We start from the raw sequence: 71,500 nt of genomic DNA, 5'->3' as shown, positions 1-71,500 counted from the left end.
TGAACTTTTGTATGGCAGGCCACCCCCTTTCGTCCAAGACATCCCCGCCAGTTTGGGGCAGATGAAAAAATCACATCACTCAAGGACAAGTACAATCCCTTTGTTTGTCGTGTGTGTGTTTGCTTCCTTTCCAGGTATTCCCTCGAGCGTACATCGTGCAGTCCCGTGGCAGTCTCGCTGAGCCGGTTCACCAGTTCCTCTGGGTGACAGCGTCTGGCGACCCCCTCATCCCCTACTGCAGTGAAAGTAGCCGAGGTGATCCCCTGGGTACATCACACACGTCTGAAATCCTGCTGACCCTCTGAAGCTGATCATCACCTTGTGTTTGACGCTACCAGGAAAAGCGTTGGGCCACGGGCAACGAGATCCTGCGACTACTCATCACAAGGACAGTCACAAAGACTCTCTCTTTTCTCTCTTATTTTCTTTATTGACTTGCTCTATGTCTTATTGCCCTGACCCTACCCAGCCATACCAACCCTATTGGCCTGCTGGCCTCTGCTATGACTGGTTTGTCTTGCCGGTGGTAAGAGACGGCATACTCGTTGGCTCTTGGGAACGAGGGTTCAATAGGGCGGCCGCAGTACAGCATCCCACTCTCCCACTGTGGCTCTTTATTCACTGCATTGCCCAGCGCACTTGGATGTGGCTCCTCCGGGAAGCTGCAGGATCGGTCGAAATCTATCGAGTTCTAGATCGCTCTTGTGGTTGTGGGAGAATAGCCTGCTGGTTGCAGGGTAGAGCACTGTACCAACCCCATTTGATAAACCAGGCCCAAATCTTACTTCAGGTGTTGCATGGGAGGGTGTCTGAATCAGGTGCACATTAAAATTGCTGAACAGGTGCCTGTACATCCTGCCGCCCCACCTGTGATTATTGTGGTGGCTCGAGTCTCCCAAAATCCCAGAATACTACCTGAACTACTGGGCCTGGTAACTCCATACCTAATACCCTTGAATGTGGCAGGGTATTCTTGTGGCTGCATAAGAGTTGCCACCCAGTAGACAGACAGGGCACCTAGTTCCGGAAGAATTGGATGGGAGGGGTGCCCGAGGGCAGCATCCCCAACGTAGAAACTTGCTCTCCAGCAAATTTAGAGGCACCACTAGGACTTTTGGTATTGGGACCAGAACCCCTTGATATAGTCACCCCATGTGTCAGGCCGTTGCAGGGGTGGATATATTCTTGTGGGTGCAACATCATTTACGTGGAAGAAGAAGCCCCTTTTGGATATCGTACTCCCCCAGGAAACCACAGGGGTCCCCACCCACCGGGAATAGTTGGGAAGTTGATCCAAGTGGCAGGAGCTTCCGAAATAAGGTGGAAAATGACCCCAGAGGCCTAAGCGTTTATTGAATACGAATATCAGTGGGCCCTTCAGCGGTAAAAGAATATTAGGAATGGCCCCGAGTATTGGTGGGAGGAACTATGGAAATATTGAGGTTGGTGGGTAGGAGTGGTATGTATTGCCCTATTTCTTTGGATGTTCCTGTATTCTTGCTGGCATGAACAATATCGTATCTGGTTAGAGAATTAGAGAACCTACCTGTGTATTGGCCAAAGCGGGAAAGAGTCCCCTGGCCTCCCATGCCAACTTTTTTCGTCAAATGACTGAGTGGGGCGTCCATAACCCTTACAATAGGCGGTTACAAATGGCTGAGATGGTAGCCCATTCTGCCAATAAGTCAGAATGTCTGGTATGCACCTTGGCCCCAACAGATGCCACGAGTGGACTACCACTTCTCCCATATCCTGGCTCTCTATGACCTATAGATCCATCAAAACGAAAATGGAGACCGTAACCGGTCGGCATTTTCGTGATGGAAAGGGGGGAATGAAGGAGTGGAGACCAGAGGTCCACTGTGGAGAGCCAGGCTGGAGCCATTTTATAATCCAAAAACGCCATTTTAAAAGGAGCAAGCTAAAAAGGCTAAAAGCTATCTCTCTTCTGTTTGCAAAAGCATTCTTTGCAAATGCAGCATGTGTGGTCAGAACATTTCACACCTGTAGCTAGCTGCTGACCAAAATTCTGGTAAACACCGAGGAGAGAGCAAGAAGCAGGATGTCTAGCTCACCACAAAGTTCTAAACCGAGCAACCTGTTAAAACCACAGAAAGAGGCGGGGGTCAAGGAGCATTTACGGGAATTGCCAATAGGTCAAGAGGATTATAAGCCATCAGTGCCACCTAGTGGATAATGCAGCCTGGAACCGAAGGGCCACCATCAATTCTTTAATTGGTTGAGCTTCAATGAATATGCATAAAGGGGAATGTCTGGGGGGGGGGGCCTGAACTTTGCTTTGCCTAAGGGGATAAAAACTGTCTGCCCCTGGTGTTCGGGGGCATTCTCTCATTTTTCCTGAATGCACCCCTTTTTGATCTTGTCTGACAAAACCAAATTGAATAAAATCTTTTCTCAAAGAAATATTGCTGCCTGGATTTTTCCATTCTGGTCTGGATTCTGAAGTCTCTAACATCAGCAGTCTAGCTGCAGCATTTTGCACAAAGCTGTAGCCTTTGGACCAGATCCAAGCGTAGCCCCCCACACACTTCTGGCATACACTGCTTCAAGCCAAGCCAATAATCCAATAAATATCAGTTCAGTAAAGTACTGGGGGGTGGGGGCATTGGAACTGAAACTCTTATTGAGAAAAATGAGTGTGAGCTTAAGCTCTAAAGAGAAATTCATGCTGATTTTGTTTCTTTTTACAAGTTTCTACCTTGGCAATAAAGACAGATGTCTACCATAATGCCATTAATGTTACTGCCATCTTTATTAGTATATTTTTACCATGGGAGACAAGATGTTATTCTTTCTAATCTCAAATATGATGTTTAATACGATCATTCCAGACACATCTCCTCTGATAGTTATTTTATTACATTTGCTGCAGATGATGCAATACTCAATTATCTGCCTTGTTATTGCTACTACAGCCTTTGGTTTAGAAGCCAAAACCACCATTTACTGGAATAAGCTGATTTTATGAGTCATATAATCTGCAGCATGGCTTAAGAGATATTCATGACCATATCCCTTACTACCACAGCTCACTAGTGTAGCATGGAAAAAAGATTCTTCCGGCCCTTTAAAAAAAGGTGGCAGCATGGCATGTAAATAGTTCAGAAATGCATGAGTATCTTCCACAATTCAAAACCTACACATCTGTTTGCAGGCATGGTTGTTGTAGGTGGAGATTGGCATTCTAAATCAGCATAGTCCGCTTGTCAGCTGCAGGTAACCTATATAGAGCAGTATGTGATGCACAGCTACTGCTATGCTAAAAACAGCAATGATAGCTTAAAAATTTTGAACTGGTAAATGTACTTTCTGTTGTACTTGAACTAGACCACTATTATTGCTTGCATAGAAATCTGGAGGTTTGCACTGGATTTTCCAGTGTCCATAATGATTGGGGCTCTGTGGAGAGATTGAGCAACAGCAGCAAGATGGCAGGTCAGGGGATCTCCAGGGAGTTTCAGAATGCAAATCAACATTAGTAGAATCATGTCAACCATGATGTCAGGGATGGCCAGCAACGCCAGTTTACAAAAGTATGCTTGCATCAATGGTTTGTTGTTGTTTGTTTACTGCTTTATGTTCCAAATGGAAGCTTTGGAATAATCAGGCTCTATGGACCACCTAGCCCTTGACTTTTCAGGTACACAGCTTAGAAACTACTTTACTTTCAAGCCATGCTCAGTACATGTGCACTGCCTAGAGAACATAGGCTATGGGCCAATTTTTAAAGTACACTACTAAATAAATAGATGTAAGTTAGGGGGTGTCAAGGGACTGGAAGGGCTCTGATAGGTGTGTGGCAGAGGCAAAGGGGCTGGAGACTGACCCAAGAGAGGGGGGCAGCAATTTATGGGATTTTGCGCCACCCAAGAAGCAGAAGCAAAGGCAGAAGAAAAAGGGAAGCTTAGAGCAGTTAGAGATGGAGTTGGAGGCACAGGACCTATTGGAAGCATAGGAAGAGGCTTTCAGGCAAGGCGTGAGGCAGTCAAATCTGTGCCATCCCTGCCCACTGTCTCCTAAAACCAGGAGGGGTTTGAAGATGGAAAGGTAGTGGTAACTTCCATGCAGGAGAAGTCTCAGGTTGTGTTTGTGATTAGTCTGCTAGAAGGGGAGGCGAGCCACTGGGTGGTCCCCATTCTCATTGCTCAGCATGCCCACCTGCTAAATTATTATGCTTTCATTACAGACATAAACAAGATGTTCCAAGAATCCCAGAGCCCAGCATACACTGGCTGCAGAGAATGAGACAAGGGAGGGATCCAGTAGTGATCTACACCACCAATTTCTGTTTGTTGACCCAAGACATGGGGTGGAATGATGTAGCGCTGATGGCTCAGTACCACTTAGACTGAAAAAGGAGATAATGGATGAGCTGATCTGGACCAGGCTGCCCAGCACCTTAGCATTTGATTCAATTGTGTGTGCAAATAGATGGGTGGTGGGAGAGTTGCTGCCTGACTTGAATGTCAGCTCCTAACAAGCCTGGTCCTCTACACCTGACCTCCCCACTCTTAAGCCCAAGCCAGCTGGTGGTTTCGCATTTCCTAGAGGGTGGTGCTCCAGGAACCCATCAAGGAACTTCCTGGACTTCAATGACAAGGCTCAAATTCAGCGCTTCCTTTGCAGTATTAGATATATCTATAAGTTGCCCTGACAGTACTTTACATTTAGTCTCCAAAGGCTGCAATGCTGCTGACAAGTCTGATGCCAAGGCTGTTTGGATTTTATCCACGTATTCATCAGATCCCCCCCATCTCATCAGCTAGAGTACTAGAACCTCCTTGTGCCATGTCAGTGTCAGAGGCCTCTTCTGATAGCTCAGAGCAGCCCATGTCAATTTCAGTCCTCAGATCGTACTTTCCAATTTTGCTATTAGGTCCCCTAAAACCTCACAGCATTATCTTTCTGAAGACATCTTTAAGCACTGGAGAGCATTTATTACCAGGAGACTTAATTTTAAGCCTTCATTAGGATTTCCAGCAAGCCACACCCCACCTTCTAATGAATTTTCATTAACAAATCTGTGGAGGGCATGCGATTTGGACCCAGGGCTTCCAGCCTCATGCTATGTCACTATTGTTGACAAGGCAGTTAAATTGAGCTGTCTCTTTACTAGAAGTCTTACACCACAGTTTCTTGCCTTCAGTGGTAAGTGATTTCATTTCCCTTAAGTGCTTCTTGTTCACTCTTCTGTTTTCCTCACCCACACTCTGTCAATACCTTTCACCATGTTTGATGTCAGCAAGACCTCCTGACCTTGCTAATGCTCTTCCTACTTCCAGGTGATGTGGTTCCTAATCAAGTGATGCTCTGCGATTGATTCTCCAGCCATTCCAACTCTGCCTGTGCGCTACAGATTCAATAAAGGATGGCTGCCTACAATCTTCCTGCTGCAGGAAGGGCCCTCTTAAGTTTAAATGAAAAACTGTGTAAGGACTTCCTTTTTAATCCCTTAGACAGAGGAGAGCACCTGAAGATGCAGCTATGCTGAGCACAGAGCTCTGGTAGCAACAGCTGCGCTCAGGTGGGAGCCCTTAAAGAGATGCTTTGGAAGACTGTAGGTGGAGTATATGGAATGTTAGAGGATAGGTAGTACCTCTGTCGGGGGGCATGTTGCATGATAGGTTGTCCACCTTTGGTCCTCACCCTTCACTCAGCTCTCACCTGTGGATCCTAGAAGCTGTCAGCATGTGACAGCTGCCACATGCCGGGAATGGCTTTGACTGACTGGCTAAAGCAGGTGAGGATAGTTGATGAGTCTCAAACCCTTGGTGAGTTAGGGACTTCCCCTGTATGGAAAGACAGGCTATGGCGGATTGGTGTATTGTCAAACCAAATAAATGGCAGCCAACATTCCCACAAAGATATCTGGAAGCTGTAGTTTGTTACAGGTGCAGAGAATTGTTAGGAGACCATTATTCCCCTAATGAGTTACAATTCCTAGAGTGGTTAAGGAATTGATCCGTCTTTGAAGAAAATTCTAGGAATCGTACCCATGGGGAGAACAGGGGTCTCACGACCACTCAGAAAGCCCTTAACAGATGACAGCTCCCTTAATTATTTGGGGAATTTATGAATGTTGGAAGTGGTATCGTCATGCTCTAATGATGTGAATGTGGTCTGTGACTGAGAGCAATGGAACACTGACAGTGTTGGCTTGGGACATGGGAATGGAAGATCTGGTGGGAGAAAATATATTATAGTACACTGAAGGTTAGCATTATTGTTGAGGGATGTGCACCATGAGTTTAAGGAACTCCTCTCCACATAGTCACTTCTTCCACATCCCAGCTCTTAACAATAAAAAACTCAGCTTTAGAGGCTGGCAGACAACCCCAAATTTGTGCCCTTTAGCACCGTAAGAGGTCAGAAGGAAGTTGTCAGTTGGGAGGGGAAGGTCCTTCCCTGCCCCACCCCATTTCCTCTCCCTGAAACCTTCCTTTCCACCTGCAAATGCCAAATACCACATGGATAGGCTCAGCTGGTCAAAGCATGGTGCTGACAATACCAAGGTCACAGGTTTGATCCCCATCTGAGACAGCAGCATATTCTTGTACTGCAGGGGTTGGGCTAGATGAACCTCAGGGTCCCTACAGTTCTATGATTCTAAATACACCTGCTCTAGGCTGGCTGCAGCTCAGAACAGGTGTATTCAGTTCTCCTTCTTAGGCTCTGGGTTCCACTTTTCTTATTAGGAGCTGAAGTGTACCTTATAAAAGCCCCGAGACACAGTTGATTTGCATGCGTTACTCATGGAGAACCCCAGAGATGTTATGGGGTGGGGGGTAGAATTAGAGATCCATTCAATTATTTTCTCTCAACTATAATCAGCAGCTATTCGTTATGGAGATCATTCTAAATTACTGAAAATTGCGTTAGCTATTTTAGACTATAATAAAAGGATGTGGAGAAATATTAGCATTCTGAAGCCAAATTTATATTGACTCATCTTTCCATTTTTCATTTTAATAATGTTCGTACCAACGATAATGTGTTAAAGAGACAGCTTGTCATGGAGTGCCATCTTGTGGCAAATCTCAGCTAATGCTGTAGCATGGCACAGAGGTGGTCACATTTTTTATGTTCAAGCATGAGTGCTGGTGGTTTTGCAGACCAAATGGCACTACCCATGCACAAGAGGTATTGCAGAAGTACCAAAAAATCTAGTTAAAACATACTGAGCTCCCAGCCCTTCCCAAATAGCCCAATGATGGTAGTTAATTCTCAGTGGCAACAGAGTGCTGGGTGGAAGAGGAAGAACAGAAAACTAGGTATGAGAGGAATATTCTGTACTTCATGCCTGCCAGCACAATAGGTGTGCTCCACATGGAGCAGATTTGTTGCAGACCCCACTTGCCTTTTTGATATCTGTTAGAAAGAGGGAGAGTCCGCCAGTGGCGTAGCGTGGGTTGTCAGCACCCGGGGCAAGGCAAGTAATTTGTGCCCCCTAACCCATGGATTTGCGCCCCCTAACCCTAACCCCCAGATGTTGCGCCTGGTGCAGCCCCCCTGCACCCCCCACACTACACCATTGGAGTCCGCCATGTGTGAGGCAAGAGCACAATGTCGACATGGAATGATGTCACTCTAATGCCTGCACTTTACAGAAGGGTTGCAAACATAGTGCCCTCCACATGTTCTGGGACTACAACTCCCATCAGCTCTAACCAGCATGGTTAATGGTCAGGAACCATGGGAGTTGTAGCTGAACAATATCTAGAAGGAACCACTTTGGCTGTCCCTACCATAAGGATACCATAAGGGATGTGGGTGGCACTGTGGGTTAAACCACAGAGCCTAGGACTTGCCGATTGGAAGGTCGGCGGTTCGAATCCCCGCGATGGGGTGAGCTCCCGTTGCTCGGTCCCTGCTCCTGCCAACCTAGCAGTTCGAAAGCACATCAAAGTGCAAGTAGATAAATAGGTACCGCTCCGGCGGGAAGGTAAACGGCATTTCTGTGCACTGCTCTGGTTTGCCAGAAGCGGCTTAGTCATGCTGGCCACATGACCCAGAAGCTGTACGCCGGCTCCCTCGGCCAATAAAGTGAGATGAGTGCCGCAACCCCGGAGTCGGCCACGACTGGACCTAATGGTCAGGGGTCCCTTTACTTTTGCCTTTACTGTAAGGAAAACATCATTTTCTTCTGCTACATAGATCAATCCATCACAGCACATATGCCTTGGAAGCATCTCTTCTATACTCTATGGTTCTCAGTTTATTACTAACCATTCACATCCATGTGTATAATGCACCCAGGAATCTTGAATAATTCTGTTGGACATGAAAACAGGAGTGGAAATTCCTGCATGTTTGTTAGATGTTAAGAGGTACAATCATGCCAGCAAATACAAGTGGTGTTTGCTTATCATTGTTTAGTCCACAAACATTATGTAAATACTGATGCCATTTACTGCATCATTTTTTGACATTTTCTTTCCACTGAAATTACCTATTTAAATATCAAAGGATTGGAAACAGCACCATCTGTGATGAACCCAGATTGGGAAAGAAATCACTGCCTTTCGGAATTTAGATAAATCCCAGTAAGGGCATGTCAAAACACAAAATGGCTGCCATATCCAAGACTGAACCACATTATGGTGTTGGATATCCTTCTTCAGCAATGTGCAAGGAGAAAACCTCTTTGCACCTTTTCTGTATTTGGAATAGAGAAGAGCATGGGTGGTAAATTCTGGAATCCAATGCGATGTGGACCTGCTTAAGAGGGGTGCTCAGTGAAAGGGAAACTGAGCCAGTATAAATAGGAGCTGCCCAGTGTTATGGGTGGAGGGGGGCTGCCTTAATTTTGTGCTCACAGATAGCAGCAGCCCAACCTGAGTGCGGGTCCACACAGCCTGACAGTGGCCATGGCACTCAGCAAGGGCTACACTGCACAGTTTAAACAAGAATACATGCCATACATACATTTTGCCTGCCATAAAACAGCCAGAATTGGGACTCCAGCACCATTTCAGGCAAGAGATCTCACTTGACCCCATTTTACTTCATTAGAACTCAACTGCCTTATCAGGAACATCTTCATTCCTTCATTCATAGCTAGCCAATCACAGAGAAGATCCACCTTACACAACAGTGGAGTCTACAGGTGAAAATTATTATTAACAGGCTCTGCAAAGCATGGCATCTGCAAAATCTGAGCTAAAATCTCTGCAAACCTCAGCTATTTGACTCCCTGTGGAGGTGGTAATGGAGGCCACAAGCCTTAAGTAAACTAAGGGAAAGTATCAATCAACAATATTGTCCAATATTGCCACAATGGGGAAACTTAATAAATTCACTAAAAATCAGCCATTTAATCAATTCTCTTTGCTCTAGTGGTGCTTTGCTCCTCTTAGGAAGGGGAAGGGGAGAGGACAGGAATTATGATGTGGGTGGCTGTCAGTCCACCACAGTCCATATGTGTGTGTATGTGTCTGTGTGTGTTTGTGTGTAATTATTAAATGTTCTGTTTTACAATTTTGAATACTCATTTAAACATCCTTAAAGTATCAATGACTTCCCTTCTTCTCTTTCCATGGTTCATTTTGCATACCATAAATCTCTGCATATTTTACATAAACTAAGCCATTCAGTATTCTATTTTTACATCCAGCAAAACTTATTTACACTGTTGAATTTATCTTAATGCTGCCAGCATTTTCAAGTGTACACAATTTCCCCCATATATTCAATAAACATTTTCCAATCTTCTTTAAACATATGTTCTTCTTGTTCTCTTATTCTATGTGTTTTTAAAAAATATAATTTTTATTAGTTTTTGCACATATTTTCCAACATAATAACTCAAATTTTTTTGAGGGGGGAAAATTATTGCCTCACATTCATGGACACATATTCTCCCTCACCCAGATGATATATGGGTATAACCTCAGGTAGTGTATGGGCAGTTTGCAAGGGTGCAAGAATGGGAGTGCTGTGAGTGGGTGTGTGGAGGACTGTCATAAGGGTCGGAAAACATTGTGTACAGCAGCACAAGAGGATAAAGAAGACGATTAGGGAAACAAATATAAATAGAATGCCTCTTGCTAATTTGTGGAGCCAAGAGGTTTGAGGCAGCCATGACCAAGGATCCCAGTCAGAAAGACCTTCTTGAGGGATCTTTTGAAGGGAATCAGCTAGGGTGTCTATGGAATCAAAGTGTCCGGTAATGTTGAGGGTCTGATCTGATACAAAAGAACAACACTCTGTCCCTATCAATTTGCATACGCCTCCTTGAGACGATAATAAATAGTCTAGAGAAAGATGATTTTGAATCGTCACCTGACGCACCTTTGTGAGCTCAGTAAGGACGGAATGCGTGGTAGCTTCCGATCCCTTCATAAATTGTAAAAGGACATCAGTGAGTCTGAGGAGCTCTAAATGATTTGAGAAAGCTCCATAAGCCAGGAGGAGGGCTCGAAGCCATGTCTCCCCATTTGGTTTAGGTCGTGGGTGTGTCGTGGGTGTGGGGGATCACCTGTTTCCCAAGCGGCCATCTGGTGGTGATAGGGTTACTCGAAACCCTGAATGAATGTGACCAAGGAAACAGGACCCCTGCATGTGAATTCTAATCCACATATAGCCTCTCTGCCCACAGACCCAAAACAAGCCTCCCAGGGGTTTTTCTATGTGTCCTGTGCAGAAGGCAATTATGAGATCTGGCAAGGGTGGCTGTTGTGTGAAGGAAGTCAGTACTGCAGTCAAGGTGGAGGTGAGGGAATGAGTGGGTGTGAAAGTGGTTGTGAACCATTGTGGCGAGTCCCTCGGGGTCGGTGTGAATGGTGACAGTACAGGTGCTGGATCCTATGAGGTCTCCAGTTCCCGAGAACTCCTTGCACACAGGTCCAATAGTCCGACCACTCAGGTAGATGTATTGGGCACTGGGTTTCAGGAAAGCAAGATTGCCCTGTAAAAGGTAAGTGGATCTGTATTGATCTAATGTGAAGGGCGTGCTTATGAAAGGCACCACTTCTTCAATATGTGACAGAGTGTGGGCACAAATCCAGCACTGGGAAAGGTTGGTGGTTTGCACAACCTTCTGTAGAAGTTGTACTTATACATTTCCTTGCCATGCTGATAGTCTGAGGGACTGAGGCGGAGGGGTTATCTCTGGGAGTTTGACATGTCTCGGGGCTGTTTCTATGGGGTGGAGAGGATCCTGAGATTTGAGGAGTTTTAAATCATTTGCTATACCTCCACACCGCTACGGCCCCACTGGATCCCATTCCAAAACCTTCCCTCCACCCACGGGATGTAACCGGCCCTCGAGGTATGCCTTTCCCACCCAGTCAGGATTTGTGCACAAATCCCATACACAACAGAATTTCCGGACACAGATACCTTGAATAATGGAGGTAGTTGTCATGTTACTGCAATAAAATCCATAAGTCCAGTGTTCATGGTACATGGAATCTGTGTAGCTTTCCCAGAGTCCCTTTCCAATTTCAGATGGTTCATATTGTCTGATAGCTTTTCCCCATTGGGTTTGGACCTAAGTTCCGTTATGACAGATCAGGCGGTTCCATGAGTCCTCGAGGGTGTAGAAGGCTCATCTGAAGATGGCATAAGAGGTGGTTCTGACAGTTAGTTCCCAGGCTTGGGTGTTCTTCAGTTGTGGTCGGCAAGCGCTGAGGTTCTTGGTGTCAGCAATATCCTGGTCAGGGTAGAAGTGTTTGATAGGAGTGTCCCCACACTGGAGCCCTGGTGGAATATGGGTGGCAACTGGAATGAGGATAGAGATTAGATGCAGGGATGCCAGGCAGGCAGCTCTCAAGGAATGCATAGCGATTTACCTGAAAAAGACAGACAACACAAAAGGGAGGGGGCGACACGAGGGAGAGAGATTATCTTGAGTCAGAGTGGGGGTATTTCTCCTTCCAGAACTGCATTCTGATGGGAGGGTGGTCGGGGTCTTCTGGGTAGGATCGATAAGTATCCTTGAGAGCCACTTTTCTTCAGGACTCTTCCCAGGTCCCTCTCCAGTTGCTAGGGGACTACGATTACCCCCTGCTGTCATCATTAGGGAGGTTTCATTGTCAGTTGCAGTCGTATCCGATGGTGGGTTGGGGTTTGTGTCAAGGGAAGTCGGAGGATTGGACGTCTTGCAGAAAGTGTAATGGATCCACGCATTCCTTTCTGACACCTTAATTGCAGTGGGTATCGTAAGAAGAACCTGGAAGGGACCCTCCCATGATGGTTCAAGGGTGTCCTTCCTGAAGGACTTGACAAGGACCCAATTTCCAGGTTGAAAAGCATGGGCAGCTACATCCAGAGGAACATTTTGACCTGCCCCAGCATACTGGTGCAGTTCTTTAAGGTGCCTCTGCAGCTGTGTGACATAAGTAGTTAGCTCATTCTCTCCCACATCTAGTTCAGAAATTGGGAGTTGGGTAGTGTGAGTAGGGGATGGGCACCCAAACAAAAGTTCATAAGGGGAAAGTTCCAATGAGCCCCTTGGCTGACTCCTGATGTTGTGTAACACAAGGGGAAGGGCATTAATACACTTGAGTCCCGTTGCTGCACACATTTTCCCCAACTGATTTTTTATGAGTCCATTCATAGTTCAGTTTGTCCTGAGGACGGGGAATGATATGGCGTGTGCAGTTGCCATTTGATACCGAATGCCCTTGCCACAGCCTGTATTATTTCTGCAGTAAAATGAGAACCACGATCGCTATCCAAGTGTCTAGGCACCCATAAAGGTAAAGGTAAAGGTACCCCTGCCCGTACGGGCCAGTCTTGACAGACTCTGGGGTTGTGCGCCCATCTCACTTAAGAGGCCAGGGGCCAGCGCTGTCCGGAGACACTTCCGGGTCACGTGGCCAGCGTGACAAAGCTGCATCTGGCGAGCCAGAGCTGCACACGGAAACGCCGTTTACCTTCCCGCTGGTAAGCGGTCCCTATTTATCTACTTGTACCCGGAGGTACTTTCGAACTGCTAGGTTGGCAGGCACTGGGACCGAGCAGCGGGAGCGCACCCCGCCGCAGGGATTCGAACCGCCGACCTTTCAATCGGCAAGTCCTAGACGCTGAGGCTTTAACCCACAGCGCCACCTGCGTCCCTGGACTAGGCACCCATACCTTGAGATAATTTCTTGCATTAGGATGTGTGCCACAGTTTGTGCAGTTGCATGCTTATAAGGGTACGCCTCCGGCCAAAAAGTCAGCTGATCTGTGATGACAAGTATATGTTTGTAACCCAAACATTTAGGCAGTTCTGCAAAGTCCAATTGTAGGCTCTCAAAGGGAAAGAAAGCCCATGGTCTGGAGCCAGGGGGTTTTCAGGGTTTCCTTTTTGGGTTGTAGCTGGTGCAAATAGTACAGTTCTTTGAAACAGCCTTGGCATATTGGTGAGCGCCTGGGGCATACCAGTGTCTGAGAAGGCTATCAGCCAGCCTATTTGCCCCCCAATGTGTGCATTGCTGTAGAACACATAAATGTTTGGGAACCCATGCTTTTGGCATTATGAGGCGGTCGTCAGGAAGGGTCCTAACCTGGCCATTTTTGTGCCCCCCTAGGTCCTGCCATTTTTTAATTTCTTCAGCTTGGGCAGTGTTATACATCCATGTGAAATCAATGTCTGAAGGGGCTACAATAGCTTGAAATTCATTCTGGGCTGCAGGGAGACTGCGGCTTGTTGTGTTGGCAAGGCGGTTTCCAACAGAAATAAAATCAGTTCCATTAGTGTGAGTCTTGCAATGAATCACGGAAATGGCTTTAGGGAGGTGTACTGCATCCATGAGTTGTTTCACAAGAGGGACATGAGAGATTTGGGGCTGTCAGAAATCCCCTTTGTTTCCATAATATCCCAGTGGCATGGACCAAACCAAAACAGTATTTGGAGTCTGTATATATATTAATGTGTTTCCCCTCACTCAGTTCACATCTTCTTATTAGGGCGATTAATTCAGCCGCTTGTGCACTGTACCTGGGACTTATGGGTGCTGTTTCCAACACATGCTTGTGGGTGACTACAGAAAATCCTGTTTTGCATACGCTTATCTCTGAATATGGTGAGATCAGGATCCTTTAAAGGAAGGTAGTGTCAGTCCTCCTGGGGTTTTTCAGCCAATCTGACAGCTTGGGTACAGTCATGATGGGGGCTGCCATCTTCAGGAAGTGGAAGAAGGGTAGCGGGATTGAGGGTATTAACCCTTTTGATATGGACATTTGAGGGGGTCAGCAGGGCAGCTTCATATTGCCTGAGTCTAACATTGCTGAAATGTTGGCAGCCGTGTAAATTTAGCAAGGTGGCTACTGCATGAGGGACATTTAGGATGAGTTCTTGGTTCTGTATGATTTCTAGAGCTCTCTCCATCAATTCAGCTGCTGCCGCTATTGCCCTCAGCCTACTGTCCTTTTTGCAACGCTGTCTAGCTGGATACTATAGTAGCAACTGGTCTCTCCCATCCCTAGAAGGTTTGGGTTAGAACACCTGAAGCTACCCCTCTCTGTTCATGGACAAACAGGGAAAAGGGGAGGAGATAGTCAGGGAGTCCCAGAGCGGGCACTGATCTCAGTTCACGTTTTATGGTCTCAAAGTTTGTGAGGCACTCTTTATTCCATCTAAGGGGTTCTGGTTCATCTTTATTTGTCATTTGTACCAGCGGTTTTGTTAGTTCACCATACATAGCGCTGGCTTTTACTTTTATACTGCAGTTGGGGTTTTATCCCCACTTTTCCAGGAAACACAATAAATAACCCACAGTAGACTCAATCTGGACAACTCCAAGGATTAGTACTGTGACACACCACTGTTCGTCTGGCCTTGACTTACTAGCTGGCACAGTTGTTGGCGTTCCTGGCTACTAAGCTAACAGTGCCGTCAGCGATCTCAACCCCCCCATCATTAAATCAGCCGGGGAGCCCACAGCAACCTCCTGCCTCTTACAATCTTAACTCAGAGTTCCCTACTGGACGCTTGCGCAGTGCAGTGCCAGATCGGGACTCAGGAACAATGGAAAGGAAAGGAATCAGACGCCCTTGCGTTCTCTGGCTCATAGGTCATCTCTAACAAAGATCACTATGGCAGAGGTGCGCCTGCGCTTGGGAATTATAATTTTGGAATTATAGTTTGGTTCAGAAGTAAGTGCACGACCTTTTCTGGACACCCTCCAAGAGACTAGGTCGGCAAATAGAATTAAAGGGGAAGAGGCACACAAGACCCTCCTCTGGGCAACTCAGATGAATTCAGGTCTGTGGTGAAAATTAGGTGATGGAAAGGGGGGGGAGTTTAGATTCTGAAGGAAAGAAAGGAAGAGTTAAATAATTTTGGTTGCTGTGGTTTAGAGAACCCACTACCCGTGTTTCCTACTTATACTCACTTTGCAAGTGTGCTGTCCCTCTTCCCTCAGGGAGCTTCTGATTTTGAAGACAGCAATGCCGAGGAGAGAAAAACCAGAAAGAACCCCCCCCCAAAAAAAAAACAGCTGGCTAAATCACCACTACTTTTTCCTGGTTGGTCCCGCTGAGGATCCCAGTTAGAGCTGGGATTCAAAGTCTGCCAGGGAAAGATAAGCCCCCCTTGCAAGAGGCTGTGTGCACTTGGGTTCTTACTCCTTGACACCTCAAAATCCCGGTAAAACTGATTCTCCTGGCTGGCTTGCCAAAAATGAAATAAATATTATTGCTTCCCCAAGGGGGTCCTAGCCTTGTAAGGAGGACTGGACCCTCGGAAGGAGCACGGTTGTGGAGGCTCCATACCGGTCGGGAAATGACAGAGACCACACCAGGATTGGTGAAAAAGCAAAGTCTGATCTTTATTTTCAAAGAACAAAAGACTGTTGCAACAGGGTTCCCACTCACGTAACAGAAGGACGGAGTGAGAACCCTGAACAAAGAAATTGCCTTTACTTAAATACCTTTTCATTTCCATACAGATCAGTGATACAGAAAATGACATAAATGGTGCAAAAAGAGGATTAACATAAGGTAAGTGGGATGTTGTAAGATCTTGGATGTTGTTAATGGAGATGTTGTCCACTTTGAGGTTGGGAACAAAAGGTGTTGAGTGGTTTTTCCTCTTCAGGGGATCTTGACTAACAGTTCTGTTTTTGCTTCATTTTCAAGAAGGAATTCCGGAGTTTTGGGGTGATCAGTATGCAGATTAAATGGCTGGATATTTGGGAAACGGTTATCAGTGTTGGTGTGAAATCCTGTTCTGCATGATTATTAGTGCTGGTGTGAAGTTCCGCTCTGCATACTTTTATTAATTAAACTGATTTTATGTTGCGTTTTGTGTGTATTCACGATGTCATTTGTAGACCCAGTAGGTGGCGCTGTGGTCCTTGAAGGTATTTTGACAGTTTGTGAACGGCAGAATATTGACAGATCAAGTATTCGGCAATGGAGAGTCAGACAGAATATAAAATCTTTTGGCTACATTCTTCCAGTTACATTTTTCTATTCTAGTTACATTTTCTAGTGTAGGAAAACACTTTTTAGAAAGATATAAAAAGGTGATACATTTGATAAGTCAACAGTTGCATTCCTCAGCTACATTCTTTAGTGGCATTACAGCGATACATCCATACAGATGTGCAAGAAGCAACAAGCAAAAAGATATTTTGTTAGCATAGAAATACGTAACACTGAGAGGTTCATTTATTAACTCTCCTCTCTGATCATGGCTTCTCTTATGACACATTCAGGAGAGGCCCAATGGAAGTCCTTCTTCCTGCAGCACACAGTTAACCTGTGGCGGTGATGGCCACCAACTAGGATGGCTTTCAAAGAGGATCCGTCAAATTCACGGAGGGTTAACATTGGCATAAGACTGCCAACGGCTACTAGCCACAATGGCAACCGGTGGCTGGAAGCCAGGGCTCTTGCGCCTGGGTCCTGCTTTGTGGGCTCTCCACAAGCATGACTGGAAGGTCCCTGTGGGGACAGGATGGGGGCCTAGATGAGCTACAGGCTCTTTTTGTGTATTTCTGAATGTCACACTTGGAAACCACACACACACAGTACAAAAACCAAAGCCTCATATATGGTTTTGACTGCGTGTTTATTTCAATTATATGTTCTGGTACTTTTCTTCCTCTGAAAACAAAATGCATTCCCTTCCTTCTATTATCCCATTGTTAAAAGAAAGAGTCCAACAACGAAAACCCTCGCCTCACATTTCCTCGCTCGGCCCGCCATTAACGGTCCCACGCGCTTTTTGAAACCTAGGAGTGCCCTCCCGTTCGGCGCCGACTTCCACGATTTGAGGGGGCAGCTTTCTCTCCCTAACATTTCATTGGGCGGCGCTGCCGTCACTCTTTATAGAGTATATTATGAAAAGGCGGGATTGGCGGAGGAGGCGTCGGTGTCGCTAAGCAGCCGTTCCACGCTCACGACGCGCGCGCGCGCGCGCGCCCCCGCTTGGTCTCAGCCTCTCTTGACCCGCCATGTTCTTCTCGCTTTGTTGCGCGAGATCGCGCTCCATCCGCCCACCCGCCCCGCTGCCGTTGGCCGGCGCGTGAGGGAGCTCAGCCTCTCGGCGTTCGGAGGAGGTTCTCGCGAGAGGGCGCGCGAGGTTAGCCCCGTACTCGCGAGCGCGAGCGCGCGCGAGCTCTGCCTCCGCGCAGGCGCAGTAGCGAGGCCTTTTAAACCCCCTCTCCCCTGCTGCTGCTGCTGCCGCCGCCCCCTACCCCCCCTCCGCCTCCGCCGCACGCACTAACTACTGCTGCCTCTCCCGCCGCCGCCTACTTGGGGCCCCGCCGCGTCACGTGACGGCGCCAGGTTTTTAATGTTTACATTCGAAGCGGGCGGCCCGCGGCGGCGCCCCTCCCCCGCTCCCCGCCTCATTCTCCTCAGTCGCCTCAGCAGCAGCAGCTCCGGCTTCAGTCTCCTCGGAGGCGTCTTCCCCTCAGCGACCGTTTCGCTTTCATTTCCGGGCAGCGGCGGCGGCGGCGGCGACTCTCGGCAGCCCCAGCCCCCAGCACCACGACAACGGCGGCGGCGGCGGCGACGGTGGTGGTGGCGAGCCGCGTCGAGGAGGAGGCGAAGGAGGAGCAGCAGCAGCCGCTCGCCGGCCTAAGCCGCCGCCGCCTCTTGCTCCACGCGCCCGCCAGGGACACGGAGCCCGGAGGCCACAAGAAAGGAGGAGCAGGCGGCCGCGGCGCCGCCGGCTGCCTCAGCCGAGGAGGGCCTTCCAGCGCCGCCAGCCCAGCCTCCTGCCCGGCAGCAGACATGGAGGAGCTGGTGGTGGAGGTGCGCGGCTCCAACGGGGCCTTCTACAAGGTAACGGGCGGCGGAGGGACGGCCTGGCGGGGAAGCAGAGGTTTAATGGGGGGGGGGGCAGACGCTCGCCTCGCGAAAGGGGCTCCGGGGTTGCAGGTAGGGACCTCCGGCGACCTGGTCACCTGCGCCCTCGCCCCGCCGTCGCCCTTAGGCGATGGGCAACAGCCCCCTGTGGCTGAAGGGCTGCGGGCTTTTTTTTTTTGAGGGGGGATCCCTGGCCCCTCTCAGTTTGGCGGCGGGGGTACGAGTTGGTTAGGGTGAGTTGGGGCGCGTCCACCTTGCGCGTTCCTCTTGCCTCAGGCTTTGGGCTGACTGCTGTCCTGTTGCCTTGTGGGGGGGGGGAATTAATGGTTTGCTTTGTGTCTGTGTTTTAATTATTATTTTAATTATTACACGTTTTGTGTTTCCATCTTGCATTACTATTCCTTAAGTTTGTACACCGCCTTTTTGCCCCGCGGTCTGCAAAGGGAAGGTGGGCGTACGAATTTAAAGCATGATTTAAAAACGTGCATCGGACTCAACCGCTCCTTCTCCCGCAGCTCGGTCCTGCCGCGAGCCGGGCCGAGGCGCCCCAAATGGGAAGCGGCAAAGACCCCGAGCAAGAGAACGGGGCTCCCTCCTTGGGGCTTCCAGCAACTGGAATCTTTTACCGCCTCGCAGGCGGCGGGGAGGGTGTGTGCGCGCACTTTCTCCCTGGTTTTTGTTGTCAATTGTAGTTTTTAGTTGCTTTATTCAGCGCACGGCAACCCAAAACTGCAGGCAGACAGACGACACACCCACCTGCCTGACATAGATAGGATAACTAATATGGAAAAAAGAAATGCATGACAAACATCCCACCTGCTTCCAAATGGCCAATATTGGTGGTATATGCAGTTCATTTTGGGTGTCTGTATATTATATGTGTATGCTCATGAGGTCGTTTTGGTAAAGGGTAGGTGTCTGAGTTGGGCAGTAGTTAACCCAGCTGAGTTGGGGATACCTAGTTTTGATGAAGGGGGTTAAGGAGTTGAGAGGGTAGGAGGCTACTGATGCCGTGGTTTCTTTCCCTGGGTGATTGAGGCATGCATCCCAGAAGCCTTAAAGGTGTATTTGGGGACCCAGTTAAATATAGAAACGAGTGGGAGAAAGTGTAGGTTTTGAGGAAGAGTTGCAGGAGACATTTAACTTGGATGAGGGGATTCTAGTAGGTGAAGTTGAAAGAGTGTGGCCATACATGATGAGCTTCGTTGCTCCAAGTGCACCAAAAATTTGTAAAAGTTCTTTAAAATTGAATCCTCATGAGCGCCTTTTTGCATAGTGTTAACTAACACTATTCCTTGCTTCAGGTGGGTAGCCATGTTGGTCTGACACAGTTGAAATATATTAAAAAATTGTCCAGTAGCACCTTAGAAACCAACTAAATTTGTTCTTGGTTTAAGCTTTTTTGTATATTTCGACTAATTCTTGCACCTGTGGTTCAAACTTGCATTGGTATTAGGTTGGCTTCTGCAACAAATTAATAGTTAACTTCAAACTGTTAATACATTTGTATCAGTTTGCTGAAGGTTCTTTTTATTTTTCCTTTCACAAAATATTCTCAACCAAATTATTCAGGCATCCTCTGCCCTGTCTCAGCCCTATTGAAATCAAAATCAAAATTATTGTGATTCATCTGCTAGCATATTAGAGTATTAGACATATTCCATTTGATAGTGGAGAAATTGGCTTAATGGCAACATTCGGAACATGAAGTATCATTTATTGTGGATTTAATTCAAGTATCTGTAATTTCCAAAGGATTCAGTGGTATCAACTTCTGAACCTTAGTTTTCCTAAGAACAATACCTAGGGCATACCTTAGTCCTCTAGGCATTGCGGTTGGTACAGAAATTGAACTAAAAATCCTAACTTGAGCAGCTAGGATCTGCCTAGATTCTTAGAAGACATTTGTGCTTAAAATAGTTTATCACTGTTAACTTTCACTTTTTATATAAACACTAGAAGGTAGCTCTTAATGCTTAACACTAGTAGATATTTGGGCATTATTTCTTCTCTCTGTTGTTTTTGCAGCGACTTTGACCAAAAGAGTTAATACTTAGCCTCTTAAATGTCCACATGGTTTAAGACTATAAAACCGATCAAACGGGCCAGACGTAACCAGTAGTTCAGGTGGAATTTTCTGTCTAGATGATGCAAAAGAAGCAAGAATGAACTTGGGAATTTGTTTCTGCAAAAGTTACCTACTTGTTATTTCCAAACAAGACAGTTAATTTCAATGTATCAAGATAGTTGTGTCCAAACAAGACCACTGGTAGTTATTAGTGGGGGTTTCTGATACTATTTCTTTCATTCCGTTGAAATAGGTGTGTTTTTACTTTCTAAATGTACAGGTTTATTAATGCTGCTCTTCAGCTGCAATATGTACAGTTAAATTAATTTGAATCCAGCTACAATCAGCAAGTTACTTAAATAGAACTAAATAAAAGCATCTGCCTATAATACTATGGAAGCATGCAGTGATTCTTAAAAGTTTTCTATTTCAGGACCGCTGTGGAGGGTTGCTTTTTCTGAATCGGTGGACTTGTGAAAAGATTCCAGATTAAAATTCTGAAGTTACATTTGTCCCCTCTGAGCCTAATCTTGCAATGCTAGTGCTCAAATAGTGGCAACTACTTATTCACTGTGTGTGTGATACCATACTTTCTAAACATTTGAGTAAAGATGTTCTGGGGTGACTGGATAGTAATTCTGCAACTTGAAATACTAACTTTAAACAAACTTTTTGCTGTAACATATTAGTAATAACATTATGCATGCCATACATATATTTTGGTACTCTTTTGCATTTGTCTTTTTTCTCTTCCATGCGTGTAACGTGCATAAATTCTTAGCATAGCCAACCAACTGCTATATTGTGCCAGTTTGTTGCATTTAGAATAAGGATTCAGTTTCCATATTATACCATTAAGAATAATTTGTATTTAAATGATATCGTAATAATAATACCTGTAAATTCTCACTTCTCTTTTGCAGGCTTTTGTGAAGGATGTGCATGAAGATTCAATAACGGTTGCATTTGAAAATAAGTACGTATGGTCCTGGTACTGACTTGAATAGTTTTAGGACGTGCACTTATTAATTTTATATAATCCAGAAATGTAGTGGCATTGAGGTAGTGGATAAACTTAAATAAGTTAATATTTTGATATTTCTCTTGCAGCCTTGCAACCAGTTTTCGAAACTCCCATTGTTCTAGGTGCCTTGTTCGACAGGGAATTTCATTAGCATGAGCAGTTTCTGAGCTCTGGGCCAAATATTTCCAATTAAAACTGCAGAGTGGAAGGAAAGGAGGACCTTTTTCTGCCTCCTCAACTCCAGCTACTCTCTGAAGACTGGAGAAGAAACCTTCTTAAGTATATTAGGGGTAGGTGGGCAGGGGAAGGACTAGACCATGTGAAAAATGAAAATAATGTTTCAGCTGCAATTCATTCATTTTCAGCTTTGTATTCTTGTTATTAAAAAGCACGCCTAGACATTCTCTTCTTGCACCCATAACCTAGGTTTAAGGTGCCATTTAGCTCCTAGCTTTTATATCTCAATTTCTAACACTGCTTGCAACTACTTCCAGAAGCGGTTGCCTGCCATTGCTGGCATTTTCTTTGGAACTCGAAGGCACTTGGTCAAATGTTCGGGGCAAATGCATGCTATTATTTCTCACAAGTATATCCTCACCATTAAACACATGGGAAAAAATGAGTTGCTGTACACTTAAATAACTCCTCCCCTTTATACCCATAGCTGAAGAGTTCTGTGCATAGAGATGACTATGTAGGTTGGCACTGGGATATTTTTTCCATGTGGGGGAGACGTTTCCCTAATGCTGTAGAATAGTTTATAACCTGAAGAATTGTTGAGAAGTTTTATATAAGGAGATGAATTAAAGATAAAGTCTGATAAAGATAAAGTCTGATAAAGATTAATCCATTTCAGTATTTAACATTATTGAACACTAAAATTTGTTTTCTTGAATGATTAACACACTAATCCAGTTGTCTTTGGTGAATGAATTACATGTATAAATATTATTGTTTACACAGCTTAGATAGTTTTATGATTAAGTAGTCTTAATCTTAAGAAAATAATATCAATTGCAGGTTCAGTTGCTCCTTTGAAAGCTACCTTCAAATGCTAACCTTCTGCATTTCTTTCTTGCTCCAAGATACGAAGTTGCATACCTGAACTCAGGAAGCCATAGTTTATGGTTTTTCATGAACATTCCTTTCTTGGCTGATTGTCTCTTCCCTGCCAGGCTATGTAGGAAACAAGTCACAATCCATGGTCCAGACCTTAATGTTAAGCCAGGGATTGTGTTTTCCTTTCTCCATGCACTTGCATGTAGGGGACAAATATACCAGAAAGAAGCAGTCAGGGTAAACCGTTAATTCTGATTTACTGTGACTTACAAATGAGACCTGTGAAAATGTTCTGTCTTGACCTCTTGTATGACAAAGTGATAAACCCTAACCCAAGTGTCCTTTATTGAAATCAGTGAAATGTTCATGTGATGCATTTCACTCATGGCACTCATCTTTTGCTGCCAACTCACATTACTTTTGGTGATATGCTGCAATGCTTCTCTGCGATATCTCAAAATGAGAGGTTAACTGTTTAACAGTCTAACACTTTGTTTCGTGTAACAATGCAAACCTGAAAGTCTTATGAGCACCTAAATCAGGACTTTTTTTTTTGGCTAAGGATTATGTTACTGTGATTAATAATGGAAAATATAAATATTATGAAACCTGTCTCCCCCCCCCCCTTTTTGATGTCTTTTGTTAGGGTTTGTGATTTTGTGTTGACTTAAAATAGTGCTTCAACTGTCAATATACTGTTCTAAGGTTGATTCCTCCTCCTTTGGAGTTAGTTCAAGAAGCTGTTGTGCTATGACTTACTCCTATGCAATGAAAGTGAGGATTGGAGAGAGCATTTATACAGTTTGGGGCATTTTAAATTGGAGGTGCACAACTCAAATTAATAATAATAATTGAGTTGTGCACCTTCAATATACACATTTGTGCACGAGCCTTCAAAACATTCTATAACATTAGGCATAATGCAAATAGAAAAGCATGTGTCTAGAAGTTCTTCCTCTGCCTCTGTTTCAAAGGTTTTTCCAGCTCTTATCAGAGACTGATGAGAAATAAACTTTCTGATATCTTTGCCTGCCAATCTGCACCATGTAGGATCCCTCATTAAACTTTTTCCAGACATGTTTTTTGTTCCACCACTGTAACAACTTTTCAACAACCTTATTACAGTACTTCAATTTTTTTCTCGGCAACCCGTAGCATGATATTTTCACTAATCTCAAAATTTAGATGAAGGAGAAGCTGTGCAGTCAAAATGATGCAACCATTAATCTGTTTTTGATATTACTGAGTGCATTAAACACAGATTAGAAAATTAGTGTTTTACATTCTTGGTGGGGGACTACAAGCTGTCAGTTAGTCCATAGGCCTTCCATCGTGCTGGTTTGCCTTAAATTTTGTCAAATAAGTCAAAAGAAATTTATCTGTGGCAATGAGTAAAACAGCTTTTGGTTACATTTTTAAAAGGCTATTTTTTAATATTTCAGAATTACAAAGATAAAAATCCATCTCTTTCCCTCATTTAACACTCTTTCCAAGTTAGTTAGCTTATATAATCAGCTCATTGCAGACTCCTAATAATTTTGAATTTGTTCAGATTATTCCAGCTCACAGGGTTAGGGTCCAGGTAAGTAATCACTGGCCACTGTTCTTTATTGATGTTGTGTACTTTCTGCTTCACCTGCTTCAGTTACTATTTAATAGCCTTTGCTTTTATTTTGTATTTCAGTTGGCAGCCAGAGAGACAGATTCCTTTCCATGATGTCAGGTTTCCTCCACCTGTGGGTTACAATAAAGATATAAGTGAGAGTGATGAAGTTGAGGTAATAACTGTTTTAATTGAAGTTTTTAGGTCAGGGGAGAACATAGATAAAGTTGTAGGTTTTTTAGAGGAACATAATTGCAGTCTGTGTAAAAACTTCTTTAGGCTACTTTTTCAAGCAGTGTGCATCAGAAGCAATTCACACCCTTTAAAAATCAATTTGAAAGAAACAATCACACAAAAGATCTAAACCAAAACAAACCATACAGGCATAAGAAATCCAGGAAAACAGTAGATGTTAGTGTGTGGACACAAAGGTACAGGTGTGCATGCAGTCAAAATGGAACATTTTTCTGTTTACACTTAGATTTTCACATTGAGAATCTTACATTATTACTAGTTGAGAGCTGATGGTGTAAGCAGGATGAATAATATTACATGCAGACTCCAGAAGTGTCAAGGAGATCATTTTTAGCAAAAAATGCAATTCTCCTGGCTAGGTCTTCAAAAGAACCCCAAAGTGCCATACTTTCATCATTCTGGGTTTAATTTTTAAATCACTTTTTAAAAAGAAAGATAGCTTGCCAGTTTGAAGTAATCTAGAAATAAGACTGTAAGTAGAAAAAGAAATATTAACAGAATAAATCTGATTATTTTCCACAACTTCACTAATTCAGTGGAAACAGGACTATAAACTATCTTTTCTATACCCATCAGAGATAATTTACTGTTGCATGTCTCTCCTTAATTGTAGCCTCAATCCCACATGCTACATGCATCGAGAGCTTCTCATAGAGATCTGTCTTGACCCAGCCTGATGCCAGGCTGCTGCTGACTTGCACTTCAGCACAAACCCTATGTTGGGCAATTAGTTCATGTCCAACAGAGATTCTTTTGCATCTCAACTTGGAACATACAGCAACCTGTTACTCAGTCTCTAGCTCTTGTCTCTAATCGTCAAGCAGCTTGCATGCATAGGATTTGAAGCAATGTTGCGGGTTTTCCAGAAAAAAATGAGGATTGAAAATTTTTCATTGACCCCAATTGATATAGTTCTAATTGATAGTGTGCTTATTTGCCTGGTTTTTATTAAACTAAAAGCATCCACTGTTTTACTTGATCTACAAATATTTCAGACCTTTTCCAATAACCCAAAATCATTTGAACTGCAGTGTTTGTTTAAAAGCTTTACTTGGAAATTCCTAACTGCACAATCCTCTACATGTCTCCTTAGGAGTTAGTCCAGCTGAGTAACAACAGGCTTACTTCTGGGTACTTAGTTACAGACTTTCAGCAATTACATATATTCCCCATATGTTTAATGAATTTGTTGAGGGTAAGATTGTGCCCACTGGTGCTGTCCCATAATTTGCACGCATTCAGCTGTTTACACCATGCACAACTGGATTGCCTGGTACAAACTGTATATGCATATAGTTGTACAGAACCTGCTCAGAGCCATTCTCAACTTTCTCACACTGGCTGAGGCAAAGCCTGATGCTACAATCCAGTTCCACTTCCATGCATTCATTGAACATGTATGAAGAACCAAAGTATAACTGTGAAACTGCCCAAACTGACTCTTAATGCATTCAGTTTTGTTTTTTTGAAACACTGTATTTTTTAGAAATAGAAAACTTGCTATTGAAAGAGAGTAGAAAATATCCATTACAGATTCTTTCCCCACCACACTCGCCTTGAAAAAACTAGCTTCCAGATCACGCCCAGATGAAGTGCAGGATGGCTTTGAATATGGCTAGATCATGTACATTTAATACAGCAGAATGGTTATGGTGCTGCAACTCAGTGGTATGTAGGGGGATATGAATAATAATCTCTTTTCAACTACTAATTTCCAGTATAGTGGGGAGCATTATTAGTGTGGTGTCCTGTTTTTCCACTAGATCATAGGATTGTAGAGTTGGAAGGGTCCAAGAGGGTCATCTAGTTCAACCGCTGCAGTGCAGGAATCATTTGCTCAATGTGAGACTTGAACCCATGACCCTGAGATTAGGAGTCATATTCTGTGACTGTGTCTACTGCATAATAATATGATATTCTACACTGTGATTTTGTTTAGGTTTATTCCAGGGCTAATGAAAAGGAACCATGTTGCTGGTGGCTGGCTAAAGTGAGAATGATAAAGGGTGAGGTAGGAATATATATAATTTAATATTCTGGCATTGACATGTTAAGTGTAGCTTTTGGATTTCAAGTTCTTGTGGGTCTCTTTTCAAGTACTTCCAATTTATTGGAAATTTCCTCCTAGAACCCAAGTTTAAATATGTGTCGAAGGGACGCAGATGGCGCTGTGGTCTAAACCACCAAGCCTCTTCGACTTGCCGATCATAAGGTTGGCAATTCAAATCTGTGTGACAGAGTGAGCTCCCATTGCCTTTTCCCAGCTCCTGCCAACCTTGCAGTTTGAAAGCATACCATTGTGAGTAGATAAATGGGTACCACTGCGGCAGGAAGGTAAATGGTGTTTCTGTGTGTTCTGGCACTCATCACGGTGTTGCGTTGCTCCAGAAGCAGTTTAGTCATGCTGGCCATGCGACCCAGGAAAGCTGTCTGTGGAAAAACGCAGACTCTCAGCCTGAAAGTGGAGATGAGTGCTGTACCCCGAAGTCAAATTTGACAGGACTTAACCATCCAGGGGTCCTTTACCTTTTACCTTAAATATATGTTAAAGCAAAAAAATGTAGTTTCTCCCAGACGTAGTGAGACCCCTTTGAAGTACAGTTGTAGCACACATCACTTCTCAGTTAAACATTCTCTTAGACAATTTTGTTCTTTTGAATTAGTTTTATGTAATAGAATATGCAGCCTGTGATGCTACCTACAATGAAATTGTCACAATTGAGCGTCTACGATCTGTGAATCCCAACAAACCTGCAACAAAGGATACGTTTCATAAAATCAGACTTGATGTACCAGAAGATTTAAGGCAAATGTGAGTATAAAGATCTTTTATAAAGAGTTTTAATTCATTTTATAAAGTTTGTAATACCATCTCATTATAGTTTTTGTTCTACTCCAATAACAACAAATGCTTGACTTTTACAAAGATGTTTACAAATACATTGCAGTTTAGATAGTTCTGAAAGCCCTGAAAGGCATTGTGTACAGCAACATAACATTTAATTAAAATATTGTATTTATTGCAATAAATACATAAATATGAATGATTAGGATCCCAAATCTCACCTGTCACTATTTAATTGCCTGTACATGCATGGGGCAGATAACCTAACTAGTTGAAACCAAATGAAAATGTGTAAGTATAAATTTAACTACCGTTGGAGGCTTGTGAATTATTTCACTTTTAGACACTTAAATATCATACATGACTCAGGTCTTTTTCCTGGACTGTGGCATTTCATTGTTATATTGGTATTGTTGTGATAAGGGCAGGTCAGCTGAGAAACACAGTGGAGCTCTTGGGCAGCTCTTCTCTTACCTCACACTATGGTGCAGAGCATACCAGGTTATACTGTTCTTCATGCAATCCTGTGATTGCTTTAAGATATGATGGTTCCATTAAATGAACATTCTGAATTTTTTAAGTACTTTGTGTTTTAGGTGTGCTAAGGAATCCGCACACAAGGACTTCAAGAAGGCAGTTGGGGCATTCTCAGTCACATATGATTCTGAAGCCCATCAGCTTATAATTTTGGTATGTGTTTCTGCTTTTGATGTATTCAAACTGTTTTACATTGGATGTGATACTGATCAAAGATCTCTTTTCCTCCTGTCCCCAAATTCTTTAGTCTATTGATGAGGTAACAACAAAACGCGCAAATATGCTCATTGATATGCACTTCCGAAGTCTTCGCACCAAGTTATCATTGATTATGAGAAACGAAGAAGCAAGCAAACAATTAGAGGTACTGAATCTCTTTGTATTTGAAAAAAACTGCACTGAAACTCCACTAAAGTTGTATATGCTCTACTGATACCTCTGTGAAGAGTTTTCAGGTGGTATACACTTCCGGGTTTGCTGTGTTCGCAACCTGAAGTTTACATATCCAGAGGGATATGTAAGCAGAAGTATGACTGTGTTGGCCCACTGTCCCAAAGAGGTAGATAACACTTCGATATTTAATTCATTGCCAGCAGTAGCCCTTGAAATAGTCCACTGTAGTTTCCATTTTACAGGCTTGCCTACCAGTAACTATTGAGACCATATAATTTGAACCTAGCTGAACTTTTGGAATGGTGAATACCGTAGATTCCAGTGTATTAGGCACCAATTTGAGGGGGTCGTCTTATATGCTTCGGCAGCTTCGCTGGGCAGCGGCAGTGGGTGGCGGGCTCCGTGCCGAAAGGAAGCCACCCAGCAATGCTAAGCCGGCTTTGCTGAGCGGCTTTCTCCTGGCAAGGAGCCCACTGCTGTTTTGGAAGCTGCCGTCGCAGCAGCAGTGGGCGGTGCGCTCCGCTCCACACCGGAGTGGAGCCCGCCGCCCACGGCAGCCATACCCGGCGTATAAAACGACCCCCAACTTTTAAACCTCTTTTCTGGGGTTAAAAAGTTGTCTTATATGCTGGAATCTACGGTACTTTAAAATGCTAACAGATTTTCCACACGTAATTGCTTTGCTAGCTTAACTGATTGTATTTGGTACTTTTTAAGGCATCTCAAAGAGAGCATGAGGAACTTTGCTGATTTTGCACTCCTCTAAATTTTTATTTCTAACCAAGAATGCATCTTTTCACAGAGTTCAAGGCAGCTTGCTTCACGATTTCATGAACAATTCATTGTACGTGAAGATCTAATGGGTCTGGCCATTGGCACTCATGGTGCTAATATTCAACAAGCCAGGAAAGTACCAGGTGTGACAGCTATAGATCTTGATGAAGACACTTGTACATTCCATATTTATGGAGAGGTGAGTTGCATCTGTTTCTCTCTTTCTCTCTCACTCTCACTTACACATACAAACACAGCTCTGATTCTAAGACACTGCAGCCCTTTAACATCCATTTTATTTGTATTTCCTATAGGATCAAGATGCAGTAAAGAGGGCAAGAAGTTACCTTGAATTTGCTGAAGATGTCATCCAAGTCCCCAGAAACTTAGTAGGTATGTTGATTTGAACTATGATTTTGAAGCTGTTCGGAATCTAGGGCTCAAAGCAAGGAGTAGTTGAGTGCTGCTATACCAAAGAAGGATGTCAAAAATGCCATAACGTTTTCAAAAATGCCAAAGTTCTAGTGCTTTATTAAAGAAAAGTGCATTCTTATGAGCTTGTCAGGTTTCCTAGACTTTACAGAAACCGCAGCAAGGAGATGGCTTGTTCATATCCAAGCAAACATTCACACACTCTAGATACAAAGCAACATACACCACTTTGACCTGATTTCCCATCACTTCACCTGACCGAATGAGGGCATAGATGGCAAATACCCAAATCTCACAGATAGCTTCCCATTTTTGTTCTCAGAGCCCAGCAGCCAAACCCCACAGATAAGGATAACATCAAAGCTAGCCAATTAGTCGATATCAAAGCAAGTGAATGTGAACATATATGAGCTCATGATTACATCAACTACCAATTAATTGTGGCATTTTCAGAAAAAGAAAAAGTTCATGAAAAGTTCACTGTTGGTTCAAAAGCTAAGTCAGTGCTCTTTTCCTTGGAAAGATCAGAAGACTATTTGAAACATGGCTATGCTATTCTTTAAGCTTCAGTTGTGATACATGTGTTGTGGTTTAACATCCTAACAATACACACCATAAAAAGTCCACACATAGCTTCTCAAAACCATGCATTAGACAGCTTTGAGTTAAAAGATGTATTAACACTGTATTAACACTGAGGGCATTTACCTGGCTTTTGGAATAGGCATTTTAAGTAATCAAACAAGTGATATATTTCATCTATTAATTGTGTCTCTTACTGGATCCAGCATCTAGCAATTGATCACATGCACTAGAGCCAGGAGATGCCATCCTGCATATTACAAATATCTAGGAAGCCCATATGGATAACTTTTTGCTCCTCTTTTGTACCTTTCCACTATCTGAGCATTTCAGTTCTCAAATTATGAATACTTGACTTGCTAACTAAAAAGCATAATATTTACTTTTCCTCATTGAGAGACATTATTTTGTCCACTGAATCAGCACTTGCTTACTTAACATTCTGCACCCCAAAAGCTGGAAGAACCACTTTGTTTAATTGAAATAAGTGTTAACATATTTCAATTTGATTTCAGTTTCATAATTAATTAGTTTATTTATAAATGTTATAAGTTTATTTTGTTTATAAAAAATATATAATAGAAATAACAAAGCAGTTTACAATAATGACTATATCTAATAAAACACAACCAAAAATCCAAGACCCTCTGCCAACTGTTATGGAGAGATGTAGTCTTAATTATCCTATTTTTATATTCTTATAAGTTTAGAGTCAAACAGAAATCTGCCTCTTGCGTTTAAGTAGGTATAATCCTGCAGTGCATGAGGATCCTGCAGTGCATAGGGTTGTATGAAAACTAGTTACAGTAACCAGGTAGCATACTTGCATTTTAAGGAGATAAACTGATTAAAAATGGGGATATGCGATTGAAGTTACTGTTTTTAAAATTGTGGTTTTTTAAATTTTTCATTATGCTAATCATGATCTATAACATCTAGAGCACCTGATTTGGATTAAGATGAATGTACATTGCTGTTTTGTGATAATGTGGGGGTTTTTTTGTTGAATTAGTCCAATTTTTTAAGCCATAGGCTAGGAGAAAAGCGTAAATACGATAATCAATGGAGATGGAGCATGTGTGTGTGCATGGTTCTCAATCTCACAGGGAAGCTTCTATGTGCACTCAACCAAATTCACTTACAAGCCCCATGGAAGGGAGTGGTTGGTATGCAAACTTACTGTAGCAACACATGGTTGAAACTTTCAGATAGTTGCTGAAATATCTTTTGTGCTAATATTTCTATTTGTCTGATCAAAACCCTAAATTCTCCCTATTGTGTATGTTTTTATAATAGGAAAAGTTATAGGAAAAAATGGAAAACTCATTCAAGAGATCGTGGATAAATCAGGTGTTGTAAGAGTGAGAATTGAGGCTGAGAATGATAAAAATATTCCACAGGAAGAGGTATGTGAAGTGAAATAAAGTTGAAAAGTTGACTTGGTTTATATGCTGTTTCATATTTAGCGAGGGTGGGGGGACAGATGCAATTTCCTAAGCACTGTCCATTTCTATTATAAAATTTGTGCATATAGGTTCAAGTTAACAACCCTGCCTAATTATGATTGATCTGTTTAAATAAACCTCTGTTTTAAGAATAATATTTCGTTGTACAGTGGTACCTCTGGATGCGAACGGGATCTGTTCCAGAGCCCTGTTCACATCCTGAAGCAAATGCAAGCTGTGCATGCACGGGTCGCAATTCACCACTTCAATGCATGCACGTGACATCATTTTGAGTGCGCATGCACACACGGCGAAACCCGGAAGTAACACGCTCTGCTACTTCCGGGTCGCCATGGAGCGCAACCCGAAAATCCTTAACCCGAAGCTACTTCAACCCGAGGTATGACTGTACTTAAAAGTGCCATTAAAGGTAAAGGTACCCCTGCCCGTACGGGCTAGTCGTGTCTGACTCTGGGGTTGCGCGCCCATCTCGCTTAAGAGGCCGGGGGCCAGCGATGTCCGAAGACACTTCCGGATCACGTGGCCAGCGTGACAAGCTGCATCTGGCGAGCCAGCACAGCACACGGAAATGCCATTTACCGTTTACCTTCCCGCTAGTAAGCGGTCCCTAATTATCTGCTTGCACCCGGGGGTGCTTTCAAACTGCTAGGTTGGCAGGCGCTGGGACTGAGCAATGGGAGCGCACCCCGCCGCGGGGATTCGAACCGCCGACCTGACGATCGGCAAGTCCTAGGTGCTGAGGTTTTACCCACAGCGCCACCCGCATCCCTAAAAGTGCCATTAGTTATCCTTATTTTTAGCCTGGTCGCTATTTCCATTTTAGAAATTAAGACCTTGAATTAGGAGAGAGGGGAACTTTCCCCATGAATACACAGCAGGTCCATGGCAGAGGTGAAATTTAAACCAGGATGCAAGTCCCCGGAGTAGCTTATCTGATAACATTAGCTTGATATTGTTGAAAACTGAAGGTTTTCCTTTATTATGTTTGGATAATTCGTACCAGGGTGGATTTAATCAAATTGATTTAAATCATTTTTAATTTTTTTATACAGAAAGACTCATTCTTGCTGGTATAATCTTAATATTTACAACCAGGGGAAGGTTTCATTTTTGGAATAATAAATTTTCAGAGTAGTTTTTACAGTTATATCAAAAATTACTGATTTGGTTATACTATTAGAAATACATAAGCAGATAATTATGAAATTATTGTGAGGTTTAATAAGTAAACTGTTTATATTTGGATAACTTTTCTGCTGTACTTTATTGGCAGGAGAAAAATTATCATTTCCTTAATAACAATTTAAGCAATTTATTTAACTAAAGCAATAACATTGTAGCATATGTATCCATGTTTGTTAACTGGTGTGGTTAAATGTTTTTGTTTAAAAAACAACAACTTAGTTTTAGCACAAATGAAAAACTTAAAACAAATCCTCATTTCCTGATGCATAGCCTTTGGACTATAATGTAATTTAAATAGAAGACTATACTTAGAAAGATCTTTACTCCAGAAGCATTTTATATTTAAAAATCTGATTTAAATCAAAGAAATCTGATTTAAATACAAAAAAAATTTTAAATTAAAAAATCATTTATTTTTATCCACCCTGTCCTGTACATTAATAACAAACCATTTCCCATGTATAAATTCTTGTGTAGTAAAATGTCACTATGCACATACAAGTCAGTATCATTAGACTTGTGTGAATCCCAAGGTTTTCAAAGGTATAATGAGGATTGCCCAATGGACATAAAAAATTGGTTGACTGGGGGGGGGGGGTATGAAATGGAGAACTGTGAAAGAGACTGGCTTAGAACCCAGGCATCTTAAAGGGTCATAATACAGACTTCCTTTTTTTAGGTTCTGAAAGAGCAACAGATTCATGTATGGGAACATCGAGAGTTGTATTTCCATTTCAGAATTTAAGTATATCTCACAGCTTAGGTTTTGGTGATGGTCTTTATATCCTGCTGTATCTTATGGGCTCAGAACTTTAATAGATTGAGTCCAAAGTTTGGTGGTGGTATTTAGCCAAAAAAATTGTATTGTAATTTTTTGTACAGTTTTGTACAATTGTACAGTTTTGTACAATTGTAATTTTTTTAAATTTTACAGTTAGTTCCAGTAGCATATTTGTCACTTGCCTTTGGTTTTTTTATCAAACACATGTATTAATAAATATTTAAAACACAAATATGTTGCATTGGCCCGTTGCATAATTTCTCTGGAACTATAAAGTGCTTGTATGGTGACCATGTCTCAAAAAGCAGAAAGTAACTACTGCAGAGAGATACTTGCACACTTAAGGTTCTACCAATGTATACTGTAAATTAGGCATATACCTATTTGCAGTTTTCAAATGTTTCTTTAAAAGGTGGGTTGCAGTGTTTATATCCTGTCACGTTTTGAGTTGAAGGTTCTGTGTTAACTCCTATGTATTTAATGACATAACTAATACTTGCATTCCTTACACTGCAGGCGTTAGTTGTGTCATCAACTGTGGCAGGGAGAAAGCAAAAACCTGAACTCAAAACTTGGCAGGTAAGTAACATTGAACCTCCCCTCCCCTCGTTTTTTCCCCCTCTTCTTTTGCAAGTTGATTTAACACTTAACGTAAGTGATAACTGAAGGATCATCTTTTAACAGATAAATGTACATTTAACATGTAACAATGGAAGGGGAAGGCATGGTTTGCTGGGGAGAGGATACTGTTGGAGAGGTGGGGGACCCAGATTTCTACTGGCAATCTGCTCCCAATCTCTTGCCCATTCTCTATTTTTAACACTCGATTGGGAGCCACCCAGAGTGGCTGGGGAAACTCAGTGAGATGGGCGGGGTATAAATAGTAAATTATGATGATGATGATGATGATGATGTTCATGCCTATACCCTTGGAGGCATAGGGGAATTAGAGGTGTCACTGAACTGTCTTTTTCCTCTTGGGAAGGCTGCAAATCCTTATGGACTTTGCTCCCTAACTTTACAAAATGTAATGTGTCATTTAAGTGGGATAACCACTCCCCTAGGACTATTGTGCCCTCTGATCAGCTGGTCCTGCTGATGAACACCAGGCCAGTACTTAACAAAATCTCAGATCTGATTCTGGATAAGGGAACAGACCTGCCACATATTACCAGGACCTGAATGAATCAGCTGGTTAAAATCTATCTGACCCAGCTTTGCCCACCTAGGTACTCAATGCATCACCAATCCAAATTAGATGGTCTGAAGGGGAGTCATTGTCCACAAGGGTAATTATGTTCAACATAATATTAATATAATAATTTATTATTTATACCCCAGCCATTTGGCTGGGTTTCCCCAGCCACTCTGGGGCAGCACCCATCAGAATTTTAAAAACCTGATAAAACATAAAATATTAAAAACTCCACTAAACAGGGTTGCCTTCAGATGTCTTCTAAAAGTAAAATAGTTGTTTATTTCCTTGACATCTGATGGGAGGATATTCCACATGGAGGGCACTACTACTGAGAAGGCCCTCTGCCTGGTTCCCTGTAACCTCACATCTTGCAGTGAGGGAATCGCCAGAACATGAAACCCCCTCTCTTCTTTCCTGGGTGATGAGAGTTGTACCTGGTGTTTGGTCAGAGAAATTGATTGGGGCTGCTATGGGTGTCCTGTCAACCTCAGAAGCCCACTGTTGAAATTCTGCAAGGCAATCTGAGGAAATTATTGCCTGCCTCCATGTGAAGCTAAGTGTTGCCATTGATAAAGTTTCTGAAGTGTTCAGCATATCATCCTGTCCATTTTTATGGAATCTGTTGCAGTTACTCATGCCTGAAGATGTACACAAGATGTATGCAGCTTGCTATATGCTCTCTGCCCATGCTCATCTCATCTGGTTTGCATCTAAGAGTTGGGAACACTGTTTTTGGATTGTTTCATTCCTGTACAGGTTCTCTCCCACCTTGTGCTGGACGACTCTGCCTGGGTCCCTTTCATCATTCCCATTGCTATTTAATACCTATATGAAGCTGTTGGGTGCATTCATTTGGAGGTTTGGGGCAAGGTGTCACCAGTATGCTGAAGATACCCAAACAGCTACTAAATTCTTACAACGTGTAGACACTGTGGATGGGCAGTTTCCAGGCCGAGCAATTGAGTTGTATACCTGCTCTGGATGGAGTTTTACTCTCTCTAAAGGAGCTGGTGCATAGTTTGACTCTGCTGCTCAACCAATTGCTACCTCTAGAAACCCAGCTGGCCTCATTGTCTTGGAGCGTTTATTACCAATTTCAGTTGGTGTGCTAACTTTGACGGTTCCTGGACAGGGATACTCTTGCCATGATGGTCCACGCAATGATAAACTCATGATTAGACACTTTCAGTGCTCTGCACATGGGGCTACTCTTATGCCTGGTTCAAAAGTTGCAACTTCAGATGCATTCATGGCACACTCAGCATTGAGATCAGCATCTGCTGCCTACTTACTTGTGAGCCAAATTCAATGTTTTGTTCATTTTATCCTGGGATGAGGATATCTAGCAGACCACCTCCCACAGTACAGATCAAGCTAATTTGTAAGATCCAGTTCAGGACCAGCATGTTGTCACTTTAGGACAATGCAAAAGTGGGCCTTTTCAGTGATAGCACCCACTTTCTGGAATCCCCTTCCTCAAGTAATTCATGAGGAAGAGATAGTATTGACTGCCAAAGAATTCTTTAAACCTTTGTTGGCTTACACCTTCCTCAACTGACTTGTTTTTTCCTTTTCTTTTGTACACTGCTTGGCTTTAATTGAGATATACAGGTAGCTCACAACTGCTTGCATGTGAGATTTCAACTTTGCACAGTAGAAATAACACAGAAAGGCAGAGTGGTTTTTTTGTGCAGTTCCCCTGCTCAGAAAGAGCTTTTAAGCTCTTCCTCGCTTGCGGGTTGGAGGGTAGGCCTATTCAATGCAACAGCTCCAAAAGATAAGGTTGCTTCCCCCAGGGGCAGTTCCAAAGCGTGGTTTTTTGTATATATGCACCATCTCCAGAATGTAACCCTCATGTAAGTTGTGAGTTATCTTTATTATGAATAAATATAATTTTATAGAATTGTATCCAAAGTTCTACTCAGAGAAGACCCATTGAAATTAATGGACATGACTAACCTAGGTCCATTCATTTCAGTGAATCTACTCTGAGTAGAACTTAGTTGGAAAGAACCCACAGTCTTTATGTAAACCACCTGGAGACTAATACTTTATTATTTGCTTGTAGTATTTTATGTTGCTTAACAAAATTCACATAGATTTTAAATGCCATCTGGAAAGTTATGAGTATTGATAGAGCTAGGAATGTTCATTCTTTTCCTAAAGAAATTGCAATTGCTATGGCTTTGCACCTGAAGATCTCTGATTCACCAATTTCTTTCTAGGGAATGGTTCCTTTTGTCTTTGTGGGAACCAAGGACAGCATTACAAATGCCACAGTTCTTTTGGATTATCACCTCAACTATTTAAAGGTAAGGAAAATGAACATACTTCGTGGGGAGTGGAAAAGTTAGCTTAGAACAGCAATGTCCAACAGGTCGATCGTGATCTACTGGTAGATCCCTGTGAGGTTTTGATAGATTGCAGTCGATCTCTAGCTCCCTTTCCTTAGTGCCCCCAAACTGACTCCTGCCCCCCTCGCCTCCCCTCCATAGCTGTATGATCTCTGGGAGGGAAGATTGAGCTTTCTCTGCTGCTGTTTTGATCCATAGTGATCTTTTTTGTGAGTGACTTTACCCCTTTGTCCCTAGCCTTTCCCCCCAAAAAAGCTTTTTTTTAACCCCTAATAAAAGCTCAACAGATTCGAGCTGACCCCCCCCCCCAAAAAACGGGGCTTTCCTCCTCCCCCAAAAAAGCTCCACAACTTTGAGCTGAACCCCAGAAAAACGGGGGTATATCACAGCCAGTTTTTAATTCTGAAAGTAGATCTCTGTCTCTTGAGAGTTGGCCACCCCTGCCTGGCTTAGGACAATGGTTTGTGATATTTTTCTGAGTTTCTAAGCTGATTCAAATTCTGATGTTAAATAGCTATGTAGGAAACAGAATTCTTAACAATGCTGAGTAACTGGTTTAAATCCTGACATTATCATATATTTCTTAAGCCAGTTGTGGAAGAAGCCAAACCTCTGACCAAGACACTTAATAAGATTGGTTAAAATGGCAGCAACTTCCTGTAACTTATTTCTCTATTTATAGGAAGTGGATCAACTGCGTCTAGAGAGATTGCAAATAGATGAACAGCTTCGACAGATTGGGGCCACTTCCAGACCACCACCAAACCGCACAGATAAAGAAAAAGGATACATGACTGATGATGGCCCAGGCCTTGGAAGAGGTAGCCGACCCTACAGAAACAGAGGGCATGGGAGACGTGGACCAGGCTATGCTTCAGGTAGGTAACTTGGATTGTTCAGACTTGTACCCTCCGATTTGTTATGTGCCTTTATTTGTTATGTGGTTGAGTATGTCTAAAAATGTGAATGAGTTGCAGATATGGAAATAAATGGGACTTCTACATAATAGTTGTGACACCTACTATGTTCATTGTCAGGTTCATTTGGTTATGTCTTAATGTCCATTCTGAAATACTATACAGATTGAACATCTATAAATTTAGCTTTATTAACGTATTAATGTACCTTAAGTTGAAAGTAATGTATTGAGTTCAAAGATCCTAATTTCTTATCCAGAAGGAAAAATTACCTCTTCCATTATCCATAATTGGATAGTGAGGTTCTCATTTGTTTCTGGGTGCTGTATAACAAATTACAAAAACACCATGAAAAGCTTTTATTTTTACTGAAATTTTGACATTGTCATGTGAACTGTATTGGTCAGTGTCTCAAACTGTTGTGAATATAAGTCAGTCTACACATTGTTCTTGCCACTACTTGCAGTAGTCTTAACAAGCCGTTCTGTACAATTTCTTCACACATGCTACATGTAATCAGGACTCTTATTGCAGCTATGTCAAAGCAAATTTTAAACAGCAGCTCATATAATAAATTCCTCTTCATTCTTAGCACTAGTGAATTGAGCTGAGATCCCTTTTTGAAACAGATAAGCTGCTTAAATTAATCTAGACTAGAACCTTACTTTTACATTGCCCTTGCTGAGAAATATTACAGAAACTATATGAAACTAATATTTTAGAAAGAGGCTAGTTTTAACCGGTGGGTCATTCAGTTGGTTGGATTTTTCTAAAATATTGTGAAAATAGACTGTGGTATGTCTTGGTTTTTTTAAACTTTGATAGGAGCTAATTCTGAAGCATCAAATGCTTCTGAAACAGAGTCTGATCACAGAGATGAGCTTATTGACTGGTCATTAGCCCCAGCAGAAGAAGAGCGTGACAGCTACCTTCGTAGAGGAGATGGGCGAAGACGTGGTGGAGGTGCACGTGGTCAAGGAGGAAGGGGTCGGGGAGGTTTCAAAGGTGAGTAAATGATTATGATACTACATGGCAGATGAGCTATTAGAGCTCTTGATCACGTGCCTGTACAGCTGGTGTGTGTCTGAAATGAAGAAATGAAGCTAGTAGTTTTGCTGAACAACATTGTAGCAGTAACAAAACAAAAAAAACCCCGTTTAAAACTGAATCAGGCCAAACTATATTCCATGCGAACTGAGGAATGGTAGAGGCAAAATAGCAACTGGAATTTCCAGAAAGCAAGGAGTGAGAGAATACAGAGGAGAAATACATATCATTAAATACTGTTGTCCACTCACAAGAAGGACACCAAATCTGCCCAATTAACAAGCTGTTTTGTTCCTACACAATATATGTCCCTAAAGTTGCACAGCTTGGGGCTTATCAAGGCAGGTTTGCTATAGGTCCCACCCTAAGCTGCTGATTAGAGGTTTTTTGTGACTCATTTCCCTAAAATGTTTTATGATTTTTATCTATCTTAATGTGTGAACATCTAATTTCCACCAGAAATGTAAAGCATTCCTTTTTTTACATTTATATATCACTTTCCTACCAGTATACTCAGTGCAGTTTACTATTTAAAAAGTACCATATTTCCCACCCCCCCATGTATCAAGATGACTCTTTTTTTTTAATCAAAGCACCGGTATATTTAGTACCATATATTTAAACAGCAGCGATCAGGTTGGACAAAGTTGTTGAGCTTTTCTTCAGCAATCACAAGCTTGCTCAGCCCACCACTAAGCCTGCACTGAACACAAACCCCTGTGCATTCACCATCTGCGTATAAAACAACCCCCAATTTTTGAGTAATTTTTTAAAGTAAAATATTGTCTTATACTCAGAAAATACGATAAGATCCAAAGAACAACAATAACAGGGAAGACTTTTCTAAAATCCATTTTTGATGTGCAGGAAATGATGAACAGTTGCGAACAGATAACCGTCAACGTAATTCAAGAGATACTAAAGGGAGAACAGCAGATGGGTCACTTCAGGTAACAAAATCATTTGTTTATTTGTTTATTTATTTATTACCTATGCACTCATCAGCATCTGCATAAATGGAGTTGCTCTTGATAGTCATGGAGTGATGCATCCATGCACACCTATCCCTGTCTGCATAAGAGTCCCCACCCCCCTGGCAATTCTGCAACTTTACATTTGGTCATTGGAAGTTGCCTCAGTAATGGTATATTACTACCAATGACTGAAGATGTTCATTAGCCCAAGGGGGAGGGCTAATTTTTAGCAAGTCCTCCTTCATTCCCTTGTGTGCCCCTAAATCTGACTGGGTAAAATGAACACTTTGAGCTGGTGTAGGAGGGGTGGGAATTACCTAAAATTGTCGTCGCCTCCCCCAATTCGGCTGGTGGTTACCGTCCATCAGTGAACAGACACCATTTGGTACCACCCAAAATAATTTTATTTAGGTTTTTAATCTCCATCATTCCCAAAGGATCAAGTAGAGTAATACTTTTGAACAGTTGACTTAATAAAAGCCCTGTAGGAGAGCAACTTCCATCTTATTTGGAAGGTAAATTCCAGGTTTTGTTGGGTTTGCCTAGGAAACCAGTCCTGCAAAATTACTAATAGCTATGATACATACAGTCAAGTGTTGCAGAAGGTTCTGACCTTTGTACAAGCCTAAATGCCTGAACAGTATTAAAAATAAATTTGGTTCCTTTTAACGGCACACTTCTAGAATATATTTTATTTGAAGAAGGGGGAGAACTTCTTAGAAAAAGTGCTCTCCAACGAGTCTTGATAAATGTTCTTTTTAAATTACCAAAGGGGTATGCTTTATATAACTCTAATTTGTTTCAGATCAGAATTGACTGCAATAATGAAAGGAGTGTCCACACTAAAACATCACAGAATACCTCCAATGAAGGTAGCCGGTTGCGCACGGGTAAAGATCGTAACCAGAAGAAAGAGAAGTCGGACAGCGGGGATGGTCAGCAACCGTTGGTGAATGGAGTACCCTAAACTGCATAGTTTGAGAAGTTATATTTCCTAAACTGTTTCAGTAAAACTTATTCCACATTAGATAAACTTATTAGGCCAAAGACAAATAGTAGGCAAGATGGCGCAGGGCATGAAATGAATATAAAAAGTTCTTTTCGCCTTTTTTAAACATCAGTATGCAGTTTTTTCAAAATAAGATGTTTTACTTGCATTAAAAATACCTTGAACTTCTGGAAAAAATTGCTTTTAAGTACATATTGCACTTCAAACGATGAAATAATCCATTTGTTTGTTTATAAAATAATGAAACTGTGCATAGGTATTTCTGTTCAGTTGTACCATTTCAATGAATTGGTCAAAATCACTGCTAAATTTCAATTTTTAGAATAAATAGTGTTTGCAGTAATCAGATTGGGCTTCTGTTTTTAATCTTTTAGGAGTTACTCACCTTAAACATTAAAAGGTTCTGTTTTATGTCCTGTGTCAGTTCACATTTTGGTTCACATTTCAGTATTTTAGTGAACCTCTCGATATATGTGTAATGTAACTAAATTGTCATTTTCATTAGCAAAAAGTTGTATGATCTGTGCCTTTTTTATATCTTGGCAGGTAGGAATACTATATTTGGATGCAGAAATCAGGGAAGCTGAGTTGGAAACACTAAATGTACAATATATGTAGCAAAACTTCTCCAACAATTAGTACTTTATTAGAAGAATGCATGCTTTCCATATTTTTTCCTTGCATAAACATCCAGTTAGGCAATTTTAAGAATAGAAAATTTATTTTGCACTGAAATAATGGCAGATTGTGTTACTGAGATGGTGTGTTTTGTTTTTGTTTCCTTTTCAGACAGGACAAGAGAAGTTTTTTGTTTTGTTTTTGTTTGTTTTTTTAAACCTATTTCCATTTGTGATAAACTAAAACAATTCATGGTTACTAAGGGAACAAATTGTAACTTGTTCATAAGCTAGTAGTTTGTGCCTGCTGTTGGCCAGAGGACCAATTTTAAAGAATAGCTTTCTTTTTAGTTCCCCTACATTTTTGTTTGAAATTTGGAATCTGTCTCAGATGAGAAAGGAAGTTGATTTCTATATGTGAAACTTAGAAAAATTCAGGGATAGTGTAGTTCAACAGCCTTGGAAACAGAACAGTCTTACAAGGTCTCGTGTACAAGTAGATTCAAAACATGTTACTGAAGTTGGCATTAAGTTTAGTTGCCCATAATAAGGGTGGGGGGTGCTTTTTATTTCTGATCATGAATGAAATTGTACTTGCAAAAAAAAAAGTGTAATAGGACTTCCACTTTAAGCTATTCTGTTTTTCTTAAATTACTCCTGTAGGAGTTTGAGTGATTATGTACAGAATTGTACAAACCTGGCCCTTGTATCTGCATGTTGTGCATTTTTGTTTCTCTGCTGCTTTTTCTCCGCCCATCCACCCCCTTGCATACAAGCAAGCATATAAAAATGGCAACAAACTGCACACAACTTAACAAATATTAAAAAGTCTTAAATATTGCCAAACTTTAAATGTTGATTTCTAGTTATTTATTTTGGGGAAATGTATAGTATTTGAAAAAACTGAAATTGGTACCTTGCACACATCATCTGTAAGCTGTTTGGTTTAAAATACTGTAGATAATTAACCAAGGTAGAATGACCTTGTAATGTAACTGCTCTTGGGCAATATTCTCTGTACATATTAGCTACAACAGATTGGATTTTATGTTGACATTTGTTTGGTTATAGTGCAATATATTTTGTATGCAAGCAGTTTCAATAAAGTTGGATCTTCCTCTGCTAATGGATGTTGATGCAATCTTTATAAATGATTGCTTTCAAAAAATCAACTTAAAAAGAAGCAAGAACCTATTTTATTTCTGTGTTAAATTGGAAACATTGTTTACTCCAGATGTGTGAAAGCTGAAACATTTTCAGTTTCAAGGATTTGGCTGGTAATGTGCCATTACTGGTTGAACAGTACATATTTAGCAATTATATGCACTAATTTTACACTCAAGGCTGACTTCAGTAAGGTGCTAACTAGATTTGACTTACTAAAACTGTAATAGGTTAATCACATTTTCAAATGACATTTTTGCAGTATTTTTGTGCTTTAGATGTGTATCCCTTTCCAAGTCAAAAAATCCACTGTTTATAAGTATTCGTACAATTTAAAAAATTGTAAAATCAAAATGTAAAACTCATTTTGAAAATCATGCGTGTTACAAAAGGTTGAAAGTGCAGCAAATGTCTGATGTTTGGGTTCACTTCCTTATTGGTAACTTCACATACAGTTTAATGAATTACAATTATTTTGAAAAATAAAGTTTTTTTAAAGAGTGAAAGGTATCTGTGAATGACCACAAAATTCAAGTACAATATAAGATAGCCCTCCCAAAGAACTTGAAACACAAAACCAAATTTGTTCACTCACACTATTGTATCAAGGATGAAGAGAAAATGTTGACTTGTTTCCATAAACAAGGTTGTTTCTGATACTAGTAAATGTCTTCCACAAAATGATTCAGTTTCATGCCTTAGACCAAATTATTTATTTTATTTAAACTATATATACTGCAACCTATAAAATCAACCTTAATTTGAAATGCCTGCTGGTATTACAAAGTCTCCTTGGAAGTTAAGTAGGGAGGGGCCTGTCTTTGGCATTGGCCTTGACAAATAAATAACTCAGGCATTTTTAGGGGTAAGTTCTTTCTATTGACCCATGACACTAGCTTTTTCAAATGTGGCTTGACTATTGCCCATTGCTGGCTGGGGCTTATGGGAGTTGTAGTTCAGCAACATCTGGGAGGCCAAATATTCCCCACACTAGCTCATTTGTTGTAAAATAGAGAGGACTTTATTCCTAAAAACACTTGTCTTGGGCATGGGAGAGAGACTAAGATACAAAATGCTCAGGCTCCTTGTGAATTTTCATCTAGAACACAACAAGGTATCAACCTAAGCTTTCTGACAGTTCACCTGAATTCAGTATGGATGCTCCTGCATTTCATTAATACTCCTGTTTCTCTCAAAGGGGTGATTTATTATAAAGTTTTTTGTCTAAATAATCATCACTGTAGATGATATAGGCTATAACAAGCTCCAAACCTGCTTTCTCCCTAACCTTGTCTACATTATCTTGACCAATTGAAGAGTGCTAAGTATTACCTCCATCATTTATAGGCCCATTTGGAGAGGGCTGTTGCATGTTCCACTTCCCAAAAATGGGAATCTCAGATGGTTTTGTAAAAACCAGAATGTAAACTAGGAAGAGCCGGGGAAGCACAATTCACTCTGCAGATAGCAGCTATGAAGGAGAGACCATTTTAAGTCCAAAAAAAACTTTGTATTTATATGAAGTCTAGGCACTCTACCTTTTCTAGCAGGGTATGCGTTTTGCAAAAAATAAAAAATAAAAAAAATATAGAGGACAACCAGAAAGCAGGCCAAGGGTTCCTGTCCTGGCACATTGTGACCTCTTATATTACCAGCACCACTACAACAGCAACAATTTATTATATGCAGAGCATGTTTATGTGAACTGGCAAAAAGTTTCATTACAAAAGGGTTAATATTCTTGATGCAAAATTGCTTTCCCACAAAATCATGGCTTAGAAGCTGGTAAGTCTTTAGGTTCCTTAAAAAAAAAAGATTTAATGAGATAAATTGAGACAACAGGCCCCCATCCATGCCATATTTGAAACTTCTTGAAAATTATTCAAAACTGCATCCACCACAACATGGAAGGTGACTTCAAATGAACTTGAAAACCAATTTGTCATAAGGCTTTGGTGGGTAGAAGGCTGCTCAGAGTTGGGTCGCTTTTGTTAATAAGCACATTCTGATGAAGCAACAGTTGTATCTTTTTGGCCTCTAAACCTGTCAGGAGGAGATAAAACAGCTGATGGGAGAAGTAGGAGAGCATTTTATATTTGCTAGTTGTAGACCTTTCTGTAGTTGGCCTGCACAGTTGCCATGCTGTGACTGCAGAAAGCCAATCAATAAACAGTTATGTGTAGACCTGTTTTTTATTCATATAACAAAATTGCTGAATGGGTTAAAAGTATGCAAAAGGCCCAACAACATAAGTTGCACCAAGGATCCTGTAATTTGTTTCTATTTCCTATGTTTTGTTTCTATTCACAAGAATTCCAGTTAATAATAATAATAATAATAATAATAATAATAATAATAATAATAATTTATTATTTATACCCCGCCCATCATTAAAAGCTTCCCTAAACAGGGCTGCCTTCAGAAAAGTCTGGTGGTTGTTCTCATTGACATCTGATGGGAGGGTGTTGCACAGGGCGGGTTCCACTACTGAGAAGGCCCTCTGCCTGGTTCCCTGTAACTTGGCTTCTCGCAGCAAGGGAACTGCCAGAAGGCCCTTGGCGCTGGACCTCAGTGTACAGGCTGAATGATGGAGGTGGAGACGCTCCTTCAGGTATACTGGACCGAGGCCGTTTAGGGCTTTAAAGGTCACCACCAACACTTTTAACTGTGCTCGGAAATATACTGGGAGCCAATGTAGATCTTTCAAGACCAGTGTTACGTGGTCTCGGTGGCCGTTCCCAGTCACCAGTCTAGCTGCCGCATTCTGGATTAGTTGTAGTTTCTGGGTCACCTTCAAAGGTAGCCCCACATAGAGCGCATTGCAGTAATCCAAGCGAGATAACTAGAGCATGTACCCTATCCACGGGCAGATAGGGTCTCAGCCTGCGTACCAGATGGAGCTGGTAAACAGCTGCCCTGGACACAGAATTGACCTGTACCTCCATGGACAGCTGTGAGTCGAAAATGACTCCCAGGCTGCGCACCTGGTCCTTCAGGGGCACAGTTACCCCATTCAGGACCAGTGAGTCCTCCACACCTGCCCGCCTCCTGTCCCTACAAAACAGTACTTCTGTCTTGTCAGGATTCAACCTCAATCCGTTAGCTGCCATTCATCCTCCAACCGCCTTCAGACACCCACACAGGACCTTCACCACCTTCACTGGTTCTGATTTGAAAGAGAGGTAGAGCTGGGTATCATCCGCATATTGATGAACACCCACCCCAAACCCCCCTGATTATCTCTCCCAGCGGCTGCATGTAAATGTTGAAAAGCATGTGATAACCCTGAGGCACTCCACAAGTGAGAGCCTAGGGGTCTGAACACTCATCCTCTACCACCACTTTCTGAACATGGCCCAGGAGGAAGAAGCGGAACCACTGTATAACAGTGCCCCCAGCTCCCAGCCCCCCAAATGGTCCAGAAGGATGTTATGGTCAATGGTATCAAAAGCCGCTTGAGAGATCCAGCAGAACTAGGAAACAGCTCTCACCTTTGTCCCTAGCCCGCCGGAGATCATTGACCAGTGCAACCAAGGCAGTTTCAGTCCCGTGATGAGGCCTGAATCCCAACTGGAAGGGATCCAAATGGTCTGCTTCTTCTAGGCGTGCCTGGAGTTGTTCAGCAACCACTCGCTCAATCACCTTGCCCAAGAATGGAAGATTTGAGACTGGGTGATAGTTGGCCATATTGGCCAGGTCTAGAGGTGTTTTTTTGAGAAGTGGTTTAATGACTGCCTCTTTCAGCAGGTCTAGGAACGCTCCCTCACAGAGAGAAGCATTCACCACCCTGCAAAGCCCATCGCCTAGCCCTTTCTGGCTAGCTTTTATAAGCCAGGATGGGCAAGGATCAAGGAGACAGGTGGTTGGTTTCATGCGTCCAAGCAGCCTGTCCACATCCTCAGAAATAACAGATTGGAATTGATCCCATTCAACTTGACTAGACAGGACTCTAGCACTCTCCCGCCTCGGCCCTGCTCTCATGGTGGAGTCTACCTCTTTCTGAATCTGAGCGACTTTATCTGCAAAAAAAACTTTGCAAAATCATTGCAGGAGATCATGTGGCCTGTACTGGGCCCTGATGGAGCAGGTGGTTCTGCTAAATTGTGCACCATCCGAAAGAGTCTCTTGCTGCTGTTTTCTGCAGATGCAATAGAGGCGGTGAAGAAAGTCATCTTCGCCGTCACAATTGCCACTTGGTAGGCTCAACATTGAGCTCTAACCCGTGTCCAGTCAGATTCAGAATGAGTTACCGTATTTTTCGCTCCATAGGACGCACTTTTTCCCTCCTAAAAAGAAAGGGAAAATGTCTGTGCGTCTTATGGAGCGAATGTGTGGTCCCTGGAGCCAAATCGCTGTTGCCTTGTGCTCCTGTGGTGCTCTTTGGGGGTGGGGGGGAGGAGCCACGGTGCTCTGCCGGCAGCCTCCACTTTGTCCTGAAGCCCTGGCAACGTTTGCAAGCAGAGGAAAGGCTGGGGTGCTCTTTGAGGGTGGGAGGAGCCACACTGCTCTGCAAGCAGAGGGAAGACTGTGTGCTCCTGGGATGCTTGGTTGGGGTGTGGAGCAACAAATTGCCATCTCTCACTGCCTCCTAATTCAACTGCAAAGGATTGCCTAACTGGATTCTGAGCTCCATTTGAAGTTTAAAAACATTAGGTTTGGGGATTTCTTCAAGTAGCAGTTTTGCAGAAATAGTCATAAATACATTCAAAGCATCTCCACAAACCAGTAATAGTGAGCTCAGTTAAAACCACATCTGGCTCAGTAACAGTTTAAACTGCACAACTATAACCAGACATCCTGTGTGTTTGTGTGTGGACCATATTCCTAGCAGCTAATCTTTATTGCTGAAAAGAGGCACTAATATTTCACTCCAAATCTATAATTCATTATACAAATTCTTACAAGTACAGTCCACCTATACCAAACCAAAAACATTGTGTTCTCTTGTTATTGAATGGAAGCTATTTATCTGCCCTCTTTTCCTCCTCTGTTCTTTGCTCAGTCACTCCATTTTGAATCTTCCTTTCAAAACAACCATGTCTGTTTTGAGAAAACTTCAGAGATTTAGGAACTGGAGCGCAATCATTTGATCTCTTTGCTGTTCCTCCATGCTCCAAGCACTTCTCATTTGCATAGCCCTGGTTTCTCTCCCTGACTATTAATATTCTTGATTAATAACAGTAAAATGCTCAAATTTTAGTTTTCATGACTGCTGCCAATACTGACTTCCCAGTGATAATGAAAACAGCTACATTATAATGGAATGTCTGTCCTTTTTCCATTCTCTTCATTATATACCGTGGCTCGCTTTAAAGCAGCAAAGTGGACAGGAGTACAACATTTGAGTCAGATTTTTTTCTCTCCTTGTTTTCCTTTTCTAAAAACTTGGTGCGTCTTTTGGTCAGGTGCATCCTACGGAGCGAAAAATACGGTGTCTGCCACCGGCGCTCTAGCCGTCTCAACGATTGTTTCATTGCCCTCAGATCAGTGGAAAACCATGGGGCTGTCCGGGCTCCATGCTATCGGAGAGGGCGCTTTGGAGCCAAACAGTCAATAGCCCTGCTTAATCCTCAGGATGAAGTTTTTCATCTTGTCTCTTTCCCTACCATTCCTTATGTTGTGATGAAAAGAAACCACTTTTTATCCTTTAAATTATCTTCATAATTGCTTTAAGTGGTGTGGCCTGTCCCAAAATGAGAGGCTGCAAAACAAGAAAGGAATGAAGTCTTGTGGCCAATAGTGCTTCTGAAACTCAAAGTGTCTGTCTTTTATCTGCGCAAAGATCACACCTATACCAGTGTCACTAGCTGAGTAACACAGCAGAGCTTTAGAATCTTTGCCCTTTTCTGTTTTCAGATGTTTTAGAGTTGACAGTGGAAAAATCCTTTTGCTCACACAGTTCAAAGTAAATTGTTTTATTGCCTCAAGTCAACCCGACAATTATTCACACTATATGCATGTAGTTAAGAGACCCTGGTACATCATAAAGAGGTTGTAGTCAAATTAGTAAAGAGACTCAAAACTGGAGAAAGGTCCTCACTTCTGAAATCGAAGGCCACAATTTGATGGCTGCTGAATGCAGCCTTGGCCTTACACCCGCCAACGCATGTACGCATTATCTGGAGGACGTAGGGTTGGATTAGTTGTGCCAGAAGCCTATAGCCTTGAGCTGTTTCAAGAGGCCTATCACACAGCTGGTATCCTAATCTTGAACAGAAATCAGATAATCAGATGCGGAAGAACGGTAAATTGAGACACAACCCAAGGACATATCCCCAAATTACACATAAGCAAAAGTGCCACGTTAATACTCCTGATTCTGAGCTTGGGATGGCAGGAGGGGGGGGGGGTGGCGGCTTCAGCCACTTAACACCTTGGGTTCTTCTCAAGCTCTCAAGCTCTTGGCTGTAAGAGGTTCTTCCACTTTTTCCCAGTGAAAGTAACACAACCTTAGGCACTTTTTGCCCCTTCCTAGCTAGCGATCACTAGGAGCTTGTTCTGTTTCATTTCTCTCATATCCCTGGCTATGTAATGTTACATTTTCTTGATCCAAAGTCACGGTGGTACATGACAAATGCCTAAGATATGGTTACCAGATGTCCTCGTTTCTCGGGCAGAGTCCCTGGATTTACAAATCTGTCCCCGGACAAAATCCATCCCCGGAATGTCCCCAGATTTAATTTAATGTCCCCGGATTTACAGTATTTTTCGCCCCATAGGGCGCACCTAATTTTTTTTTTGGGGGGGGGGGAATAAAGAAAAAAAATTGTTTCCTCCCCAGCTTCCCCCAACCCCAGCCCCCAGAACAGGCTGCTATCCGCGAGCCATGGGAGAGCTGTGCGACTTCATGCAGCTCTCCCACGGCTAGCGGAGAGCTGCGTGAAGCCCGAAGCCTGGGGCGTGTTGAGCTCGCTTGCGGAACGCTTCTTGAAGCCTGGAGAGCGAGAGGGGTCAGTGCGCACTGACCCCTCTTGCTCTCCAGACTTCAGCGAAAGCCTGCATTCGCCCCATAGGATGCACACACATTTCCCCTTCAATACGGTATATTTTAAGTGTCGTAAATTTATTAGTAGGGAATGAATGTTGTGTGATTGGTTCAATGACACAAGACACATCATATGGGGACTTCTGGTGAGGCAAAATGGTGGGTGCCACTACACCGAGCAGCTCCTGAAGCCAGCCAGAGCCAACTGCACTACCAGGCTGGTTCTGGGCTGCTGAAACTGCTGCTGCTCCACCACTGCTGAGGTGGAACTGGAGATGCCTGGCACGTCAACTGGGTGAACCATTGAACCCCCCCCCCCCCCGGACCCAAATTGAGCCAGGAGCGAGAGCACCCAGCCACCCGGCTGACCCCAGCAGTGCTCTGGGGCCATGGAAACCCTGCAGCTGACGCAGGGAGAAGGAGGAGAGAAGAAGGAAGAGAGAGAAAGAGGAAGGAGAAAAAAGGGGAGAGCCCCGACCTGGCTACGCCACTGCTAAGGAGGAGAGCCCTGGGAGGGCAAGGGCACGTGGCCGAGCCCAGGCCTGACCCAAACCTACTCCACGGCGGCTAGTGTTCCAAGAGAGCAGGCCGGGGCCCAGTGGATAGCCAGGTGACAGAGGAAACTACCAAAGAGAAGATATTACTTCTATTTAAAAAACAAAACAAAAAACAAAACTTTTTTTAATAACTTTTTTTTCTCTTTTCGGATTCTTTGAAAAAAATCTGGTAACCTTTTAAGGGTCATTTGAGACCTTAAATCATGATCTTTAAAATATCCAAACTGGTTAAAATAGCCACCTCTCTGGAAGTCATTACCAAGCGTGTAAGTCATAATAGAAATCCCCATAGCTACAACACTGAACCATTTCCTTAAAGAGCCTGCAAGCTGACAAGTGTGCAGTGACCTCAAAATACAGAAATGTATGTAACTTCAGTTGAGCCATAGGACAATTGATTCTTTCCTAAAAGCTAGAAAGGGTGGCTGGAGACCTCTCAGTAGCTAAGGTTAAATGAATCTACTTTAACCTTACTGTGAGTTTTATTTATCAGTTTTATCATAACCCTGTATTAGGTTTGATGATTTGTTTCTTCTCCATCCATGTCTCTGCAGTTAGTATGAATTAGGATGCCCTTAGTTTGCTTAGTAATATTAAGGTCCTGCACCCCAGTTTAAAGTAAGCAAGATTTGCACTGTTCTCTGGAAAGTTAAGATCTGCACTAAAGGTTTCTACCATTGGGAATGTCCCATTTCTGGCTAAAAGTCAATCAGGGTTTGCTGGTTAAACCCAGAGCTGATTTGATGCATCATTTTATTTGATTAAAATATTACAAGCGTTGAAGTGAGAGGCCACTAGGGCAGCAGATTAAACATTTAATAATAATAAAAAAACTTTCAGAAACTACAGGTGGTGAGCATTATCAGACCTACCTCCCTAACACCTGCAGGTAATGTTCACCATCCTGACACATGAGGTAATGAATTCTGGGTATCTGCTGTGACGTGTTATTTATTTAAAGACAAAATTATGTGGGATGGGGAGAGTCTGCTTGTTTTACTTAGGTGAGAATCTATGCAAATTCAATCTAGCTATTTGAGTAAAGTTCAATCAGCTAAGGTTTCTTCAATCAGGTAACAGGATGATTTTTATTATTCACCTTTGTTGCCTATCTTATTCCATTGAGCTCAGACCACTGTACTTAGATGCACTCCGATACATTCTCAAAACCCCCATTAAGTGCAATGCCTGAGAGAGGAAGATTGGGCCAAGGCCACCCACTGTGAACTTGGTTATCTTCCCCAGCTAAGTCTAAACTAAGGATGTGGAGCCTGGGGCCCTCCAGGTGTTGTTGGGCTCCAGTTGTTGCATTGCAGAGGGTTAGACTAGATGACCCTTGTGGTCCCTTCCAACTCTACAATTTTAAGTTCCCACCAGCCCCAAGCCACCATGGCAAATGGTCATGAATGATGGGAGTTCAAGAGCAACTGGAGGGCCACAGGTTCCTCAAACCTGGTCTTAACTCATAACTGCTACACTAACTCACCCTCATCCAACCTTCATCCAATGACCCTTTCATGGTCTGAAATGAAGTTTATGGAGTTGAGAGGTTTGCTGGACTGAGCTGGCAAGTGCCTGGAGTGAGTCAGCAGTAAAGCACACGAAGCAAGTGGAGTTAACGCTTTATCAGCAAAAACAGGATCTGCATAGGAGTGCCAGGCCTAATGAGCACAGCAAGTCCTTTTTGGTACGGCTTGCCCCCCATGAAGCAGTTGCAGAGACTGAAGGTCCCCACCTTCCCACAGCTGCCTAAGTCCCCACCTCTCCAGGATTTTCCCCAAGGAATCCAAGACTGAAACTGTGTGATGCTAACCTTGTCCACACTCTACATGCCTCTCTTGGTTCTATGGTACAAGGAGGGAGGGGAGCTTGTTGTAACAGGAAGGGGAAACACCTGTGACTCTTCACCAGCCAGACTCATCTCTGCTTCTTGGCCTCCCTCCTCTCCAACTTCTGTTTCTAATTCTGGACTTCTCTCTGCCATAGACTCTCCCTTCTCACTAAGCCCTGTTACCTCTTCAGCTTCTGACGTCTCCTCTTCCCAGTCTACTCCCTCTCCTCCCTCTGACCACTCCATCATCACAACACCAATCTCTGAGCTCTCAGCCTTCTTCCCCTGGGGGTTTCCCAGCTGGTTCCTCCCACCAATCCTCTGCACCCAACCAGTCCCTGATATCAAGTGTGATTCTACAAAGTGTTTTTTAAACATGTGGAATTGATCTGGGGTTCCCATGCAAAATGATTGTGTTGCCCCATGCAAAAGTAATCCAAGTAAGACAAGACTTTTGAATCTTCTTCCCTCAATAAGCAGGTGAAGGCTTGCTGGAGTTCACATTATTTGTTTTTCATTGCAGAAATAATACTGATGATGATCTCTGTGACCCAGATTTTAGCAAAATGCTTGTGTGTATTGTATCATGCTGTTGGCCCAAGTGAGTATTATAAGGAATAGTTCTTAAACATAAGGTAGCTTGCAATGTTTGACAATAGAGGAATTGCTTGGGGAAACTTATAAGGCCACCAGCTTTTAAAATTCAAGGTGTTGTGTGTGTGTGGGGGGGGGGGTTAACAGAATGGCTAGGCACTAGTTGACCATATCCAATCTGTACTCTGGTTGTGTGCATCTGTTGATCTAAATGGCATGTGGGCAAACTGGTAGCCTGGATTAGTTCTTATCCCCCAATCAATTTCTTCCTCTCCCTCTCCCTACTACTCCCATCACTGCTTTGGAAAGTGCCATCACTCAGTGGTGAAGTATACATGCTTTGAATGCAGTAGGTATCAATTCAATCCATAGCCCAGGGAACGTATTGCCTTTGTGCTTAAATAGGACCACTAGGCTTAAAAGGTTGGCCTACTGGGTCATTTTCAGCTAACAATCCCCAACTTTCCTAAGCTGAGAAATGATTTGAGAGCCCTAGCACTTGTCTGAAGTTGTAGACAGCTGCTGCAAGTCCTGAGCTAGCTCAAAAGTAGCCAGCATGTTTCATTCTGGCAGTTGTTGGATTTCAGCTTCCATTAGTCCAATGCAATTTTGCAAATAGTCAGGATTATTTGCTGTCATCCAGCTCACAAATGCACCCAGGCACCAGTTTAGTGAGATTTGAGATGTTTTGAGATGTTACAGAGAAATGGAACTGAGTGACATCTTGCCAGAAAGCTTCTAATGACCTCCACAGCAGCTTTATGTAGATATTAAATATTGTTGGAAACAAAATTGTGGTACACAATAACTCCTATGGGTCCAAGGCACCATCAGTCAATACTTTTCAATGGAACAGACCCTGTAAGTAGTAGTGAAGCCACCACAAAATAAACTACGAACTCACTGAGAGCAGACATACACTGTGGTCTGTGGTATCTCAACCCACTGAGTCATCTAGGGGAGTCAACAGGTTCATGGTGCTTCTGTCTTTCACCTGAATGTCACCCATCAGAGTGATCAAGGCTGATTCTATGCCCAAACTGGCCCTGAACCTGAACTGGAGTATATCAAGATAACCAGTTTCAACCAAGAGCGGAAGCACCACCTCCTGGGTCCAGGCTCCAGGGTGGGTTTTCCCTCAGGGCTGGCTACATCAGTGTTTCCCAACCTTGTGCCTCCAGATGTTTTTGGCCTACAACTCCCATCATCCCTAGCTAGCAAGACCAGTGGTCAGGGATGATGGGAGTTGTAGGCCAAAAACATCTGGAGGCACAAGGTTGGGAAACACTGGGCTACATCACTGAAGACACAGCACTTTACCCTCAACAGCCAGCAAGAGCAGCACTCAAGTCCATATGAAGCAGATAATTTTGCCCTTGCAGATTTTCTTTTACGGCCTAGGACCCTCGTACCTACAGGACCGCCTCTCCCAGTATGCCCCACGGAGGACCTTAAGGTCCATAAATAGCAACACCCTAGAGGTCCCGGGCCCTAAGAAAGTTAGATTAGCCACAACCAGAGCCAGGGCCTTTTCAACACTGGCTCCGGCCTGGTGGAACACTCTGCCTCATGAGACCAGGGCCCTGCGGGATCTGATTTCTTTCCGCAGGGCCTGTAAGACAGAGTTGTTCCACCTGGCCTTTGGCTTGGAATCAATTTGATTCCCTCCCCCTCTTTATTTTTCCTTTCTCTTTCTGTGTTGAGGCTGCATTTTAATTGTTTTAATGTTGTATTTTAATCTTGTTTTTAAGTTGTATTCATTCAACTCGTTTTTATTATTGGTTGTTAGCCATGCTGAGCCGGTCTTGGCTGGGGAGGGTGGGGTATAAATAAATAAATAAATAAATAAATAAATAAATAAATAAATAATAATGATAATAATAATAATAGTTGTTGTTGTTATTGTTGTTGTTATTATTATTATTATTATTATTTTCCACGGTAGGCATCTGATGGCTCCAAGACTGCGTTAATGAGGGTAAATGATTGCCACTTCCATTGCATAATAGCTTTTCTAAGTGGTACATGGGTTGCCAAGTAGGCTGTTTTCTCCACGTTAACCACCACACAGGCACGATTATGTGCTCTTCCATGTGTACAGTCTCCTTCAGAGCAAAACTTATACGCCTTGTACTGCAATTGTCTCCAGCTGCCTGGAACTCCTCAGTAAATCGAGTGCTTGCCTAACTTCCACAGCACCAGAGAGGACATTTGGGTGCAGTTGTGTCTATGGCCCACCATGCCTCAACATTCCACAGGGAGACTAGGACCTTGGCAGAATTGCCTTCCGGATAATCTCTTGCAGCATTCAGGAATCCATCAGCTTCCACACATCTCTAGGAGTGCACCAGATGGTCTCTGATCCTCATGGGATAGCAGCAATTACCCTCCCAAAACCAGTGCTACCTTTGTGGAGCACTGAGTATCTGGGAAGCCATAGGTGGGTCAGGTTGATTGTTCCCAGCTAACCTATTCAGGACTTGGCAATACAGTGGTACCTTGGTTGTCAAACTGCTTGGCTCCCGAACAAATCGGCTCCCGAACGCCACAAACCCAGAAGTAGTGTTCTGGTTTGCAGACGTTTCTTGGAAGCTGAACATTTGATGTGGCTTCCGCTTGAGTGCAGGAAGCTCCTGCAGCCAATCGGAAGCCACACCTTGGTTTTCGAACAGTTCTGGGAGTTGAACCCGGACTCCCAGAACGGATTAAGTTTGACAACCAAGGTACCACTGTATGCGCCAGATTGGCTCCTTCATATACTTACAAAGCATGGGTGAGTGAGATTTTATTTTGAACTGACTTGATATTCTCCAACCACCACTAAGACAGAGGGCATAGTACTTAGTCCATCAGTTATCTGAAGAAGAGGGGATCAGAGGCTGAGAGGGGGAAAGCGTTTTGATTGGGGTGGGGGGGGGAGAGAGTTTAAGTGGGAAAACTGTATTATGGTACTTAAATGAGTTTTCCCCTTGAGTTGCCGTGCAGGAGTTTGACTTGTTCTGTGTTTTTCAGGTTCTGCATTTCCGACCTTGGATGATTTAAATGAAACTGAAGTTGCTCCCCCTGAGCCAAGGACGAAAGTACAGATCGTATCTGAACAGCTGGTGACCTTTTTCAACCCAGTGAGTAAGTGCTTTTGTAGCATCATTTTTCATTGCCCCCTCTTCAGGTCCTTGAGAGGATTAGAAATGTTTGTTACTGTGGTCCTTCAGTGAAAGGTCTCTTTGTTGAGCTATATTGAGGGGTGTTATTCTATGCAGAGTGCCACGTTTCATGTTTGGAAAAGGAAATAAAAAGGGGTTGTCCAAAGGAATCAACCCTCCATTTCCTCTCATGTTGCAGCTGCACATGGATCACCCATACTGGTTTGTAAGCATCTTAGAATAATAGAATTGTAGAGTTGGAAGGGACCATGTGGGTCATCTTATTTGAGAAGCCCTTAAAGCCCTCCTGATGCACAGGACTAGTTTGAGCAGTTCTTTGGATGGGCTGAGATGCTCCCAATGCAGAATTAATGGTAGGTATCAAATGTTTGCATAGTGCTGTATCTAGTAACCCAACAATGCATTGACAGCAAAAGAAAAAAGTCAAGGCAGCAGTAGCTGTTGTTGTTATTTGTTACCCACCCTTTGCGCTAAGATCCCAGAGAATGTTACAAAAATTGAAAACACAACATAAAAACAGTTTGTTTTAAACTTGCAAAGAGAGAAGAGGGGACCATTTTTAAAATAGACATCTCAAGTGTCAAATGTCAGGGTAAAAAGGGGCATCTTTAGCATTCACTAAAAGATTCAAAGTGAAGAATCCAGACACGCTTTTGGCGGAAGGGGATTCTACAACTTAAGGGCTGCCACAGAGAATAAGCTTTCCTAAGCTGCCGCCACCTGAGGGTAGTGGAACAACCAAAAGGACTTAGAGATACATTGTGGATATTCACGGACATGTACATAGTTATCCAGTGGTGGTCCTGCTCAGAGTATACCCATTGAAATTAAAGGACTTAGTCTCTTTATGTTTGATGGTTTTACACTGAGTAGGACTTGTATACAATCCATAAATCCAGTGCTGGGCAGGCCAATAAAGCAGGGTTTTCCTTTCTCTCCCATTCTTGGCTCTGGAGCCAAGTGAGGATTCCCAGGTAAGATCCTCCCTCTATTGTGTGGGCAGGTAATCCCTCTCCTACCTGGCCTAGTCTCCTTGGCAACGCTTCCCCCAGGTGGGATTGGACAACTGACTGAGGTAGGCGGGGACCTCCAGGTATCCCATCTGAGGGAAGGCAAAGCCAAGCCTATGCTGATGGAGCCGCTCCAGATCCAGGGGCTGTGCGCGTCCACGCAAAGGGCGCCCCCCGTTTTAAGCAGGGAGCGGTCATTCTTGCCATACTCCAAGAGCATAGGGGTTGGGCCAAACAGGCCAATGGAACACAAGGCAAGCCTTGCTCCTCCTCCTGCTGAGCTGTGGTGCATGGATCCCCAGCATGCTGCACATGTGCTTGCAGGTGTCCACAGCAGACTTCCCTGGTGCCTGCAGGGCCCCATCCCCCCTCTAAAATGAATCTTGCAACAATCCTTCTTTAGCCAATGGAATGCTTTTCACCCACCCTCAGTTCAATTGTGGCAAGGAGGCAATTTCAAGTGAGTAACGGCTGGGGGCTGGGTAGGAGAGCAGCTGCATGTGTGTCGTGCCCATGACCATTTCTCTTTGCTTACAAATGTGCCCACTGACTCCTGAAAGGTCAGCAACACTTGCTGCAGTGGCTGGATGCTGAAGAAGTTGAAGGAGAAGAAGGGCGACCCTGCTTTCGGTTCCCTCTTTTTCTCCCACTAGTGGATTTCAGAATCAGTTTGCTGTGCGTTGTAGGGGCTGCTTTTTACAAACGAAACAATTGCAAAGCCCCATTAAGTATCTTTGCAAGCCGCTTAGAGACTATTGTAGTTAAGTGGTATATAAATTGTTTAAATAAATGAAAGAAGGGCCTTGCACAGATCTTGCTGCATGGCTCTTTTGCTTTTTGGCGGTAGTGTTGCTGTTTCCACCAAAAGGAGAAGCAGACTTCAAAGTGGCACTTGGAAATAATCAGCTCATTAGTGTGTGGAGATTGCCCAGTTTGTTCCAACCTTCAAAGGAAAAAGGCCCTCCTGAATCTTATTCAGATACTCCAAAGCAAAGGGCTCAATCAAAAACATACTTTCAAAACCACCACGTTGATGCTTGACCCCTCTGTGAGTCTTTCTCTGCTTTTTTTCTGCTACTGTTCCTTTCCTCCCTTGCATGGAGTTGATGCATAAGTGAGAAGGAACTCTCAGCAAATTTCCAATAAAACATAATATCAGCCATTTGCATATTCCCCCCCCCCCCCCGGAAAAAGGAAACATGTCTCATAGAAAGAGGACACTGAGCTAATTTGTATGCATAGATCAGGGCTGAGAAACCTCTGGCCCTCTGGATGTTGCTAAACTACATATCCCATTAGTCCCAGCCAGCATAGTCAAGGCTGCTCAGAGTTGTAGTCCAGCAACATCTGGGGTGTGTGTGTGAAAGGTTCTTCACCCCTGATATGGATACAAACATGGATTCAGAGCCATCTTTCCCATAGGGTTTAGTGGTGCGTCACACCAGGGCACTGGCCTCTCAGGGGCACCCCAGCAAGTGGAGGAGCTGCGTGGCTTTGCTGGTTACCTCCCCTTTCCCTGCACAGCCGCCATCTGCGCCCCCCCCAACCATAAGGCTGGCGGATGTGCCGCTTCTCCCCCAAGCCTCCTCGGGAGGAGAACGACCCCTGCAGAGGCTTAGGATGGAAGCTGTGCCCCACCAATCATATGGCTGGCGGGCACACAGCTAGCCTCCCAAGCCTCTGCGGGGATCATTCTCCTCCCGAGGAGGCTTGGGAGGGGCGCAACATCACTCCCAAGCCTCTGCGGGGATCGCTCTTCTGCAGCAGCATGGGGGAGAGTTGTGCTCCCCCCCCCCAGATGGCTAACAGTGAGCAACTATGGCCACCCCAACACTATCCGTGGTAATTTGCGGGTGCTGGGCAGATATTTGCACCACGGTGGTATATCTGCTAAAGACGGCCCTGCATGGATTCAAGCTATAGTAATTCTAATGTTGGACCCACTGAAATGAATGGACATGACTAATTTAGGTCCACTCATTTCAATAGGTCTGCTCTGTATAGAATGCTCTTGGATACCCTGTAGTTGGGGAAGATGGTGACCAGGTGAACTTCATGCCTGCTCAGTCACCTGCCCAGATGTTGTCACTCACTGTTGACGGGAGACTCTAAGAACCCTCTTGCTCTCTCTTCTTAGGGTCTTTTCTCTTTAAACCAGACTTGGACTGAAGAGACTTAAAGGACTGTTCTCTTTAAAGTGGAACACATGGCCACCCTAAATGGAAGCAGCGGTCTGGAATAACTTTGCCTCGTGCCTCAGTGTGTACATGTTTAAACTGGGCTTGGAAGTGAAATCTTGCATTTCTGCTTCATTTCCCAAAGCGTGTCGACCCAAAACAAATCAGGCAGTGGTACCTTGCCAAGCTGGGGAAAAGAGCAACAAGTCGTTGTGTCTGGAACACAAGTGCTGCTTCTCGTCTAAAAAGCATGTTCAGTTGGACTGCTACACTCCACTCAAAGACCGTAAGTGGCATTCTGCCTCCAGGGCTCTTTCACTTGTTCTGCAAAGCTGGACACACATAGTTTCTTATGCCTACACTGCCACCTTCTGCCAAGACCTTGTTGCTGCTTTTCCCAGGTGGCACAGCAGAGTAGTATAGATACAGGGTCAGGTTTGTAAGCAGTAGTGGCTGCTGGTGACCCTTGGGATTAGTTGGGGCAGAAGCCAGCAGTAGGTGAAGTCAGAGCCAATGACAGGCAGAGCCAACTCGCTCTGATTCCCCCACCCCACCTTCCTCCATTCAAGGGATAACACTGAAAATCGTGGGGAGGAAGATGACAATGCATTGCCAGCCCATGGATTGGTTGTAATCAAGGAGGCAGGCAGGTGAGGGATGGCTGAGAGCAGCTCAGCTTCATGGGGCGGTTCCCCACTTGCCCTACTTAATGGACTAGCCCCCACTGCTTGCAGGTCTGTGTTGAGGACTTATATAATGCACCAGGAAGCTCTCAAATGAGCATGAGGGGCCATAGCTCGGAACACAAGATTTTCACACAGTAGGCCCCATGTTATATCTCTCTCCTTGCCAGCTAAGTAAAAATCTCAGCCGATCTGGGAAATATTTCTGTCTGAGAAGTCATACCAGTCAAAGCAAACAGTGTTGGACTAGACCAGGTTAAGTGTTGTGCTGTACCACTTCAGTTGTTGCTGGGCTACAAGTCCTTCATTCCATCATCCCTAACAACAACTAGAAGGCGACAGGTCCTGCACCCTTTGACTTCACAGAGTAGTGATCTGTTTCATTTTACATCAGTGCACACAGATATTGTGGCTCCCATTGTGTCTTGGAGTGCATCTTAAAATGGTTCTTCAAAATTCAATGTGCTTCTCCTGTAGAGTTTATTTTCCATCCAGTTTGTCTGTTTGTAGAGCGGTTTTGGTACTTGAATGCTTCAGGGTGTGCAGCATATGTCAATAAACAACACGTGCTTATAGTCCACAAAGCACACGCTGTGTGCATTCTAACAATCTGTTGACAAAACACAAACCCTTCACAGGCCTCTTAGACTCCAGCGTCTCACAAATTATTGGGTCACCTCCTGCAATGGGTAATTGGCAATTTTATTGCCCTGTTCAATCGTCTGATTCTTCACTTCGCTGAACATGTTTGCTATTTTCCCCTGCCAGTTTTGAGAACAGTGGGAGGCAAGGCCTGTTGCTTTCATGTGGTCTTCCTGGAGGCTTCTGGGTGGCCTGTTGGAAAGAAGGCTGCCAGGCTAGGTGGACCTTAGGGCTGATCCAGCAGCATTTCCATCACAGTTTTATTTACAACAAATGTAGATCGGGAGCCAACAAAAACCCCTCTGCAGCTAGTTTCACATGTTTGGAGTCTTTGAGTTTGTTTGTTTTCTCAGACAGGCAGCCTCTCTTCTTCTGATGCCACATGACAAACTGCTTTTGTAACTTAAAAGGGAGGAATTTTTATTTTACTTATTTGCAATGTTTATATGCCAGCAACATTATAGGGGGGAAATATTATGGCAGTGAACTGCATAAAATCAGCAATACAGCCATTCCTGTACCATAGCTGTCAACTTTCAGATTTGAAAATAAGGGATCAGCAACCTCGAAAATAAGAGATCAGCAGCCTCACCTGCCCCGGGGACAGTCTACGGGATATCTAACAATCCAGGATAGCAGCGGGAAGCAGTGGGAAACAGAGCTGGAATAAGGGAATTTCCTGCAAAAAAAGGGAAGGTTGACAGCTCTGTTCTGTACAGGGATAGCCTTACCATCGTAGTCCAGGCATTGGTAACCTCAAGGCTGGATTACTGCAGTGCACACTATGGGGGGCTGCCTTTGGGCCTGATTAGGGAGCTACAGTCGGTGCAGAATGTGACAGCCAGACTGCTGATGGAAGAATGTGGCCAACATGTGAGCCCATTGTTAAAGCATCTGCACTGGCTGTCCATCTGCTTCCAAAATAGATTCAAGTATATACAGTTTTACCGTATATGCTCAAGTATAAGCTGACTTTTTCAGCACATTTTTTATGCTGAAAAAGCCCCCCTCGGCTGATACTCAAGCGAGGGTCCTTTCAGGCTGCTCCTTCCTCCTCCTCCTCCTCCGCCTTTGGCGCTGTTGGCGGTGGCGGAGAAGGGACAAGCAGGTGTCTAAACAGTGGGTCCTTTGCCGCTGCTGCCACCACCAGGTTTGTGGTGTGGTGAACTTATTGACTCAAGTTTTCCCAGTTTTTTGTGGTAAAATTGGGTGCCTCGGCTTATATTCGGGTTTGGCTTATACTCGAGTATATATGGTAATTCACAAAGCACTGAAAATTTTAGGGACCTTAGGGAACACCTGAACTTTTCTATCCCAGGACAATCGCTAAGATCATCTGCAGGCATGTTGGTGGTGCTTCTCCAAGTTGGCAAGGCTTATTTGTCAACAACAAGACCTAAGCCCTCAGTGTCATTGGTCCAGCATTATGGAATAGTCTGCCAACAGAGATTCAGCAGGCACCTTCGGTTTCCAGTTTTAAATGCCTGCTGAAAACTTTCCTATTCCAATAGGCTTATGCAGGCAATTAAGGCTGGATCTCTCCATAATAGCTAGCTGATTTCTGATTTCAGAATTTTAATGTGGTTTTTATTGTACAGTTTTACGTATAACTGTTGCAAACCACTCTGATACTTTGTATGAAATAAAATTGCATTCATAAAGCAAGTCCCAAACTCGTTGCAAATCAGTAGAGCAGATTAATGCATCAACATAGCTTGATCGCCCAAGGGAAGCCTGAGTAAACAGGTGCATGTTAAGCAGGTGTCTAAACTGTGGGTGCTTATTGGAATTGCATTTCAAAGAGAAGGCTCTTGCTTTATTCTGTTTATTTTTACTCAGACAAATTATATACCACTTAAGCACAATTGTCTCTAAGTAGCATACGTCAAACTCAACAGTGCAATAAATATATAAAACCAGTTTAAAACTATAAAATCAGATCTGACTGTTAAAAGGCCTGCTGGAATAAAAAGTGATCATAAGATGAACCTCAGGAGCATATGGCAATGCTAACAGCATTGAAATATCTCAGCAGAGGTGCAGAATGTAAAGCATTCCCAGAGATACCCTGGTCTTCAAGTTGTTCCACAGAAAGACCTTAAACTTGGCCCGGTATCATATTTGCAGCCTCTGCAACTCCTTCAGCACATATGTTTTGCCCTGTGAAAGAGGTACCTCCTTCAACAACCTGGCAGCAGCCTTCTCCAGCTCAACTTTAATGGATGCCCCACAAATAATGCTGTGATACATTCTGGAGGTTACAGATGCCTGGACTTCTGCAGTTAAACAAGCCCAATCTAGAGCTGCCAGGAAGGGCTACAGCTCATAGGACATCTGCTTTGCATGCAGGATGTCCCTGGTTTGATATCAATGTAAGGCTGGGAAAGATTCCCTGGAGTGCCTCTGCCAGTCAGTGCAGACAATACTGAGCTAGATGGACCAATTCAGTACAAAGGCAGCTTCCTATATTCCTTAACAGCCATAGGCAGTCAGAGCCACTGTAGTCACTTGTGTGTCCAGTGACAAAGATTCAGCCAGGAGTGCACCCCAGAATGTTCAAATTCATATTGTGATAAGGCAACATTCCCCAACTGGGTGGCCTCAAAATGTTGCTAGGCTCTAACCCTAACACTAACCCTGACCCTGACCCTAAACCCTAACCCTAACCCTAAACCCTGACCCTAACCCTTAATCCTAACCCTAAACACTATCACTAACCCTAACCCTAAACCCTAACCCTTAATCCTAACCCTAAACACTATCACTAACCCTAACCCTAAACCCTAACCCTTAATCCTAACCCTAAACACTAACCCTAACCCAAAACCCTAACCCTAACCCCAGTGGCGTAGCGTGGGTTGTCAGCACCCGGGCAAGGCAAGTAATTTGCACCCCCTAACCCGTGGATTTGCGCCCCCTAACCCTAACCCCCAGATGTTGCACCCAGTGCGGCCTGCACCCCCCACGCTACGCCACTGCCTAACCCTATACCCTAAACCCTAACCCTAACCCTAACCCTGACCCTGACCCTAACCCTAATCCTAAACCCTGACCCTAACCCTAAACCCTGACCCTAACCCTAACCCTAAACCATAACCCTCAACCCTCAACCCTCAACCCTCAACCCTAAACCCTAAACCCTAAACCCTAAACCCTAAACCCTAACCCTAACCCTACTACCCTAACATACCTCACAGGGTAGTTATGAGGGCCAACTGGGTGTTTATGCCACCTTGCAGGGCTGCCAACTTGAATAAAATATTGTGGGGGCCCAGGTAAGCACCACCCTGTATAACTGATCACATGACACGGTGCACACACACCATTTGAATGGCAATGCCCATCAACTTTGCAGGAGACCAGCCCAGGGGCAGAGCTTCATGCTCCAGCACCAGGGGGTGGAGAGCAGGCAGGGGCGGGGCTGGCATGCATCACGGGATGGGGCGCGTCTGCAGAGGCATGGCATGCATCCTGGGGGCATGACACACTGCCCGAAGGGGCATGGTGCGCATCCTGGGGGTGGGGCACACCGCCTGCAGGGGCAGGGCACCCAGTGCAGGAGGGTGGGCAGCTGCAATGGCTCCCTACTGGGATCACGCTGCCGCGGGCAGTACACTCCCCCCGCACTCCTCTTCCTCCGCCAGTGGACCAGCCCCTGAAATATTTTATTGTGGGGGCTGGAGCACCCATGGCCCCTAGGAGTTGGCTCCTATGCCACCTTGACCGCCTCTGAAAAAATGTAATAATGAAAAATACTGGCATAAAAGGACATATTAATAATAAAAAAGACCTACCCACATGATGCTGACACGATACCCTGCATGAATGCTGTGCAATAGAATGTACTTTCACCCAATTATTTGTTTGCTTGTGTTGCAACACAAAAAATAATCTCTAATAAAACCAATTTTTTAAAGGGATATTAACTGTAAAGTAATTGTTCATTCCCCTCCTATAGGGAATACTCCCCCCAAGACACTTCCCTATCTAACACTCAATTTAAAATGAATGCCTTATCACAGCTTCCCCTGGCCTGCTGCCCTCCAATAGCTCTAACTCGCATCAGTTTTGACCCCAGGCCAGGCATTTGGGGGCTGATAGGAATGAGAGCTGTTACACCACAATGGTTCTCCTATGTTTCTGTGATAGCACAGGAGTGTTGGTTTACATCAGAGCAGTTTGAACTCAGAGTTGCATCCCAGAAATAAACTTTTCCCACTAAACATGTAGGTAAAGGTAAAGGTACCCCTGCCCATACGGGCCAGTCGTGTCCGACTCTAGGGTTGTGCGCCCATCTCACTTAAGAGGCCGGGGGCCAGCGCTGTCCGATGACACTTCCGGGTCACGTGGCCAGCGTGACAAGCTGCATCTGGCGAGCCAGCGCAGCACACGGAAACACCATTTACCTTCCCGCTAGTAAGCGGTCCCTATTTATCTACTTGCACCTGGGGGTGCTTTTGAGAGATTCTATCTTACTCCTGTGCTAGCTTTCTAGCTGCAGAGACTTGACTGCAACAAGAAAGGAGTTGGGAAAGATCATGGCACCCAAAACATCACCATTCTGTAGTGATTAAAAAAAAAAAAGGATATGTGTGTCCCAGAACACTTGCAGGATATGCTTCATAACTTGGGTAGAAGGTGAACAAAGTGTGTAGTAGTTGCAGTATGTAGGTGGAGGAGATGCAAGACGTTACCATGGAGTGGTTTATGTGCAAGAGGGGTTGCACAAAAGGAGGGGAAAGGAGGCATGTGAGTGAAGGCATGTACAAAGGGGTATAAAGCAGAGCTACAGAGTAGAAAAGGGAAGTGGCTTCAGAAATCAGGTTGAGCTTAAGTAGTTGCATGGGGTGGGAAGTGGAAGCTCCAGGGGGTTAATGTGGGGGAAATGGCAGGGGTGGTGGTGGAGCAAACAGGAGCACAGCTCCTAGTGTACTATAGACATCCACGTGCTTTGGAGATTATTTATTGCAGATGTGGCCATGAAGCAAAGCTTACTAGGTTGTCGGACAGTTACAAGCCATGCTGATGTTGATTGAACTGTAACAGGCCCTCAACAGATCCTACGGATGCTTGGTGCTGGGATAGGAGGACTGATCCTTCTTGCATGTCTCCCATGTTGCTGTTTTATTCTGGAGAGGAGGTAAGAGATACTTCCTCCTGTGTAAAAGCACAGCTGCGTTATGGTGCACTTCAGCACTCTCACAGTAAAATGCAGTGGAGTGGAGGGAGCAGAGGTGCCGACTCCTAGGGGCCAAACCCAGTCTTACCTGCTAAAAAAAAAAGGTCATGTCAGTTTGGAGGAGCCAGGAACACAATGGCAATGTGGCCTTAGTGGCTGGGTCATCCTCCTTCTTCTCCTGGTGGCAGTAGCAGCAGCAGCAGCCACCAACCATTGAAGCCACCACATTCCTGGCTCCTCCAAGCTGGCGTGATGTCCTGACATGATGTCATCACACGTGGGATGTTGGGCCCCCCACCACACTTGCAAGTTAGTGTCTCTAAGATGGAGGGACTCTAACTCAGCGGCAGAGCACATCCAAAAGTCCAGTCTCTGACATCTCCTTTAAAAGGACCAGGAAGCAGGAGATGAGAGGACACATTTCCACCCCATATCTAGAAGATCCACCTTGATCACTGTGACCTCCTGATGGGGCATTTCTGGAGGTTCCCCATGCCCCTGAGATTAGATTGGCCTTCACTTTAGTGTGGCAGGCCCTGCCCTGTGGAATTTCCTCACAGAGCTACAATTCCTAGCAACCTGAACGAAATACAATTTCCAGATTTATTTTTTTTTGGGGGGGGGGAGTGGGCAACCATTTGCTTTATATGATTGCTGAATGTGCTTTAAACATATGGTATGGGTGTGGCCACTGTCCATGGCAGACAATCCTGAACTAGGCAGGCCGACAGTCTGATCTGGGGTAACGTAGCTTCCTTATGTTCCCACACAAACTTTTAGCACAAAGTTGCTCAGCTATCAAATTATTTACCATGAAAAATAAATTGCCCTGCCTGTGCATATGGAACCACACACACTCAGGCATTATTCCTCTCCCCTTGCCAGATGGTTATTTGTTGAAAGTTTCCACACATGGACCTCCTGCATAGAATCTTTGCATTTACAATTTCCTCTGCTCTCAGCACCCAATGCTGAAACTGCGGATAGCCAAGCAGAGCCACTGGCACATCTCCAAACAAGAGACTAGAATTAGCAAAGAATGGTCTGCTAAGATAAGCCCTGGGAAATGAATGTGTGAGAGATGGGATTCATATCAATGCTGAAGTGATTTGCCCAGGAAGGGCTGTGTGGAGTGGATGGACTGCTGCTATTGCTAGGAATATTATTGGATGTTGCTTAAAAAGGCCTTTTTTAAAAAAGAAAAAGAAAGCAAGCAAAAAAGGCCATAATTAACTAGATGTTGAACCATTTTAATTTCTAGCACACCCTCATTGAAATGTTTGAATACATCAAAAGAAGCAAAACTGTAAGGAAGAATTATCTTTTCTAGTTTCAAGATGGCACCTCTTTTGGCATAGGGTTCCAGTGAGTTATTTCAACACATCTGCAAGAGTGTAACATATACTGGGAAATTACCAAAGCTGTATGTGGGTCTTTCATCTGCAGGTGCATTGCACAAGTAAAGAATTTCTCACCTGTTGCTGCTGCATTTGGCTTTTGAAAGCTAAATTGGACATGACGGATTGGCATGCCTTCCTTGTTCGTATATAAAGGAGAGGATTTAGGGGGATAGGGCTTACTGCAGCGTTCGGGGACTTGTAGCCTTCCAGAGGCTGTTGGACTCCAGCATCCCTGACCATTGGCCATGCTAACAGGGGCTGATGGGGGGGTTTGATCTGGAAGTCCACATGCTACCCACTCCTGGTTTACTGGAACTGAGCTGGGGGTGGAGAAAAGTGGACAGAGCAAATAAACTAGGGTGGAAGGAAGCAGCAAAACCCCTCTCTCACACCTTCCTATAACTGTTGCAATCATCTGAATTTCTCTTGCTTTGAGTGAGATTAAAAAGGTAAAGGGACCCCTGACCATTAGGTCCAGTCGTGGCTGACTCTGGGGTTGTGGCACTCATCTCACTTTACTGGCCAAGGGAGCCAGCGTACAGCTTCCGGGTCATGTGGCCAGCATGACTAAGCCGCTTCTGGCGAGTCAGAGCAGCACACGAAAACACCGTTTAGCTTCGTGCTGGAGTGGTACCTATTTATCTACTTGCACTTTGACGTGCTTTCGAACTGCTAGGTGGGCAGGAGCTGGGACCGAGCAAAGGGAGCTCACCCCGTTGCGGGGATTCGAGCCACTGACCTTCTGATCGGCAAGTCCTAGGCTCAGTGGTTTAACCCACAGCGCCACCCGCGTCCCTTTTGAGTGAGATTACTGGTTCTTAAATTCAGTGCTTCTACTCTGACCTACAGTAGCTCAGGTCTCAGGCAGGGATCCTTCCCTTCACTTGCTACCATGAATGCATAACGTCCCAGGTTTGATCCCTGATATCACCCTGTTAAAAGATCAGATAGGAAGGGAAGGGAAAGATGCCTGCCTGAGCCCTGTCCAGTTATCGCCAGTCAGTGCTGAAACTGGAAAATAGTCTTACCTGCTATCAGACCAGGGGCAGATCTATACTCATGGTTTTTAATGTTAAGGAAGAGTTAAGGAATGGTTTTGATAACATAAATGGACACATGACTTCCTACTTTTTACGTTAATAATGCGTTATTACCTTGTCTTTTTATAGCTTAATTTTTAATCGTTTTATGCTGCTACATTGGTGAAACACTGCTCACATGTCCCCCCCAGAAGGAGTAGCAGAGCAACCAGTGACCAGCAGCATGGAAAGAAAGAGCATTTTGGAAAATGGTGTGGCTGGGTATTACTTACATTTGACCGGGCAGGAGGGAGGCATGATAAAAATGTTAAATAGCAAGTGACATTTTAGAACGACATATCTAGTATCGTTTTGATATGGGGAAATAACATTGAACAGGTCAGTATAGCTGCAGCCCTGGTTTACTACCCTTCCCACCATTAAGTGTATCCGGAATCTGCCAGGAAATGCACAATATTCTCATTGAAGTTTTTTTTTTGGTGGCATTTCAGCCCATGTTTTAATGCATTACGAAGAGGCCCCAAAGGAGATGATTTTGAAGAAGACAGTGATGATGAGAGTGATGAAAGCAGTGATAGCCATTCTTCATCATCCGTCCAAGATGATGTTGAGAAACAAACGAGCAAGAAGAAAAAGGGCAAATAAACAACTCACCACTATTTGACCAACTTTTGTATGTGTGTTTTGTATTCATATCCTCAACCTTTCCATTTTTTCAGTGCTCACGGCAGCTTATATAAAATCACAACACACACACACATATAACACAAAGAATTAAAAAAGATTATAACACAATCCAGCACCAAAAGTAAAGAAAAAAGCAAAACAATAATTAGGCAGGCTCCCTCAAGGAGGACAAGTGCAAGAGAAAATATAAGTTTGAGTATTGAAAACTAAAAGGAAACAGGAGTAAAGTTAACCAAATTCTGGGGGCCAGAGTGGGTCATAGTCGAAAAGGCCCTGCTCATGTAACTTAATGTTACCAGACCTCCCCGTTTCCCAGGGACAGTCCCCGGATTTACAAATCAGTCCCTGGACAAAATCCATTGAAGTTGAAAAGTGTCCCTGGATTCATGGAAAAAAATCTGGTAACCTTAATGTAACTACCAGCCTCCCACCTATAGGAGAGGATATATGGAGCCAAGCCTGTAATGATGGACTCAGTGAATGGGCAAGTTCATATGAGAGAAGACAGTCCTTTGGATAAACTGGTCCCACACCATTTTAGGGCAGCTCCCTCTAAACAGTCCTCCCCTAAAACAGCTCCCATCAGCCCCAGCCAAGGGCCACAGTCAAATTACCCAAATGCTGGTTGTCAAGCCGTGTAGTTGCATGGGGTGGGAAGTGGGAGCATGGACTCTGCATGCCGAAGGGTCCCAAGTTCAAGCCAGTTCAAAAGGATCTCAGTGGAGATGGGAAAAGATGATTACTAAAGATTCCAGAGAGATTACTGCCAGTCAGAGAAGGCAGTATTGGATTGGATGGGAGGCATAGTCTGACTCAGTTGAAGGCAGCTTCCTATGATCAACAGCAGACATTGAGGTGTCCCAGGAGCAAGAGCGTAAGAAGAGCCTTAGTGGATGAGGCCTCCAGCATCTTGTTCCCACACTGGTCACCCAGGTGCATGTGTTTCTGATGGTGTTTTGTACTTTAATCAGAGATGAGGACCTTTTACAAGAATGCCTTAGACAGTCTTTTAAACAAGCAGCCACAAGATGGTGGTATAAGCAAACAATTTTCCATTGCTTTTCCTTTTCCTCTGGAAGTTGCTATGCATGTGATGATCCCATTTAAAATGAAGAAGCTTCTTAGAAACATGAACTGGTTTTTGTTTCATTCTTTTAAAATTAGCATGGTTTATCACTTCCTAAGAAGGCAGATAAAAGGTAAAGGTAAAGGTACCCCTGCCCGTATGGGCCAGTCTTGACAGACTCTGGGGTTGTGCGCCCATCTCACTCAAGAGGCCAGGGGCCAGCGCTGTCCGGAGACACTTCCGGGTCACGTGGCCAGTGTGACATCGCTGCTCTGGCGAGCCAGAGCCGCACACGGAAACGCCGTTTACCTTCCCGCTGGTAAGTGGTCCCTATTTATCTACTTGCACCCGGGGGTGCTTTCGAACTGCTAGGTTGGCAGGCGCTGGGACCGAGCAGCGGGAGCGCACCCCGCCGCAGGGATTCAAACCGCCGACCTTTCGATCGGCAAGTCCTAGGCGCTGAGGCTTTAACCCACAGCACCACCTGCGTCCCAAGAAGGCAGATACTAGGATGCAAAGCCACTCAAACCACTCAGTAATAAAGGCTCTGTATGAGGGTATGGTGGCAAGGCTTACTCAGATTTGCAAGGGCACATGTTTCTGGACTCAAACTCCCATCAATCCCAGCCAGGATGGCCGAGGGTCCAGCATTTTTGGAGCCGTAGTTGAACAACACCTGGGAGCAGAGTCGGATTTAGGTTTGATGAGGCCCTAAGCTACTGAAGGTAATGGGGCCCTTTATATGTCCAGCTGTCCTTTGTCAACAACAAATTGTCGCAGTTTTTTGTGTTGAATGTATGCTATATGGTAATTTATGGACCTAATAGGTATCGAAAGCCATTTGCATATAACAAATAGGAGCCTACACAACACAAAACACTGTTGCTGTATGTAGGTTTTTTTTATTTGTTTTTTTTTAACTTATATTTTGGAAATGTACATCCACTCCCCCCCCCTCTAATTTTTTTTGAGGACCCCAAGAGAGTGGGCCCCAAAGCTATAGCTTGTTTAGCTTATACATAAATCTGGCACTGCCTGGGAGGCTCCATGTTCATTGCCTTTACTATATAGCATTATTCCTTGGATAGCTCAGTTGGCTAGAACATGGTGATGATTATGCCAAGGTTCCAAGTTTGATCCTTGTATGGGACAGCTGCATATTCCTGCACTGCAGGGGGTTGGAATAGATGACCCTCAGGGGTCCCTTTGAACTCTACAATTCTAAGAAACTATGGAAGTATAGACCTGGATTTGTGGCTTAGGTAGGACATATTTTATTGGTTGGTTTTATTGGAGAATTTCTATACTGCCTGTCTGCTAAAGTGGTCCCTAGGCTGCATTTTAATATGTGCACTACTAAGTGAAGATGATGTAAAGTCCCTAAAAATAAGGGGGCATCATCCCACCATTGTTGAGCATAATGGAGTCCAGTTTAACACAGCAGAAAAGTTAAAACATGTCCTTAAAGCTACCCTGTTGAATTCCAAGAGGCATTTCTTGAATCTCTGGAAAGTGCTCAGTCAATGCTGGTTATGTAGTTAACCAGCTAACCGAGTGTGAGCTTCATCTTTCTGACCTCTTTACAGTGCCATAGTGAGAACATACCACTCAACTGTCCCGAACTGAGCGGGGACATCATGGATTCACAGAAACTGCAAATGCTTCTGTTTGAATTCCGGAGTGTCCTGTTTCTGCCGCCTTGCCTCTGCCTCCGCCATGGCATCCACCACTGCTGCCACGGCCTCTGCGGCAGCACACCCAGAAGTGGGTGCAGAACATCCAGAAGCACACTTCCAGAAGCGGACACACCACTGCACCTAGGAAGAAAAGGCCATGGGCAAGGCCTAGCCACAGTGGCAGAGGAGGAGAGACAGCCGACAAAGGCAAGGTAGCTGCAGCATGAAGATCGGGTGGGTGGAGACAAGAAATAG

General features: G+C 43.8%; 2 protein-coding genes across 6 annotated transcripts; both read left to right on the top strand.

Annotated features, from left to right (window-relative positions):
* The first annotated feature begins 17,393 nt into the window (after positions 1 to 17,393).
* Positions 17,394 to 43,060, top strand: FMR1 (fragile X messenger ribonucleoprotein 1). Of its 5 annotated transcripts, none has more exons than XM_083721128.1 (16): positions 17,394 to 18,246; positions 21,262 to 21,314; positions 24,106 to 24,199; positions 26,219 to 26,290; positions 26,943 to 27,091; positions 27,721 to 27,814; positions 27,909 to 28,025; positions 28,857 to 29,027; positions 29,143 to 29,221; positions 31,139 to 31,248; positions 33,791 to 33,853; positions 36,698 to 36,784; positions 37,509 to 37,704; positions 38,569 to 38,748; positions 39,658 to 39,740; positions 40,570 to 43,060. In XM_083721128.1, the coding sequence occupies exons 1-16, from the start codon at positions 18,196 to 18,198 to the stop codon at positions 40,729 to 40,731; spliced, it is 1,761 nt and encodes a 586-aa protein (XP_083577254.1). In that variant the 5' UTR covers positions 17,394 to 18,195; the 3' UTR covers positions 40,732 to 43,060. The 5 variants fall into 5 exon arrangements, with proteins under 5 accessions (XP_083577254.1, XP_083577256.1, XP_083577257.1 ...); XM_083721130.1 differs by having other exon boundaries at positions 17,431 to 18,246; positions 40,575 to 43,060; XM_083721131.1 differs by lacking the exon at positions 33,791 to 33,853 and having other exon boundaries at positions 17,525 to 18,246; positions 40,575 to 43,060.
* A 7,370-nt stretch (positions 43,061 to 50,430) lies between these two features.
* FMR1NB (FMR1 neighbor) lies at positions 50,431 to 68,480 on the top strand. Its single transcript, XM_083723136.1, has 7 exons — positions 50,431 to 50,460; positions 50,937 to 50,985; positions 52,451 to 52,528; positions 55,534 to 55,647; positions 59,018 to 59,158; positions 65,244 to 65,337; positions 68,308 to 68,480. The coding sequence occupies exons 3-7, from the start codon at positions 52,462 to 52,464 to the stop codon at positions 68,459 to 68,461; spliced, it is 570 nt and encodes a 189-aa protein (XP_083579262.1). The 5' UTR covers positions 50,431 to 50,460; positions 50,937 to 50,985; positions 52,451 to 52,461; the 3' UTR covers positions 68,462 to 68,480.
* Positions 68,481 to 71,500: the final 3,020 nt, after the last annotated feature.

This window comes from Podarcis gaigeae (genome assembly GCF_964106915.1).
Source record: "Podarcis gaigeae genome assembly, chromosome: Z".
Classification (NCBI taxonomy): Eukaryota; Metazoa; Chordata; class Lepidosauria; order Squamata; family Lacertidae; genus Podarcis; species Podarcis gaigeae.
Note: the sequence above shows the minus strand (reverse complement) of the source record. Positions and strands in the feature narration are given on the sequence as shown.

Excerpts from the sequence above, each read along its gene's own strand:
- FMR1 (XM_083721128.1), top strand. The coding sequence starts at position 18,196 with ATGGAGGAGCTGGTGGTGGAGGTGCGCGGCTCCAACGGGGCCTTCTAC. Across the intron at positions 33,854-36,697 it reads CTGAACTCAAAACTTGGCAG|GGAATGGTTCCTTTTGTCTT; the intron begins GTAAGTAACATT and ends ATTTCTTTCTAG. Across the intron at positions 37,705-38,568 it reads TGGACCAGGCTATGCTTCAG|GAGCTAATTCTGAAGCATCA; the intron begins GTAGGTAACTTG and ends AAACTTTGATAG.
- FMR1NB (XM_083723136.1), top strand. The coding sequence starts at position 52,462 with ATGATGATCTCTGTGACCCAGATTTTAGCAAAATGCTTGTGTGTATTG. Across the intron at positions 52,529-55,533 it reads GTATCATGCTGTTGGCCCAA|GTTCTGCATTTCCGACCTTG; the intron begins GTGAGTATTATA and ends TGTGTTTTTCAG. Across the intron at positions 59,159-65,243 it reads CTACACTCCACTCAAAGACC|GCCCTCAACAGATCCTACGG; the intron begins GTAAGTGGCATT and ends GAACTGTAACAG.